Source organism: Oncorhynchus kisutch, linkage group LG27 (assembly GCF_002021735.2).
Source record: "Oncorhynchus kisutch isolate 150728-3 linkage group LG27, Okis_V2, whole genome shotgun sequence".
Classification (NCBI taxonomy): Eukaryota; Metazoa; Chordata; class Actinopteri; order Salmoniformes; family Salmonidae; genus Oncorhynchus; species Oncorhynchus kisutch.
Genome location: NC_034200.2, coordinates 23,083,127 through 23,144,074, shown reverse-complemented (window position 1 = coordinate 23,144,074; position 60,948 = coordinate 23,083,127). Strand labels below are relative to the sequence as shown.

The following is a 60,948-nucleotide window of genomic DNA, read 5'->3' as shown; positions in this document are numbered from 1 at the left end:
TCCTAAAAAGGAATGGTCCAAAATTCCTCCTGACCATTGTGCAGGTCTGATCTGCAACTACAGAAATTGTTTGGTTGAGGTTATTCCTGCCAAAGGATTGTCAGCCAGTTATTAAATACAAGGGTTCACATACTATTTCCACCCTCAATAAAGACATGAAAACGTATAATTGTTTGTGTGTTATTAGTTTAAGCAGGCTGTGTTTGTCTATTGTTGTGACTTAGATGAAGATCAGATCAAATGTTATGACCAATTCATTCAAAACTCCAGGTAATTCTAAAGGGTTCAAATACTTTTTCTAGCCACTATATGTTAATGTGATATTTCATTTTTATTTATTTTAAGAAAATTATTGCTTTGTCATTATGGGGTATTGTGTGTAGATTGATGAGGGGAAAAAATGATTGAATCCATTTTAGTATAAGGCTGTAACATAACAAAATGTGGAAAAAGGTGTGTGAACACTTTCCAAATGCACTGTAAACTAATGCATGACTAGAATGTAGCAATAATACAATTAGTGTACGTGTAAATACTGCCTCTTAGTGGAGAGAAATAGAGTGTGTTAAAACAGAAAATAGTCTTAAGTAAGGGAACTTCTGAGTTCAGTGTTGTTATCCGTCTGGCTGCTAGCTAAATCACTGACAAATGGCAAAATAACTCAGACATGGACCACACCCGCTGCACCGAATAGCAGGCAGGGGAAACAAAATAGTGTTTGCTTTAAGACACTCGGAGTTAGCCACTGATTCTTTTCAAACCACTCATTGTTAAATTTGCAATTTCCGACTTGTGGTGACTTGTTGTGTAATGTTTATGCCCAATGGCCAATGAGCACCAACACGTTTTATCTCTGATTTCTCTTCATATGACAAAGATTGAATAGGATTTGCCAGTAGATTGTCGACGTGATTCAGGATGATCACTGCTTATCTAGCTTGCTAGCTACGATTTTAAAGTATGATGTTGACATGATCAGTCCAATCAAATCTACGTGATTTGACATATTTAATCTGTGACCAATGACCTTGAGCCTTCTTGGACGGGCACTTCTGCTGTAAATCTATGAGAGCACCCAAGGGGGCATGAACTGCCTAGCTCTCCCATAGATTCTGCTGTGATGTCGTGTCCCCACGAGTGACAGAATCCTGAGCCAATCATGGCGCAACCAGAGAAGATGAACAACCCCTACGCTCTGTGCTTCTGCTGGCTGCCCCTCCACCACAGAAAGCACTGCGCCAGGCCGAAACAGCTGCATTTTGGAGCTGCCTTACTCAAAGAAATAGACCAAGTTTGCATGCTGCTTTATTAAGTCAAGGATATTTTTTTCCACATTGTTTGCTAAATGGATATGTCACACGAATGGATGCCAGAATTACAGATATGGCTCAAAACAGGTGAGGCTCTAAATGACGAGTCACCACTGGTTACAGAGCATAAGCAAAGAATGATCTAGCTAGCAGAACACATACATACATGGTGAGTATGCATGTTACAACATTAGCATGTCACCAAGAACACCAGCGCTCACCAGAAAATGCAACCGCATGGTATCGAATGACCAACAGCAGTAGAGGCTGCGGAGAATGAATTAATATAAGGATACCTAGTCAGTTGTATAACTGAATGCATCCAACTGAAATGTGTCTTCCGCATTTAACCCAACCACTCTGAATCAGAGAGGTGCTGGAGGCTGCCTTAATCAACATCCATGTCATCGGCACCTGGGGAACAGTGGGTTAACTGCCTTGCTCAGGGGCAGAACAACAGATTTTTACCTTGTCAGCTCGTAGAAAGTGTTTGTAGAATATGACTGGTGCGATGTCAGCTGATGCATCACCGGAGCCAATACTCAGGTTCCCTGTCTGAACTTGCTGCGCTTAATTTGTGGTAGATGATACACGACTCAAGTGTAGGCTACCCTAGACTGTGTCTGACAAAGAGAAAACCATAGTAGTCAATTCGAAATTGAGATAAATGGGGACCATTTTCAAATATCCTGTATGAAGATTGGGTTAACCCTGCAGTTATGTCACAACGTGACATGAATGGTAAAAAGCAAGTCAAACCTTTTTTGGGGGGGTAAGAGAGCAACTGCACATGAAAAAAATCTCATGAAATCAAATATATTCCACTTTGTTTCTCTTCTTAGAATTTGAGTGAGCATGTAGCATTCAAGTATGAATAAAATTTCTTGGTTAATCTCAAATACATATATTTGATAACTTTGCAAAGCCATGTCCCATTCAAAAAACAATCTCACACACTGCAGGCATACTGTAGATGCTAGAGCTAAAAAGCAACTTTTTTGAGGGGACTTTATTTCTCTGAGAATGTGTGGCATGAATATAATACAACAACTACAATACACATTTGAAAATACAATCTTACAAGCACAGGAGCATATCATCCATTCTATTTCCTATGCATGACATCTGAAATGTGATGTCTAGCTAACTCCGAGTAGGCTGGGTAGGCAGGGGACCAAACCTTAGAAGAGAGGGTCAGGGTCTATGCTATGTTATGAATGTGAACAAGAGCGGTATAACTATTCTAAAAACATGGTGTCAATGGGTCATCTAGCTCAGGGATTCTTAAAGTGGGGTCCACAGGGGGTCCGTGGCCAGATAAAAAAAAGTCAAACAATATACATTTAAAAAATAATGTTTAACATTCCTTTCCAGGGCCTGAGACTTGGTTCGTCTGGCCATGCACTGTTGAACTCATAGTAAAACTCTTTGAATGCTATTTTTTTTATCTCACTCGAGATGTGTTCTGATTATGAGGGGGTCCCTGATGAATTTGCTATCACAAAGGGGACCTTTATTCATAATAAAGACAGTCGTGATACGTTACAGAGGTAAGTTATACAGTAATCCTGTGATAGAGTTGAGGCTCTAGCTACTCTGCCTGGTTTGTAATGAGGTTCCCATTGAATATTTTAGTTAGTCAGAGGGACTATTTTCTGGGAGCTGTTCTGCTGCTAAGCGACCTCCTCTTCCTGGCAGGGCCCACTGGCCGGATCTTCATCTCAGTGAAATCAAGAGACATCAGGTGGCCTTTCCATGGCTCCCAGTTCACACCCTGGTAGAGGTTAGGGGGACACATGACAACACATTAGATTACACAGTCAGGCAGTTTTTCATTCTGCTTCAGTCTTTAATAGGTCTACACTCTTAGGGGGAAAAAAGTGGTTTTCTAGAACCTAAAAGGGTTCTTTGGCTGTTCCAATAGGAGAACACTTTGAAGAACCCTTTTTGGATCCAGGTAGAACCCTATTGAGTTCCATGTGGAACCCTTTACACAGAGGGTTGTATATGGGACCAAACTGTAATTACTTCGCTACTATGGCCTATTTATTGCCTTCCTCCTCACGCTATTTGCACACACTGTATATAGACTTTCTTTTTTTCTATTGTGTTATTGACTGTACGCTTGTTTATTCCATGTGTAACTCTGTGTTGTTGTTTGTGTCGCACTGCTTTGCTTTATCTTGGCCAGGTCTCAGATGTAAATGAGAACTTGTTCTCAACTGGCTTACCTGGTTAAATAAAGGTGGAATAAAAATGGATGTTATAGGCATGATATAAATCCACTCTCCGGTAAAGAGAGGCACAGCCACACATTAGCTTAGCCAGTCATGATACTGACTGACACATGCTGATGAGCATTTTGGAACTATTTTAAATCGATCAACATTAGGTAAACGGATGGATTTATCCACTTTGCAAACTTCTATTAACTCTGTTGCCTACACCAAGACAGACGTAAAATTATTCAACATATTATTAAGAGAAACATGGTATAAGGTGACAGAACAAAACGATACCCTTCCATTTTCTCCTAACATTCTTGTTTGCAGAGACACACAAACAGTTCTTGTGAGACAACAACAGTTCTTGTTAGACTTTCTGAGAATGAAAGTTATCTATTAGCCCCTGCTATTTATAAGGCTTTTTGAGAAGAAAAATAAATAGTTCATAGATGTAGGACATAGCCATTTCAAACTAAGATTGGAAAGCCCCTACAGGACGCTCATGTACAACCCCCATAGACTCTATATTATTCTATTACTGCCATCTGCTGGAACAATCTCCCACTAGATCCAAAAAACTAAAGAGCACACTTCAAGTTTCAAGTTTTGAACAGTGTACAGTGAAATGCCTTTCTTGCCAGCTCTAAATCCAACAACGCAGTAATCAATACCAACGTAGTACTACAAAACAATAACACACGAGAAATAAAAATAAGAAATAAGAACACTTCTTACCATGCTGTGTCTGTTGTCTCCGAATTTGCCATTCAGGTTGGCAAGGTGACAGTTCTTGTACCACCAAGCGCCACGATGAGTCAGGGCGCAGTTACCAAGAGCAATGTCATTGTCATTGTCAACAGTAGAGAAAGGGCGACCTTGATGGTAGTTCATGGCATCACCTGGAAAACAATCATATACCACATTCACAGAATTGTTGTACGCAATCCAAGTCAGAGAAGGACAGTGGTAAAAGACCCCTAAATGGCAGGTAGACGTCAAACTGCCAGCTTTTATGTATTTTTAGCAAACCATTGTAAAAATAGAATTCAAGGTATTGTGTGATAATAGGTATGTTTGTTGGTTGGAGCCTTGGGTTTGTGTGGTGTGTATGTGTAGAGTATTTATGCATGTATGCTTTAACAAATTGTTCGAAAGATACAAAGAGCTGGTCCACCTGCTGTTCCTCTGTATTTGCCGATGGTCAGCTTGAATTTCTGCTTTGCCGGGGCTATCTTGAAGTTGTCATAGACGGCATAGGCCTTCTCTGAACCCACACCCAGGTCCACTCGCAACTCATACTGGGTAGGAGTATTGGTCAGCTCATAGATATTGTCCAGACCTATGGGTTAGAGTAACAGAATTGTGATGATGATTTACATCATCATCGTGGTTGTCATCATCACCATCGCTGCTGCTCATCAGAGCAGCAGCATCATCATCATCATCATCATCAGCATCATCAATTTCAATTCCATGAGAGGAACTCCTAGGGACATAACAGTCCTATTTAGATACAAGAGATTAAAAGGATGCTTTACAGTACTAACCGAGCCAGAACTCATCAGTCATGTTCCCAAAGCCGGCCATGTACTGTCTCCAGCGCTTCATGAAGTCCATCTGTCCATTGTTGCGTCTTTGTAACACCTGTGGAGTGATATACCGTAGATCTCAGTCTCTGCTCACACACAAAGTTGATTGACAGTTTATATTGATGAGAGTAATGTTCAATCTATCCTGACATGTTTTTCTTTCAGCCATCAATAACATGAATCATAATGTACGTTAGCTTGACCATACCACCCATCCACCGCCATCAGTGTCCATGTCACAGTACACGTCCATGGGTTTGGTGCGATCACTGTTGATATAAATCGTGTAGATTCCACTTGCCATGTTACCATTCGTCTTAATCTGAGTACAGTCCATGGGGAACGGGTGCAACAAACCCACTGTTAAAGGTACAAGTACAATGATGTCAGTAAGCTTTCATTTTCAGGGGGGGAAAAGTAGTTGTGTTAACTAATATACTCTGATAAAGCAATAAACAAATTGACCAGAAGGTTGGCTGTCAGTGATATATCACAAGTGACCAATTAAAAGATGAGAAAGGAATGAGACATTACTAATTACACTACATTAATAGCACAAGAGCTTAGTGAAATGCAAACGTCTCCACACTGATATGTGAATAAATCAGACTAGTTTGGTCTAGGGATGAAGTTCATAGAGGGCACATCATACCTGTTTTGAATTTGGTCTCTATCACTCTGCTCCTCTTTGCTCCTCTGTAAGCGAGGAGGGTAACAATATAGTTATTTCCCATCTCCAGGCCTGACATGGCAAACCTGCTCTCTCCTTCCCTCAGCTTCTTCTCCAAAGTCTATTCAGAACACAGAGGAATTATAATCCTTGGCTGGGACAAAGAAGAGTCACTGACACAGAATTCAAGACCATTTATGTTGATTTTACAATATTTTGCTACTAGAGGTCAGGGGTATATACACAGTATTTATTTTTTGCACAAGATGCACACCTTGTATAAAATCAGGCCCGGTGTTATGGACGGGCCTTAGGGGGCCTGGTCCGCCCTACATTACCTCCTTGCCCTTAAAATATAGATCATTTATTTGCCGGAGATGCGTGCTGACAGAAAGACATCAATCTCAGATAAAAGATCTAAGCGAGTGAAACAGCGTCACTCTGTCTCATAAAAGGTGCTGCATGGTCAATCCTAAGTCTTCATTGTAATACGGCCTCTGCAGAAGTCGGGTTATTCATACTTCTTGCGCTTCACAGAGCAGAGCAGAGCTGTTGTTACATAAATTGTCATGGAAGTGAGTTCGTGTTTATACAGGACCTACCGCCCTCACCTACCTTCAACCAATCATGTCAATGCAGAACTCTACAGAGCACACCGCGTTGTTACAAAATGTGGGAGACGCACAGCAATGCGGTGCCCCGCACAATTTGGCCTCAATTTGGTCAGGGAGGTGACCAGGAACCCAGTCGGAAGCTACTCCTCAATAAAAGGCACATGACAGCTCGCTTGGAGTTTGCCAAAAGGCACCTAAAGACTTTCAGAACAGGTCTGATGAAACCAAGATTGAACTCTTTGGCCTGAATACCAAGCGTCACATCTGGAGGAAACCTGGCACCATCCCTATGGTAAAGCATGGTGGTGGCAGCATCATGCTGTGGGGATGTTTTTCAAAGGCAGGGACTGGAAGACTAGTCAGAATCAAGGAAAAGATAAACGGAGCAAAGTGCAGAAAATTCCTTAATGAAAACCTGCTCCAGAGCGCTCAGAACCTCAGACTGGGGCGGAGGTTCACCTTCCAACCGGACAACGACCCTAAGCACAAAGCCAAGACAATGCAAGAGTGGCTTCAGGACATGTCTGAATGTCCTTGAGTGACCCAATCGGAGACCGGACTTGAACCTAGTCGAACATCTCTGATGAGATGAAGAGAACCTGATAGCGCTTGAGAGGATCTGCAGAAACGAATGGGAGAAACTTCCTAAATACAGGTGTGCCAAGCTTGTCGCGTCATACCCAGGAAGACTCAAGTCTGTAATCGCTGCCAAAGGTGCTTCAACAAAATACTGAGTAAAAGGTCTGAATACTTATGTAAATGTAATATTTCAGTTGTTTTATTTTGAATAAATTGGCTAAAATGTCTAAAAACCTGTGCTTGCGTTGTCTTTATGGGGCATTGTGTGTAGATTGATGAGGGAAAAAAACATTTTAATCAATTTTAGAATAAGGCTGTAACCTAACAAACAAAAAAGGGGTCTGAATACTTTCCGAAGGCACTGTACATGTCAGCAACCACAGCTAAGTCACTGAAACCCTTAAGGAGTTGCAGTCCGTTTTGGAATGGCTGGCCAGTAATAAACTGGTCTTGAACATCTCTAAAACTAAGAGCATTGTATTTGGTACAAATTATTCCATAAGCTCTAGACCTCAGCTGGATCTGGTAATGCATGGTGTGGCTGTTGAACAGGTTGAGGAGACTAAACTGTCATGGTCAAAACACATAGATTCAATGGTTGTACAGTTGGGGAGAGGCATGTCCATTATAAAGAGATGCTCTGCTTCTCTGACACCACACTCCAGAAAGTATATCCTGTGGGCTCTAGTTTTGTCTTATCTTGATTATTGTCCAGCCACATGGTCAAGTGCTGCATGGAACTCCCATCTCATATTGCTCAAATGAACAGTAAACATTGTTTTAAAAAAACAGATAAAGCAACACCTCACCGCTCAATGCCTCTCCCCTATTTGACCTAGATATTGTGTGTATGTATTGATATGTAGGTTATGTGTGTCGGTTCTTAAATGTATGTAGTTCTGTCCTTGAGCTGTTCTTGTCTATTAATGTTCTGTATTATGTCATGTTTCATGTTTTGTGTGGTTTCCAGGAAGAGTAGCTGCTGCTTTCGCAACAGCTACTGGGGATCCTAATAAAATACCAAATACCAAAAGGATGAAAGGTCATTGTGATCGCCAATACTAAAAGATAAAAAAATATAACTGACAATGATAATAGATTTATATAGCTATGCACAGATGTCATAACATTGGATACATCACTGTTTACAACTACTAGAGGGTGAACCATGTGAGAATCAAAGTACCTTCAATGTGCCATCCTCAGCTCTGAATGTGAGGATGTAGCCATCGATTCTGGCTAAGGGAGCAGTCCAGGTCAGGGTCGCAGCGTCCAGCTTAACATCTGACGCTTTTAGGTTCTTAGGCGAATCAATTTCTATGAAGAGAAGATCCAAAACATAAGCAATTCAGTCAAATGAAAACGTGAATATGTTCAGTTGCAGTCATTGAATAAGATTCTGTATAATTTATCATGCCTTTCATTCCTCCATCTCTATTCTCCAAAAAAGGTCACTGTATATGTCTCACATAATGAGCAGATCCTTGAACTGTTAGTCAGAGTGGACCAGCATTCCAGTAAGAGTGGAGGAACCTGCAGCTCCTCAATGATTATGCCTCCACAAGATAAGCTCCTGTTCAGTAATGACTATCTGCCTCATTGGACAATGAATGCGTGGAATTATCATGAAAAGACGTGGCTGTCGACTGGAGCCCCAGGGCAAATAGATAACCTGTCTCAGCTGGTGTGGAGCTCTTCCTGCTGACCCGGGAGCCCTTGACAGCCCAGATGTAGACTGTGTAGATGACTCCAGGCCTCAGCCCAGTCAGCCTGTAGGAGCTGCTGTCTGCCCCCACAGGGATCTCCCCACTGGAGCCCTCAGCAGAGCTGTAGCTGATCATGTAGCCGTCGATGTCCCCTAGAGGTCTGTCCCACGACACATCGGCTGTATCCTCGGTCACTTCTCTGGTCAAGAGGTTAGTAGGAGCATCCAGATCTGGAGAACCATTGATATAAGGGTTAATGCTCTTCTGTGTCATGTCATGAAGTCAGTTCACACACCAAAATCAAAGTTTGTCAGAGATTATCAGGCCTCATAAATGGTTTAATATTGATATAAGTCCATGTGCCTTGCCATTTGTTGTGTAGATCTACTGTACCCATGTGCCATTATCCCAAATCCCAAAATAATGTAAAATGTAGGCACTATCTTAAATTATGAATTAGGACAGTTTTTCTTTTCTATTCATTTGGGATTTAGGCACATAGTTGAACATGAACAAATACTACAGTTTCCTATAGAATACTACATTACTTACTATAGAATTCTGTAGTATACTGTAGTATATTGTACTACAGAATGTAGTACCCTCGGTCATGTGTGGTACTTACTATATAATTCTGTAGTATATTGTAGAATAATATAATAAATACAACAGTATATTACAGACTGCAAAACTACAGTAAATACTACAGTATTGTCAATAAAACACTACACTCCGCAAAAGCACTAAAGTAATTAATATGGTATATTAAATTACAGTATTGCATTTGCAAATACATTGCCCATTCCAGTCCCCCATATGCCAATTTGTGTCACCCATAAGTAACAAACCTACATGACAAGTATAGACCATACCTGTATATTGTGTTCTCTACAGGTTATAAAAAGGAGCAGAAGCTGTAAACTGTCTGTTCAGACCTCAGTCCTACCTACCTACAGGTTATGGAAACTTGAACAAAGATGACTCATTAACATCGCTACAGTGTGTGGGATCTCACCCCTCACACTCAAAAAGTATGAGACCAGTTAGTGACCTGTTTCAGCTACAGTGGAGCTCTTCCTGCTGACCCGGGAGCCCTTGACAGCCCAGATGTAGACTGTGTAGATGACTCCAGGCCTCAGCCCAGTCAGCCTGTAGGAGCTGCTGTCTGCCCCCACAGGGATCTCCCCACTGGAGCCCTCAGCAGAGCTGTAGCTGATCATGTAGCCGTCGATGTCCCCTAGAGGTCTGTCCCACGACACATCGGCTGTATCCTCGGTCACTTCTCTGGTCAAGAGGTTAGTAGGAGCATCCAGATCTGGAGAACCATTGATATAAGGGTTAATGCTCTTCTGTGTCATGTCATGAAGATTGTGACATTTAATTAATTTACTGTTTCAAGACCTGCTGTACATAAGAGAGCTGTAAATCACTCTCATTGTATAAGAGAGATTTTAAAGGGACATTTCATACACCAAAATCAAAGTTTGTCTGAGGTTTTCAGGCCAAATAAATGGTCTAATAATGATATTTAAGTCCATGTGCCTTGCCATTTGTTGTGTAGATCTAGCCATGTGCCCTCATCCCAAATCCCAAAAGAATGCTAAATATAGGCACTATCTTAAATTATAAATTTACTGTTATTTTCTTTTCCATTCATTTGGGATTTAGGCACATAGTTGGACATGAACGAATACTAAAGTTTACTGTAGAATACTACATTATATACAATGGAATTCTGATGTAAACTGTAGTATACTGTAGTATATTATACTACACAATGTAGTATCCCTTGGTCATTTGTAGTACTTACTATATCATTTTTTACAATAATATAGTAAATAATACAGTATACTACATGCCACAAAACTACAGTAAATACTACAGTAATGTCAATAAAACACTACAGTCCGCAAAAACACTAAAGTAATTACTATAGTATTACACAACTTCGACTTAGGCCAAACAACACCCGTGGCACTATATCCTCCAAACACTGGCTTCTCGGGCCTTATCAAATCAAATCAAATGTATTTATATAGCCCTTCTTACATCAGCTGATATCTCAAAGGGCTGTACAGAAACCCAGCCTAAAACCCCAAACAGCAAGCAATGCAGGTGTAAACGCACGTTGGCTTTAATATTATACTACAGTATTTCATTTGCATATACCCTGCCCATTCACATATTCCAATTTGTGCCACACATAAGTGACAAACCTACATGACAAGTATAGACCATATATTGTGTTCTCTACAGGTTATAAAAAGGAGCAGAAGCTGTAAACTGTCTGTTCAGACCTCAGTCCTACCTACCTACAGGTATGGAAACTTGAACAAAGACAAACCCCAAACTAATATCTCAACAGTGTGTGGGATCTCACTCCTCACACTCAAAAAGTATAAGACTCGTTAGTGACCTGTCTCAGCTACAGCGGAGCTCTTCCTGCTAACCCGGGAGCCCTTGACAGCCCAGATGTAGACTGTGTAGATGACTCCAGGCCTCAGCCCAGTCAGCCTGTAGGAGCTGCTGTCTGCCCCCACAGGGATCTCCCCACTGGAGCCCTCAGCAGAGCTGTAGCTGATCATGTAGCCGTCGATGTCCCCTAGAGGTCTGTCCCACGACACATCGGCTGTATCCTCGGTCACTTCTCTGGTCAAGAGGTTAGTAGGAGCATCCAGATCTGGAGAACCATTGATATAAGGGTTAATGCTCTTCTGTGTCATGTCATGAAGTTTGTGACATTTAAATGATTTACTGTATCAAGACCTGCTGTACCTGAGAGAGCTGTAAATCACTGTAATTGTATAAGAGAGATTTTAAAGGGTCAGTTCACACACCAAAATCAAAGTTTGTCAGAGATTATCAGGCCTCATAAATGGTTTAATATTGATATAAGTCCATGTGCCTTGCCATTTGTTGTGTAGATCTACTGTACCCATGTGCCATCATCCCAAATCCCGAAATAATGTAAAGTGTAGGCACTATCTTAAATTATGAATTTAGACCATTTTTCTTTTCCATTCATTTGGAATTTAGGCACATAGTTGAACATGAACAAATACTACAGTTTCCTATAGAATACTGCATTACTTACTATAGAATTCTGTAGTATACTGTAGTATATTGTATTACACAATGTAGTATCCCTCAGTCATGTGTGGTACTTACTATATAATTCTGTAGTATATTGTAGAATAATATAGTAAATACAACAGTATATTACAGACTGCAAAACTACAGTAAATACTACAGTATTGTCAATAAAACACTACACTCCGCAAAAACACTAAAGTAATTAATATAGTATATTAAATTACAGTATTGCATTTGCAAATACATTGCCCATTCCAGTCCCCCATATCCCAATTTGTGTCACCCATAAGTAACAAACCTACATGACAAGTATAGACCATACCTGTATATTGTGTTCTCTACAGGTTATAAAAAGGAGCAGAAGCTGTAAACTGTCTGTTCAGACCTCAGTCCTACCTACCTACAGGTTATGGAAACTTGAACAAAGATGACTCATTAACATCTCTACAGTGTGTGGGATCTCACCCCTCACACTCAAAAAGTATGAGACTAGTTAGTGACCTGTTTCAGCTACAGTGGAGCTCTTCCTGCTGACCCGGGAGCCCTTGACAGCCCAGATGTAGACTGTGTAGATGACTCCAGGCCTCAGCCCAGTCAGCCTGTAGGAGCTGCTGTCTGCCCCCACAGGGATCTCCCCACTGGAGCCCTCAGCAGAGCTGTAGCTGATCACGTAGCCGTCGATGTCCGCTAGAGGTCTGTCCCACGACACATCGGCTGTATCCTCGGTCACTTCTCTGGTCAAGAGGTTAGTAGGAGCATCCAAATCTGGAGAACCATTGATATAAGGGTTAATGCTCTTCTGTGTCATGTCATGAAGATTGTGATATTTAATTGACTTACTGTATCAAGATCTGCTATACCTGAGAGAGCTGTAAATCACTGTAATTGTATAAGAGAGATTTTAAAGGGTCAGTTCACACACCAAAATCAAAGTTTGTCAGAGGTTTTCAGGCCAAATAAATGGTATAATATTGATATATAAGTCCATGTGCCTTGCCATCTGTTATGTAGATCTAGCCATGTGCCCTCATCACAAATCCCAAAAGAATGCAAAATATAGTCACTATCTTAAATTATGAATTTAGACAGTTATTTTCTTTTTCATTCATTTTGAATTTAGGTATGTAGTTGGACATGAACAAAAACTACAGTTTACTATAGAATACTACATTATATACAATGGAATTCTGTAGTGAACTGTAATATACTGTAGTATATTATACTACACAATGTAGTATCCATTGGTCATTTGTAGTACTTACTATATCATTTTGGAGAATAATGTAGTAAATAATACAGTATACTACACACCACAAAACTACAGTAAATACTACAGTAATGTCAATAAAACACTACAGTCCGCAAAAACACTAAAGTAATTACTATAGTATTACACGACTTCGACTTAGGCCAAACAACATCGGCTTCTCTGGCATTATAACTTAAATATTATAATACAGTATTTCATTTGCATATACCCTGCACATTCCACTTCCCCATATCCCAATTTGTGCCACCCATAAGAAACAAACCTACATGACAAGTATAGATCATATATTGTGTTCCCTACAGGTTATAAAAAGGAGCAGAAGCTCTGAACTGTCTGTTCAGACCTCAGTCCTACCTACCTACAGGTATGGAAACTTGAACAAAGACAAACCCTAAACTAACATCTCAACAGTGTGTGGGATCTCACCCCTCACACTCAAAAAGTATGAGACTACTTAGTGACCTGTCTCAGCTACAGTGGAGCTCTTCCTGCTGACCCGGGAGCCCTTGACAGCCCAGATGTAGACTGTGTAGACGACTCCAGGCCTCAGCCCAGTCAGCCTGTAGGAGCTGCTGTCTGCCCCCACAGGGATCTCCCCACTGGAACCCTCAGCAGAGCTGTAGCTGATCACGTAGCCGTCGATGTCCCCTAGAGGTCTGTCCCACGACACATCGGCTGCGTCCTCGGTCACTTCTCTGGTCAAGAGGTTAGTAGGAGCATCCAGATCTGGAGAGACATTAGTAAATGGGTTAATATCATATTAGTGTTCCATGCTGTTATTTTCTTTCCCTCTAGGAGAAATAATGTTATGTTGCACATTTTCACAAGTGCATAAAAAATGACTTTGTGACAGGCAAAATATTTCTCTAGTAAAGGTTTGTTTAGAAGTATCACAAGTATCTGGCATACAGTTTACAGTCTTATATTTGAGGAATTATTCTCCAAAATCAGATTTTGTCTTGTGTTTTTAGACCTCAAAAGTGGTCTTCTGTTGAGATAAGTTCCCATCCCAGGCCATCAGTTTCGTAGTTCTAGCTATATGCCAAACCTCTAAATCACTAGGAAAGATAAGCACCATGTCATTTCCAGCTTTGCAGTGCTTATCTTTTAATTTGGGGTTAAGGAATGTAACTTGCTGGATCTACGCAACCAATGGCGTGGGATGTGGACTCATCTTGACATTCTTTTTATGTCTAAAAAACATCTGACAAACCTACATTTTGGAGTGGAATGTCCCTTTATGGATAACATATTGTTTGAAAACATAATTATCTGTGATGGTCAGTTGAGGTATGACTAAGGACGAGTGAAACAAGTTTGAGTGATCATTTGTTGTAGTACACACTCCTTTTTATAGTCCCAGATCTATTACAAATGTGTCCTATTCTAAGTGACTGCCATATCCACCACAGGAGGTTGGTGACACCTTAATTGGGGAGGACAGGCTTGTGGTAATGGCTGGAGCGGAATCACTGCAATGGTATCAGATATGTGAAACTCATGATTTCCATGTGTTTGATGCCATTCTATTCACTCCACTCCAGACATTATTATAAGCCGTCCTCCCCTCAGCAGCCCCCTGCGATATCCACATGTTTTTTTGACCCTTTAAATTACAAGACAAGTTTGTGACCTGTCTCAGCTACAGTGGAGCTCTTCCTGCTGACCCGGGAGCCCTTGACAGCCCAGATGTAGACTGTGTAGATGACTCCAGGCCTCAGCCCAGTCAGCCTGTAGGAGCTGCTGTCTGCCCCCACAGGGATCTCCCCACTGGAGCCCTCAGCAGAGCTGTAGCTGATCACATAGCTGTCAATTTCAGCTTGGACTTTTTCCCATGTTACTGTCGTTGTGTCCTCTGTCACTTCTCTGGTCAACAGGTTAGCAGGAGCATCCAGATCTGAAAAGGTATCAGTATAAGTAAGTAGGTACATTAGTTTCAGTATATACTATGTAAGTATCAGGCACTAAAGGCTATATGTGTTCGGGATTATGTTACTTTCTTTCTTTTTCAAAGTAAAACCAACGCGTGTCGGCTTTTGGCTTTCGCCAATACATTTTCAGACATTTTTAAATCAAATATCAGTGTCCACTTTAGACTCAATTTAGCCTCTTGTTTGAGAGCAGAAAGCTTCCCACAGTCCGGTATCACAGTTAATTTACGTTCGCTTATCCAGAAATCCTACCCTGCCCCAACCTACCCCGAACCAGTCAGCAGAGGAAACAGGGGGAGCGCTGCCTGCCGACGTGGCCGTGCCTGTATTTCACCCCTCTTGGATGTTTGTATTCATGTGGAATCCCGTTATTTGACTTATGGGACAGGTTAGTGTACTATGTCTGTTTCAGTCGTTTTCTCACTGAAACAGGCGTCCATAACTAGGCAGCTATAGGCTTCCATTAACACAATGTCCCACACCAACAGTCCCTGAAGGCCAGACAACGCCACGTCACCTACAACCTAATGCATTGTTCACTTTGGGTATCAATGGAATTGTGGGGGAGAAAACATACATTGATTTAGAAAGTACAGTAGCACTAGGTGATGATATTTCTGCGATGTGAGAGCCAAGAGGACATTTACTACGCAGCGCTTTTCTATAGTCTCTATTTCCTGACAGCAGGCGTCATCTGGTATTGCACTTGAGAATTAAATGAGAAAAAAAATACTTGCTAGTTCCCTTTGAGTTAAATCTCCTCTGTTGTCGCCAAAACATTCTCACAAACATGTTCCACAATGCTAGGCTAAGCTAAACTCATGTCAAAAGAAGTATCTACCCGAATTACTTAAAATAGCTGGTCTGAGTGAGGTCAGGTCTGAGTGAGAGTGAGAGTGTCCCTCTTGGCAAAGATGTGAGGAAGAGAAATATGCACAAAAGATCGGAGGGTGAAAGTCTGCCTAACAGTTGTTGCTGTTTTTACCATGTTACCATTGTGTAAAGTCCATCCTTTAAAAAGTGAGAATACAGCCCGAAGAACTATCCACAATAGCCCAAAAGAAAAGGATTGTCAAAGGACCTACAGAAAGCATAGGATGAGAAGATTTCTCCTATTCATCCATAAGCCATCAGAATAAAAACATGAAGACAGACGTCACTTAAGACTATTTCTAGAACGGAAACAAAAACAACGTGATCACTATTTAATTATTTAATTGTTTAATTATTATGCTATCAGAGTCACAACAGTTTACCTGTCTCAGCTTCTGTGGAGCTCTTCCTGCTGACCCGGGAGCCCTTGACAGCCCAGATGTAGACTGTGTAGATGACTCCAGGCCTCAGCCCAGTCAGCCTGTAGGAGCTGCTGTCTGCCCCCACAGGGATTTCACCACTGGAGCCCTCAGCAGAGCTGTAGCTGATCACGTAGCCGTCGATCTCTGCTTGTACCTTCTGCCATTCCACAGTAGCAGTGTCCTCTGTCACTTCTTTGGTCAAGAGGTTCGTAGGAGCGTCAAGATCTGTTGATATAATGAGGATGGAGGCAGGCGAGATGCTGTGTAAAGCGTAATTATTTTCCACATGGACACTCATATGGTTTATAAAACATAATTGAAGCATTGACTTTTTTTCAAGTCGGTCATTCAAATGAGGAAAAATAAATGATTATGGGCAGACAGAGGTCCTAGTAGCAGGCTGGAAGAGGAACACAGACAGGCTCTTTCTCTCTCTCTCTGTGAGGAAACAGGAGGAGGTCAGTGGGCTTAAGGTATGAGAGGACAGAGAAGAAATATGGCGAATGTGAGCGCACTGACAGGGGGGATCCAGACAGGAGCACAGAGCAGAGCAGGATGAGTGAGGGGAATGGGGTTGCAGTTATATGGTGGTCGCTGGAGTAAGGAAAGCGTGACATTGAGAGAGAGAGAGAGAGAGAGAGAGAGAGAGAGAGAGAGAGAGAGAGAGAGAGAGGAAGTGAGAAAACATGTAAAAGAAATCATCATTGGGCTTTTCCTCCATGACTCCGCCAAGGTCAGCACTATGTCACCGCACTATCCGCATCATGAAAACTGATTAATGATGCATCCAAAGACAACGTTCTGGGAATGGGAGCCACATATAGGATTTAGCTGTTGTCTTTTTGCCACTGTATGTGGGTACATTGCTCGTCAAGCTCAGAGAGATTAGTCGCAAGACAATGCCAACAAGTTAATTAACAAAGTAGCAGTAGACTTTGAGAAAAGCATGTGTACAGTGTATGAGTTAAGCCTTTTCTCTGTTGTCCCAAGCTGAGACCTTAATTTCCCTGCAAAAGGGAGCACTTGTCAGAAATATCTTTCTTACTTATCAAACAAAAATGCAGACAGACACACATGCTACAGCTTTATCATCCTCTCCAATGCATGGTTGTTCATGCTTGAACAGATCAGCACTTTGGTAGGTGTTTTATTTCCATGGGAGAGGCTGAAGACAGCCTGGCGAGGCCTTGGCGTATGACGGATTGGGTTAGCTCAAGGTTCTGCCGCCACAGTGGCTGAGTGGAAGACTACAAAACACTGGTTGTGGTTTACCATGTGGAAAACAGCTTTTCCATCATAGGCCTCCTTACAGGCCTTACCACCTGGGGAGCGAGCTGCATTTACACGATAGCCTTACTTAAACGGGCAGTGACGGCAGAAAGTTGAGTGCTCGAGGAGCCCAAGGGAGAGCTGTGTCAGAAGGTAGGGCCGGACGATACCAGTATCGCAATATTCTTTCCATGGCGAAAATGAAAACCCGGAGCAGATCAAACTCTTTGGTATGTAAAATATTGCGTGCTATACTTCGCCACCGTGGCCTATTTATTTCCTTAACTTACCTCATTTGCACTCACTGTATATGGACTTTTTGTTTTCTTTTGTTCTACTGAACTATTGACTGGATGTTTTGTTTATTCCATGTGTAACTGTGTTTTTGTATGTGTCGAATTGCTACGCTTTATCTTGGTCAGATCACAGTTGCAAATGAGAACTTGTTCTCAACTAGCCTACCTGGTTAAATAAAGGTCAAATAAAATAAAATAAATACTGTAGCTTGGAAAATAAATACATGTGAATCTGGTTGACAACATAATTATGTTTGTTTCCTACATTAGGGCTGTTTTCCTAAAGGATTTAATCCGCTTCGTGTTTTGTTTCCTTGCCACGATACTAACGAGTATCGCAATACTGGTATCGTCCCGGCCCTATCAGAAGGGTGCCATTTTTCTTAACAGCAGTGTACAGGGTTATGTACAGGTATGTATAGACCTAAAGTCCACCCACACTGAAATTAGCAGCTCATAACTATTTCTGAAGAGGTTTATTAGGGGAAGAAGAGATTAGTAACTTCAGCACCTCAGAATAACTCTGAAGAATAAGGACTAAGGGCGCCAGAGTCCGCCTCCACTTACTGTACGTACCAACTGCAGCCCGGCTGTACTCCACAGCTCCACAGGACCTTCGAGTCCAGGGACCATATAGCATGAAGGCTAAACACATTCCCTGGCTTTCACCTAGCTATGCAGCCAGCTGCTTCTGGTTATACGACCGCTCCTGTGTAAACTTGATTGAATCTGATTAGGTAACACCAGCAGACTACTATGTTGTGTTTATTAGCCTTACAATCCTCTGGCAGGTCACTATGACAGGTAGCGTTTCAATCGATTTTGGCTTGTTCAGATGCTGTAATAGCTCGCTATAATTCATGTCTCCTAACTGCGCCCTGGGAAACGTGTCAAGGTCTAGCACTGTACTCCACTGTTTCATTGTCTATGAAATAAGGATTTATGATGACCACACAGTCGAAGAGAGAGCCCTTTGTAGCCATTGAATAAAATGGCATGATAGTATTTGCATGCTTAAAATGCATGCACGCATGACTGTAAGTTGCTTTGGATAAAAGTGTCTTATAAATGGAATATATATATATATATATATATATATATATATATATATATATACATACAGTGGGGAGAACAAGTATTTGATACACTGATGATTTTGCAGGTTTTCCTACTTACAAAGCATGTAGAGGTCTGTAATTTTTATCATAGGTACACGTCAACTGTGAGAGACCTAGCCTCAGTGCAGTGGGCAGCTGGGAGGAGGTGCTCTTGTTCTCCATGGACTTTACAGTGTCCCAGAACTTTTGGGAGTTAGAGCTACAGGATGCAAATTTCTGCTTGAAGCTGGCCTTTGCTTTCCTGACTGACTGCGTGTATTGGTTCCTGACTTCCCTGAACAGTTGCATATCGCCGGGACTATTCGATGCTATTGCAGTCCGCAACAGAATGTTTTTGTGCTGGTCGAGGGCAGTCAGTTCTGGAGTGAACCAAGGGCTATATCTGTTCTTAGTTCTGCATTTTTTGAACGGAGCATGCTTATCTAAGATGGTGAGGAAGTTACTTTTAAAGAATGACCAGGCATCCTCAACTGACAAGATGAGGTCAATATCCTTTCAGGATACCCGGGCCAGGTCGATTAGAAAGGCCTGCTCGCAGAAGTGTTTTAGGGAGCATTTGACAGTGATGAGGGGTGGTCGTTTGACTGCGGGCCCGTAGCGGATACAGGCAATGAGGCAGTGATCGCTGAGATCCTGATTGAAGACAGCGGAGGTGTATTTGGAGGGCCAGCTGGTCAGGGTAACGTCTATGAGGGTGCCCTTGTTTACAGATTTAGGGTTGTACCTGGTGGGTTCCTTGATGATTTGTGTGAGATTGAGGGCATCTAGCTTAGATTGTAGGACTGCCGGGGTGTTAAGCATATCCCAGTTTAGGTCACCTAACAGAACAAACTCTGAAGCTAGATGGGGGGCGATCAATTCACAAATGGTGTCCAGGGCACAGCTGGGAGCTGAGGGGGGTCGGTAGCATGCGGCAACAGTGAGAGACTTATTTCTGGAGAGAGTCATTTTTAAAATTAGTAGTTCGAACTGTTTGGGTATGGACCTGGAAAGTATGACATTACTTTGCAGGCTATCTCTGCAGTAGACTGCAACTCCGCCCCCTTTGGCAGTTCTATCTTCTTGACGGAAAATGTTATAGTTGGGTATGGAAATCTCAGAATTTTTGGTGGCCTTCCTAAGCCAGGATTCAGACACGGCAAGGACATCAGGGTTGGCAGAGTGTGCTAAAGCAGTGAGTAAAACAAACTTAGGGAGGCGGCTTCTTATGTTGACATGCATGAAACCAAGGCTTTTTCAATCATAGAAGTCAACAAATGAGGGTGCCTGGGGACATGCAGAGCCTGGGTTTACCTCCACATCACCCACGGAACAAAGGAGGAGTAGTATGAGGGTGCGGCTAAAGGCTATCAAAACTGGTCGCCTAGAGCGTTGGGGACAAAGAATAAAAGGAGCAGATTTCTGGGCATGGTAGAATATATTTAGGGCATAATGCGCAGACAGGAGTATGGTGGGGTGCGGGTACAGCGGAGGTAAGCCCAGGCCCTGGGTGATGATAAGAGAGGTCGTATCTCTGGACATGCTGGTTGTAATGGGTGAGGTCACCGCATGTGTGGGAGGTGGTACAAAGGAGGTATCAGAGGTATGAAGAGTGGAACTAGGGGCTCCATTGTAAACTAAAACAATGATAACTAACCTGAACAACAGTATACAAGGCATATTGATATTTGAGAGAGACATACAGCAGGCATAAAGTAATCGCAGGTGTTGATTGGGAGAGTGGAGTAATGAGTGGAGAACAGGAGGGATTCTTAAAGAAAAACTAACAGGTCTGTGAGAGCCGGATTTCTTACTGGTTGGTAGGTGATCAAATACTTATATCATGCAATAAAATGCAAATTAATTACTTAACAATCATACAATGAGATTTTTGTTTTAGACTCCGTCTCTCACAGTTGAAGTGTACCTATGATAAAAATTACAGACCTCTACATGCTTTGTAAGTAGGAAAACCTCTAGCTGCAATTTTCATAGTAAATAAATACTGAGTCTGTCCTAAAAGAGAGAGGTATTGAAAAGCCCTTTTCCTCTCTTGTTGTAAGTGGAGGACTGGCCACTTGTGTGAGAGAACATTCTGTAATGTATAACTTGCTGAGAGGAGAGGAAAATGCTCCTATAATTGAGGCTTCCATACTGTAATGTGAGCTGTCAGGGGCGGCCCCGCAGGATACAGTTTCATACTCGTACAGTTAGTAGGAGGCTCATATATTCACAGACAGTCGCAGACATAATAGACTGTCTCTTTGTGAATGCTATTATGTTTGTTTTTTCCTATTTTTCTTTTACATGTGTGACTTTATCGCTCTGAGGAGAACAAACCGTGCAGTAGCAGTAATAGATGACCCTTTTAAAAGCACCCGGCCCACACACTCATCTTGAACTAATTCTATGCCTATCTAAGGGAACTCAGGAGTTCCGAATTACAAAATCACTATAAGCCTTACGTGCAACTGCTCATGTGAAGGTTTAGGACAAGCCACTGTGAATCATGTGAAGATTAGCTCTGTAGGGGAAGCATGTGTGAGATCATGGAAGCCACCTGACAACCATCAAACGGGAGAGCTACAAGAGTTAACTCCAAATGAAAACCATTAAAAGTCACCTGAGAGTTGAGAAAACAAAGCGTCATCAGCATAACGAGACAGGGAGCTCTCCTTTTTGAACTACTACATCACCCTGACAAAAGGAGCAGGTCAAGTTGGATAAGCTGCCATTGTAGACCAGTCAGTCAGTCAACTAGGAGGCAAGTAACAGGTTGGATAGGACCAGCTGTAGAAGTTAATATCCTTAATGAATTCATCCTCAAACAACTCAACAGAATCCTTATGAAGTCCAAATAAGGGATTCCCATGTTAATATTTCTTTAAGGACCAGATGGCTTACATAAATCATGGACTATTCTCACCTTAAGGCTCGGATCATTGGTGACAATATCAAGCTGTTACACAATGTGTTCTACTACCATTTTAGTCATTTAGCAAGCACACTTATCCAGAGTGACTTACTGTATTGAGTGCATATATTTTCCTACTTGTCCCCCATGGGAATCAAACCCAAAACCCTGGCATTGCAAGCACCATGCTCTACCAACTGAGCCACATGAGACTATTGCTCAGGTAGATCAGCTTTTTAAAAATATATTTTCCTTTCTTATTTTCCCCCAACCCTATTTGGAGTAAAATAGTAGACAACAACACTTAGGTTTATACTTCCAGTTTATACATACTGTATATATTTTACGGACACAATGTATTTTACATGAGTTATCTTGTTGTTTTTAATCCCACCCTTCAGCTCCGCTCAACCCCTCCCATCTCTCTCTTAACACCATCCATTTTTTATTTCAATTTGCCAAAAATGTGTCAACTGTGCTGTGATGTTTCACAAAAGTTCTGAACCTTTCTATTCTCATAGTTTCAACAGATTGTAAATTAAAGATAAACATTTTTGCTAAAAGTATTATTATTTTATTGATCGATTGACGATGACTTTTAAAATCCCCCAGTAGAGCTATCTGCAGAGTTAGCTCCATGTAAATGTTGCAATTCTTCAGTCATTCCTGAACCTGCGACCAAAAAGCTACATATTTACAGTACCAAAATAAATTATCTGCAGAGCTGGGATGGTTGTATCCCCCATATTTATAATATTTTAGTGGTTGCAAGAATTGTGTATAATACATGTATTTTTTAAATGATACGTTTTTAATCTGGCGTTGTTTTGTGTGTCAGTTCATAAACCATGTGCCATGGAATCGGTACATTGAAAATCTCTTCCTAACTATTTTACAATCTATATGGCACACCTGCCAATTTTTGGGCCCTTAAGTTAAACTGGTATACTTTTTTATTTAACACAATTTTCTTTAACCAATTTTGATCTTTAATGCAGGGCTGACAGACAAGTTCCTTACTTTTTCCCCCTTCCACTTGCCTCTTCCATTCTTGCACTAACCACTCTTACCTCAATTATCAGAACCTGTCCAAATTATTAGACTGTCATTTCTGACCCATAATCACCAGCCATAATTATTAGTATTCCTGACCTCGTTCATTATTCTATTATCATCGTCTGTTATAGTAAGACCTAATATCAGGGTACAGTACTGTATGTTATCATTCTATGCTTTATAGCACATTCTGTGCTTGTCCGCTGTTCCCACAGTAGAGTTGGGAAGGATTTAGAGTTAGACTATGGTCCAATGGGCTACAGAGGGTGGTTACAGCTGGCTGATGTTGGATATGGTTCCGTGTCCCAAATGGCACCCTATTCCCTATGATGTGCACTTGTTTCTGACCAGGCCCCATAGGGCTATTCTATACATGAAACAGGGTGCCATTTGGGACACAGCCATAGTGTCTCCCCACTCCCCACTCCCTGAAACACCCAGATATCCCGTGTTGTCTAGAATCAGCAGCATTCACCTGTGACCCCGGTGACAAAGGAGGCTTTCCCCTCGATGGTGCCTTTGATGCCTTGCACTGTGATGAGGTACTCAGTGCCAGGTTGCAGTCCTGTATAACACATACAGAGAAAGTAAGCTGCAAAACCTCACAGTGGTTCAAGGTTCTTAATCTACCACAATACATTTGAACACTATTCAATGATTATAGCCATTTATGTACATAGAAAACTAAATGGATGATCTGTGAATGCTCAAAGGGTTATGAGTGTTCTGCTCAAGTGTGGGGAGGTGGAGAACATTAAAACAGACGGTTACACAGGAAAATGTTTTAAGATATGACGTACTATTCTATTTTAAAATATTCCAGACAGTGTTCTCCTTGTTTAAATGACGTACCTACGATGGTGTGGGTGGTCCTGGCCTCTGCACTCATAGGTACGATCTGCTCCTCCTCCTGCCCGTCAGGGTTAGCATGGGTTAGTCTGAAGTGGTCCAGAGGTGCTGCAGGGTTCTGCCAGTCCACCTGGATAGAGTCCTCAGTCTGGCCCAATACCCGGATACCATCAATACCAGACACCACTGTGTAGGTTCAACATGGTCTCATTAGAATATGTCAAAATAGTGACACTTAACCATTGTATTTATACAACACCGAAGCTGACAATCATTCATGTCACAATAATGATCTATTAGTTATATGGTTTGATTGGGGACAAGTTATAAGACAGGCCCAGTAGGGTACCAAAGAGTGTCATAACTGAAGTACAGAACCACAGCATGTTTCCTGTGAGGCTCTTCCTGTACGTGATCTTGCATATGAGCCCATTAAAGGACAGGAAAAACGAATTAAATACCAGAAAGGGGCTGACTAATGTCCTTTAAATGTTCTTTCTGAGGGGGGAAAAAGATTTAAACCATTTGGAATGGATAAAGTTTTGAAGTTAAAGCGTCTTGTGTGGCTAGAGTCTTCGTCATAGCCAGATGATCAGGCCTTTTCTCATGCCCGGAGAGGAATGTCATGCACTGAGATGTTTCCCACAGCCCAAGGCTCTGTGCTCAGTTCCTGTCTTCGCCACATCTGTGAACTAGCCTCATTTCCATAAAATGTGTCCACAACTTAATTTCCTTGTAATTAGGCTGCCTAGTGTAATTACCTTTAACCTAATGGTAAACAAACTATCACTAAGTGAATAGTTTAGTACAAACAGACTTCAGGGTTATTTGGGTCAACTGTACATACGGTACACAGTGAATTATATGTGATGACAGAAAATTAAAATTGGCATCCAGAACCACTTACTACAAACGAAAGCAGCTGCACTTGTGAGAGAAAAGGACAAAGTACAAATAAATTCTGTGAGAAACATACTGTGGTTCACTTCACATGTTTACCTGTGGTCGCCTCTATCCTGTCCCCCTCGCTCTGGATCTCCTTGATGACAGCGTACACCTGCACTATGTAGGTGACCCCCGGCCTAAGACCGGTGATCAGGTAGGAGGTCTCTGTGTTGGGAACGGTGACCCGCTCCAGCTCTGCCTCGTTGCCCTCAGGGTGCCAGGCCAAGACGTAGTACTCTGCTGCTCTCACCGCCTGCCACTCTACCAGCAGCGAGACATCAGTCACCCTGACCAGACGCAGGCCGTTAGGGCCAAACACTAAGGGGGAACATAGGTATGGTTGGTTAAGGGACAACTCAAAACTCTGTTACTCACTATGTTATTTTCATGAATTCGAGGGGTAACCCCAACCAGGATAAACCTGGTGGCCTGTCAGTTCAAAACGTCAGCTGTTATGCCAAGAGATCAAACCCTCTTGAAGAGATCAGAAGCTATTGTATTAAGGTCGCTATGTTATTGCTTTCTCTCTTTTTCACTCTTTTCACACTTCACTCGATGTTACTCTGACAGAAATAACATATCTGATTTAAGGAAAATAACATTTTTAACTTTTAGTGGTTTTTCAAAAACCTGAGATGGAAATTGGTGAAAAGATATTGCTTTTCTGTGGTTACAGTGTTATATCTAGCCAGGATCCTTCAATTAAGATGGTGGAAAATATGGTCTGGCGAATCAGAGACTAAAGGGGAACGTTTCAATAACATGAAAGTGAGCCTGGGAGACGGCCAGTCAACAGTGTACGGAGCAAACTTTCCACGCCAAGATATTCCTGCGGGTACAGGGAAATGCACAGGCGACTTTAGGTGGTGAATTTGAGGAATTCATGCGCAGAAAAAGCGTAACTGTACATTGGGGGAAATATGAAATGGGTGCTCAGGAGACCACATTTACCAGGAAAGAATGAACAGCAGGTTTGGACATTGTTCCACATGATGAAGGCAGGAAGCTTTCTCTTCAGCAGGGGCCTTTTCATACAAAGGCAGTTATTATTCCTGTTCCTGACATTTTCTACAGCCACCGCCAGTAACAATTTTGCACTTAAATAATATTTCAGAAAGGCCAGAGGGACGAATAAATTAACATCTTGAGATTTGTAAAAAGCTAAAGGAAGGGAAATGTGTGTCCTGACGGAATTGTTAATGGGGGAAGCATGGGGGAAGCATATTTTGAAGAAGAAAATTAATATCCTAACAGAAATTATGTTTGGACTTCATAAAGAAGGGAAGCATAAATCTACAGTGGCAGGTTCTGAACCAAGGAAAAATCTGTTTGCTGTTAAAAACATTTGGAGAAAACTGTAAATAAGCTTTTCATCAAGTGGTCTGAACGTGTGCTGCCCAGTGTTCTCTATGTCATAATTAATATGAGAAACAAGTGGGGAAGCTGTTTCCATGTTGTGCTGTGACCATACATCATTACAATGCAAATAATATTCAAGACCACCCGTTTGAGAATGTAATGTGATTCTGAAATGTGAAGCAAAACTGTGAATGAACAAGTCTGCTTGTAACTGCCATTTGTCTGTGAGTGATCCCACTTTCAGTGATTCATATAAGGTCCTGTTTTTACTGAGTCTGCCATGGTGGAAAGAGCATTATGGGCCAACTCAGGAAGTGTACATGGAAAACAGACCAAATCCACATGCAGCATCTGTATGGCTGTGATCTTGCATTTAGAAATCCACAGAAATCCACCAAGGTCTTTTGTGGGGAGAATAAAATATACCCTCAATAAAACCCTTTAGGTTTTCTCTTGGTGATTTATTTGAAATGTGTGTCTGAGTTCTTTATCATTAAATAAAAAAAACAAATCTCCAAAGGCCCACATTCTGATCCCAGACACAATCATAGTAGTGAGTTATAGAGGTTAGCATTGCTTTAAGTTGTTGCTAAATGGAAATAGAATTCATGATAGTGCACCTCAAGGTCTGATCATTTTCTGGACTCTAAAATGCCAATGTTTGTGGAAAAGATCCCTATTTACCATATAGCGTAGCTTCAAATGCACTCCTCCACACAAAACAGAAAATGACTCAGTATACTATAGCTTTTGTCCCATACTCATAATATTTGTCCTCCAAATCCAACTCATAAACTCACATAGACTCCCTCTTTCCCCTTCACATGTCCCCATTGTTGTTGGACTTGCTATAACTCCAAATATCTCTTGCGGCACTGCTTGAAAATCTGAATCTCAGTGATTGCAATAGCTCTACAATGCTCTACTTTCCGGCTACCCGGATAAAGCACTAAATAAACTTCAGTTAGTGCTAAATACGGCTGCTAGAATCCTGACTAGAACCCCAAAAAATTATCATATAAGTGCTAGCCTCCCTACACTGGCTTCCTGTTAAGGCAAGGGCTGATTTCAAGGTTTTACTGCTAACCTACAAAGCATTACATGGGCTTGCTCATACCTATCTTTCCGATTTGGTCCTGCCGTACATACCTACATGTACGCTACGGTCACAAGACGCAGGCCTCCTAATTGTCCCTAGAATTTCTAAGCAAACAGCTGGAAGCAGGGCTTTCTCCTAAAGAGCTCCATTTTTAGGGAATAGTCTGCCTACCCATGTGAGAGACGCAGACTCGGTCTCAAACTTTAAGTGTTTACTGAAGACTCATCTCTTCAGTAGGTCATATGATTGAGTGTAGTCTGGCCCAGGAGTGTGAAGGTGTACGGAAAGGCTCTGGAGCAACTAACCTCCCTTGCTGTCTCTGCCTGGCCGGTTCCCCTCTCTCCACTGGGATTCTCTGCCTCTAACCCTATTACAGGGGCTGAGTCACTGGCTTACTGGTGCTCTTCCATGCCGTCCCTAGGAGGGGTGCGTCACTTGAGTGGGTTGAGTCACTAATGTGATCTTCCTGTATGTGTTGGCGCCCCCCCTTGGGTTGTGCCGTGGCGGAGATCTTTGTGGGCTATATTCAGCCTTGTCTCAGGATGGTAAGTTGGTGTTTGAAGATACCCCTCTAGTGGTGTGGGGGCTGTGCTTTGGCAAAGTGGGTGGGGTTACATCCTGCCTGTTTGGCCGTGTCCGGGGGGTATCATAGGATGGGGCTACAGTGTCTCTTGACCCCTCCTGTCTCAGCCTCCAGTATTTATGCAGCAGTAGTTTATGTATCGGGGGGCTAGGGTCAGTCTGTTATATCTGGAGTACTTCTCCTGTCTTATCCGGTGTCCTGTGTGAATTTAAGTATCGTCTCTCTAATTCTCTCTTTCTCTCTTTCTCACTCTCTCTCGGAGGACCTGAGCCCTAGGACCATGCCTCAGGACTACCTGGCATGATGACTACTTGCTGTCCCCAGTCCACCTGGCCATGCTGCTGCTCCAGTTTCAACTGTTCTGCCTGCGGCTATGGAATCCTAACCTGTTCACCGGACGTGCTACCTGTCCCAGACCTGCTGTTTTCTACTCTCTAGAGACAGCAGGAGCAGTAGAGATACTCTTAATGATCGGCTATGAAAAGCCAACTGACATTTACTCCTGAGATGCTGACTTGTTGCACCCTCGACAACTACTGTGATTATTATTATTTGACCATGCTGGTCATTTATGAACATTTGAACATCTTGGCCATGTTCTGTTATAATCTCCACCCGGCACAGCCAGAAGAGGACTGGCCACCCCACATAGCCTGGTTCCTCTCTAGGTTTCTTCCTAGGTTTTGGCCTTTCTAGGGAGTTTTTCCTAGCCACCGTGCTTCTACACCTGCATTGCTTGCTGTTTGGGGTTTTAGGCTGGGTTTCTGTACAGCACTTTGAGATATCAGCTGATGTAGGAAGGGCTATATAAATTAATTTGATTTAATTTGATTTGAATAGCTGACCTGCTACCCTAGGTCTGTGCACAAGGCAAACTTGGTTTTAACAAAGTGAAATCATTACACAGTTGATTGGCAGACATGGCCTGAGGCTGCAGCAATTACTTCCACTTTCATAAGTGTGGAAGCAGCAAATTCATCTGTCAGAATGTTTTGACCGCAAATGTTCTGCTTAACTGCTTTTTAATAACTTATAGTCAAATAACTGCAATACCTAACGTCAGGTTTAAAGTGTTTTACAGAACCCTCAGGCCTCTACAGCTGTAGATGTTCTACATTCTCTGTAGATGTTATGCATTCTCTGTATATTTTCTGCATTCCAGTTCTCAGAATCAACGACAGGTAGAGTTTGTAATGTAGACCTAGGCCATTTCAGAGTAGGAGTGCTGATCTTGGATCAGTTTCCCTTTTAAATTATAAAGAATAAGACATTATGACCTGATTATGACCTTATCCTTGATCAGCACTTCTACTCTGAGACACTTTGTGAATATGGGCCCTTACCTGCAGAGCAGTCATCCCCGAAGAAGCCCTCGTCACAGATACACATTCCATTCACGCAGGTACCGTGGACGCAGTCAGGACTGCATTTCTGTTCGCTGCAGTCTTCGCCGGTGAAGTGGCTGAAGCACACACACTTCCCGTCTACGCAGTATCCCTTATCGTTGCAGTCACCTGGGCACATCAGCTGGCTGCAGTCACTCCCCATGTAGCCAGCAAGGCACACACACTTGCCATCCACACAGCGCCCATGGTCGTTGCACTCATCAGGACAGGTGGAGATGGAGCAGTCTGGGCCTTCCCAGCCAGGGTTACATTGGCAGCTGCAGGTGCCGTGCTGGTAGGTCCCGTGGCCACTACAGCTAGTGTCCACACCTGTGGAAATTTAGAAGAAAAAAATCACATGATGTGATAGTTGAATAGTCTTTACTGTAATTGTAATGTCAGTGTCTGTAGACCAATCATTTTTCAAACAACAGTTTCCCGATTTTGAATGATTTCTTAGGTTATGTTCCTCAATAGTTTCAGATATATTGTAGCTATTGAATATAGATGCGCTGTCAGATCTTATGGTGATAAACTGTACTGTACCTCCTGCTCCACCACCTTTGCCACCACAGAAGCCCTGGGAGCACTGACTCTTCAGTTGTTCCACCTCCTCCTCCAGCCCGTTGACTCTGTACAGCAAAGACTTGAAGCGCTCCGACTCATCACAGTCACACTTTGAGGTCTTGAGGTTGATTTGGTGCCTGAATACTATGTCCTTGTCCCCCTCCAGAGTAGGGCCCCCCTCCAGCTCTTGCAGACCTAATCCCTGGTCCTGCTGGTGAGGCATGGTCTGCAAGGCCAATTTACAGCCAGGGCTCTTGGTCAGGTCTATCTTATAGATGTGGCTGAAGGTGACTCCTTTCTCAGCGGGGGCTGGAGAATCTTCTGTCACATATGTGGTAGTGACAGTGCACAGTATGCCTATCAGGCAGAGGGCTCTTGGGAGCCAGTGAAGTCTAGTAGTCATGGCTAGATGGAAAAATAAGTAGAATAATTGGGGAAATTGATATTACACTCTTGACATGCACACAGAGCCCTTGGCACCTTTTTGATCTATTAAGGTTTTTTCCAGAGAGAACATCACTTTATTTTACAAGGTTGATAAAGACTGATGTTAAAGAAGTCACATTCATTATAGTGCCGGCAGCCTATGTTTTACAAAAGGAACATGAACAATGTCGTAATTTTCAGCAGAAAGCCAGCAGTCATCACTCCAACTAAGCACGTTTCTATCCCATGTTCCTAACCATGAATTGTGCTCATCCAGCCATAAGGGCTTCAAGGAGCATGGAACCCTGTCTTCCAAATTATGTCATGTTGACAGTGATGTCATCCAGCTTTTTTGACTTTCTCGGAAAGAGAAATTATAGGCTATGATATCAAAATAACGGGCCAAATATATTTTTGAAACGACTTGGTTCAAACCTTTAGAGTGAATATAAGTGACCTCTTTCTCAAGCATGTTAGTTTTAACCACTGCCTCTTTGGCACACCGTCATTTGAAAATTGGTAGTGTAGAACTTATAGTCGAGGTCTGAACTTGTGTGGTCTGTGGAAACTGAAAACCAAAATGAAGTGACTGTCTGCTCTGCTCTACACAGAAAGAGAGGCCATGGTGCTTGACAACTGGAAAATCTGCACAGTAATAGCATGCATGCTTAATAAAAAGCTTGGGTTACTTTTAAAGAAATGGTGATTGGACAATGGAATATGCATGAAGTGCAAAAACACTAAAGGGATAGTTCATTTGGAGCACACATTGTAAGACTATCGAAGAAGAGAAATGACTCAACCATGAACAAATACTAGGCTAATTTAACCTGAGCATAGATACTGTATATAGTACGTGCACTCCCCTACGTATTTATTTGACCAGTAAAGCTAAAACTTTATATCTGTCTCTAGAATTCAGCATTTTGGATTTGAGATCTGTAACGTCTGCTTCCAACTCACACTTTAAAAATCATAGATCCCCTGAACGCAGCTCACTCTCCAGATCCCAATCACCTGAATTCTGATCACCTGTTCACATACCTGTATGTCATTTACATACTGTATTTAGTTCAGTTCTTTGCACCCCATCATTGTGAGGTATTGTTTGTTTTGATATACATTCTATTCGGAGCTCTGTTCATTTCTGTTTTAGTCCTCCTGTGTATCGTAGTTTTTGGCAATCCTCACTAACGATGCCTTTGTGCCTATTCCCTGCCTGTACTTTTGCCTATCACATTACCTGTCATCAACCTCTTGCCTGATCTCCCGGACTACGATATTAGCCTTTTCCCTGCCTGTACTGTTACTTTTTTGGAGTTCCTGTGTATGACCTTCTGCCTTCCCCTGGACACAGCTACCTGCTTCCTCCTGTGGTCCTAATAAACACCTGCTGTACTTGAAACCAGCACTCTGTCTCCCATCGTACGCATTACAAGATCAAATGTTTTATATGAGAAGACAGTACAGAATTTGAGGCTATTTTTACTTTATTTGAGGCTATTTTCATACATACAGTGGGGCAAAAAAGTATTTAGTCAGCCACCAATTGTGCAAGTTCTCCCACTTAAAAAGATGAGAGAGGCCTGTAATTTTCATCATAGGTACACTTCAACTATGACAGACAAAATTAGAAAGAACAATTCAGAAAATCACATTGTTGGATTTTTTATGAATTGATTTGCAAATGATGGTGGAAAATAAGTATTTGGTCAATAACAAAAGTTTATCTCAATACTTTGTTATATACCCTTTGTTGGCAATGACAGAGGTCAAACGTTTTCTGTAAGTCTTCACAAGGTTTTCACACACTGTTGCTGATATTTTGTCCCATTCCTCCATGCAGATTTCCTCTAGAGCAGTGATGTTTTGGGGCTATTGCTGGGCAACACGGACTTTCAACTCCCTCCAAAGATGTTCTATGGGGTTGAGATCTGGACACTGGCTAGGCCACTCCAGGACCTTGAAATGCTTCTTACGAAGCCACTCCTTTGTTGCCCGGGCGGTGTGTTTGGGATCATTGTCATGCTGAAAGACCCAGCCACGTTTCATCTTCAATGCCCTTGCTGATGGAAGGAGGTTTTCACTCAAAATCTCACGATACATGGCCCCATTCATTCTTTCCTTTACACGGATCAGTCGTCCTGATCCCTTTGCAGAAAAACAGCCCCAAAGCATGATGTTTCCACCCCCATGCTTCACAGTAGGTATGGTGTTCTTTGGATGCAACTCAGCATTCTTTGTCCTCCAAACACGACTAATTGAGTTTTTACCAAAAAGTAATATTTTGGTTTCATCTGACCATATGACATTCTCCCAATCTTCTTCTGGATCATCCAAATGCTCTCTAGCAAACTTCAGACAGGCCTGGACATGTACTGGCTTAAGCAGGGGGACACGTCTGGCACTGCAGGATTTGAGTCCCTGGCGGCATAGTGTGTTACTGATGGTAGGCTTTGTTACTTTGGTCCCAGCTCTCTGCAGGTCATTCACTAGGTCCCCCCGGGTGGTTCTGGAATTTTTGCTCACCGTTCTTGTGATAATTTTGACCCCACGGGGTGAGATCTTGCGTGGTGCCACAGATTGAGGGAGATTATCAGTGGTCTTGTATGTCTTCCATTTCCTAATAATTGCTTCCACAGTTGATTTCTTCAAACCAAGCTGCTTACCTATTGCAGATTCAGTCTTCCCAGCCTGGTGCAGGTCTACAATTTTGTTTCTGGTGTCCTTTGACAGTTCTTTGGTCTTGGCCATAGTGGAGTTTGGAGTGTGACTGTTTGAGGTTGTGGACAGGTGTCTTTTATAAGTTCAAACAGATGCCATTAATACAGGTAACGAGTGGAGGACAAAGCAGCCTCTTAAAGAAGAAGTTACAGGTCTGTGAGAGCCAGAAATCTTGCTTGTTTGTAGGTGACCAAATACTTATTTTCCACCATAATTTGCTAATAAATTCATTGAAAATCCTACAATGTGATTTTCTGGAAAAAAAATCTCATTTTGTCTGTCATAGTTGAAGTGTACCTATGATGCAAATTACAGGCCTCTCTCATCTTTTTAAGTGGGAGAACTTGCACAATTGGTGACTGACTAAATACTTTTTTGCCCCACTGTATCTGTCTTATTGTTTAGAAATGAAAGCACTTCATGTATCTAGTCCCCACATTTGAAGGTGTCACAAGTATTTGAACAAATTCACTTTGTATTAAAGTAGTCAAATTATTAGTATTTGGTCCCTTATTCCTAGCACTTAATGACTACATCAATCTTGTGACTGTATACATTTGTTGAATGCATTTGCAGTTTGTTTTGATTGGGTTTCATGATTTATTTTTGATGAGACACTTTATTGATGTTTAAACTGCATTTTTCAGTAGTTTCAATTGTTGATATGGAAATGTCGTTTGAACGCCCCGAGCATTAGAATAATTGTAAATCCATTGTAAAAGGTTATGGAGTTTGCGTTGCGAATTATTTGGATGAAATGTGCCCCCTATAAGTTGGAACTGTGGATGTTACATAAATCTGAGCTGAGTTGAGCAGTGTCATTTGTTGGAAGATATGAAATATGCGCCATAGAAGGCTATTGCTTGGCTACATTGATATTTACATTTGGTGAAAATTGTTTATCAATTTTGGTTAATAGCGTATGTCACTCTGGTTGTTGGAGCTATCTGTTGTATGGTGAACTTGGGCTTCATCAATGTTTATTTCTGAGTAAATCTGGCTTTGATAATAGCCCGTGCTTACCCAGCCACCAACTTCACCGCAGGTCACTGTGTCATTCTGTAGGGGAGACCGGGGAAGGCTGTAACACGGGATAGTTGCAACACTCTTAATATCTCCAATCAGGAACAATCTAAAATCATGTGGCTCACACTGCACATGCTTAGTCCTCAACCCCCATGTGAAGAAGCAAGACCCTGTGATAAACTCTGCACATTTTATTGCTAAAAGTCAGATTTTGAGATAAGAAAGTAATTTTTGGGGCCAAATTTGTTTTTGTGATGGCTTCACCTGCTTTGTAATTCGATTCACCAAACTTATTTTAGGTTTAATTTGATGTAAATTAGCAATGCTAAAGTTTTAACATGTAGCTAAAATTGGGTAAGGGATAGTTTTAACATCTGGGTGCATCACTGGGAATACAAATGATGGGCCCACCAAGCCTGTACCCCAGCACTACCATACCATTGTCATAACTGTGACTCTGATTGAACATGTCCAACATTCACACACACACCACGGCTCTCTCTCAAATTCACTCACACACACACCACAAACCTTCAGATGTTAAGTTCAGATGCTTCTATGTTGTCAGATGTTGTTTAGTTGAGAAGGGCTGGTTAATGGAGTGTAAAAATAATTCACATTTTTATGATTTATATTATGACTATTATTTCTGCAAAACAAAATACTAAACATTGCAATGTTGTTCTCATGTTCTCAATAAATCCTTTCAATATCTTGTTTCGTGTTGTGATTTAAGCATTTTAAACTGTTATATTTCACCCCAAGGCCTGTTACAACTGACCCGGGAGAAGTGGTAAATTGTAACATTTCACTCCTTGTCTGTTTGATTTAAAGACCTAATACTTGTACAAATTTGTAGCAGACAGATGGAAGTTGTTCCTATCACATTTTGAATGTAGTAGCTCAAACAATTTCTGAGAAATTTACAAAAAATGAAAAAAGTGTTACAACAATCCCCGGTTTCACCTACTAGAAATGAACATGGGTAACTGTCCCAGGAACAATCTTTACCCACCCCCAGAAAAAAAGACAAAACCAGGGAAAATTATATTTTCCTCCAATGTCGCCACTAAAACAATTTCACAAAATAAACAGCATCAGATTAACACAAAAAATAGCACAATATCCAAACAGGATGTCACGTGGAAGCCTTTAGCCTAGCATATTTTCTTCACACAAAGTTGCCATAAATTCAAAGCACACATATAATTGACACTGCCGGACTGCACACGCGACCCGAATGCAGTTTATAAACCCTACAGGAAACCCCTACAGTCTATAAAAGACCATGTGCCTCTTTGAGCTTTCATTGTGACTCTTCAGACATTTGATAGGCCAATGCACAATTCGCTACATAGGCATCTCTGTCAGTGACATGAACTCTGTTAACAATTCAGAGGCATGAGGGAAAATTCTATCCTGTCCTAGAGCGTGGTCTATTTTCCTATCCAGTCCCAATCCCAATTAAACCCCAAATCCCAAATCATGCATAAAAATTCCTAACTTTTTTCTGTAATCCATAAATTGCATTATCAAAGCACATTTCCTGCCTATCCATGCCAAAAGACCACTATAACATTTCCCCCATTTCTCTGTGCTGTCTCGTAGGGGAGACTGGGAATGGTAGTAATTTCTTTGTGATCAACAAACAGTATGAGAGTAGATATGGATATTTGTTCAACAGAGTTGGTCCCCATTAATATTTAAACTATTTCCACTCTTCATATTTCCATTATTCATGAGCTGACCTTCTATCTGTATAAATCAATTCAGTTTTGACAAATATAGGAGATACAGTGCCTTCGGAAAGTATTCAGACCCCTTGACTTTAAAGACTTATTCTAAAATTGAATAAATAAAATACAAATTACATAACTATTCAGACCCTTTGCTATTAGACTCGAAATTGAGCTCAGATGCATCCTGTTTCCATTGATTATCCTTGAGATGTTTCTACAACTTGATTGGCGTCCACATGAGGGTAAATTCAATTGATTTGACATGATTTGGAAAGGCACACACCTGTCTATATAAGGTCCCACAGTTGACAGTCCATCTCTGCAGCACTCCACCAATCAGGCCTTTATGGTAGAGTGGCCAGACGAAAGCCATTCCTCAGTAAAACGCACATGACAGCCCGCTTGGAGTTAAAGACTCAGACCACTTGGCACCTAAAGACTCAGACCACAAGAAACAAGATTCTCTGGTCTAATGAAACCAAGATTGAACTATTTGTAAAGGGAATTGGAAAGGAGGATACCTAGTCAGTTGTACAACTGAATGCCTTCAACTGAAATGGGTCTTCCGAATTTAACCACTCGCCTGAATGCCAAGCATCACATCTGGAGGAAACCTGGTACCATCTCCATGGTGAAGCATGATGGTGGCAGCATTGTGCTGTGGGGATTTTTTTCAGTGGCAGGGACATGGAAACTGGTCAGGATCGAGGCAAAGATTAAGGGAGCAAAGTACAGAGAGATCCTTGATGAAAACCTGCTCCAGAGGGCTCAGGACCTTCACCTTCCAACAGGACAATGACCCTAAGCACACAGCCAAAGACAACGCAGGAGTGGCTTCGGGACAAGTCTCTGAATGTCCTTGAGTGGCCCAGCCAGAACTCGGACTTGAACCAGATCAACCATATCTGGAGAGAACTGTAAATAGCTGTGCAGCAACGCTCCCCATCTAACTTGACAGAGCTTGAGAGGATCTGCAGAGAAGAATGGGAGAAACTCTCCAAAATACAAGTGTGCCAAGCTTGTAGCGTCATAACCAAGATGTAATCTCTGCCAAAGGTGCTTCAACAAAGTACTGAATAAAGTGTCTGAATACTTATGTAAATATGATATTTCAGTTTTTTATTTCTAATAAATTAGCAAAAGATTTGCACATTTTTTTTGGGCTTGGTCATTATGGGGTATTGTGTGTAGATTGATAAACAGAAACTAAATTTGATACATTTTAGAATAAGGCTGTAACTTAACAAAATATGGAAAAAGTCAAGGGGTCTGAATACTTTCCGAAGGCATTGTATTCTGTCATTTGTTGAAGGAGGTTATCTAGCAAGCTTAGCAACTTTGGTCATTTGACTTTTGTTTGACTGGCATCAAACAAATTTTGTATGATTCGACGTGAGTCCTAAGCGCTCTGTGTGGAGATAGCCTTACTGTTGAAATGCTCTGAATTAATTGAGGAACATAATAGTGCTCAGAATTTATGAATGGCCTGTTTTGTAACTCACAACAATGTCATTGGCTATCAAAGATAGTTACTCTATCATTACAAAATAACAGTTTCATATGCTCTGAAATCTTTACATAGTATCCTAACCAAGCCAACAAGCTGGCACAGCACCCCTCTTATTTTGGGAAAACCCTGGCAGAGTGACAATATCTTGGTTTTAAACGCTTTTAAATGTCACATTTTTGCAGTATTTCCTAGGACTCTCGGGATAACATGAATTATTCCCAGTATTGAAACTTGGTAGATTTTTGTAAAATATTCATCCCTATTCGGTACTGTCGCCTCATATGAAACAATTGATTTCAATCCAAAATTATGGTGTATAGATACAAATTAAGAGTTTGAGCTTCATTGTCCAAATAAATGCGTAGCGTAGGGAAGTGTATATGAGAGAACAAATTATGCTAATAGATGGTTCCTTTAACATTGTATACCAGTATAAAGAAATCTACATCAATGAATATATCAATCATACAACACTAACAACCTCATCTACAGGCTGAAGTAATTGCATTGGTGTCTGCTGTGACATGTGCTGCTATCTGAGGCTTGCCCATGTAGTCACCTGAGGGATCTTGAAAATAAGTAGCCTAACCAAAGAAGGCTGGTGGGAGGAGCAATAGGAGGACATGCTGGTTATAATGGCTGGAATGGAATCAATGGAACAGTATCACACATCAAACATATGGAAACCATGTTTGACTCCGTTCCATTTATTCCATTCCAGCCATTACAATGAGCCAGTCCTCCTATAGCTCCTCCCACCAGCTTCTTCTGAGCCTAACCTGAAAGTGATAAGCGCAATGGCATTGGTGTTATGGCATCATAAGCAGCCTACAACATCAGTGACTTTGTCAAGATGTTCAGAGATTGACATAATGGCTTAGATTCTGCCGGCTGTCAGACACAGGGTGAAGAGTTGATGGTTTTGATACTACATGCTGCCTCAATGTTGCTGGACCTACCTGAAGAGTAGCTGCTGCCATCCTTAATAAATACAAATACAAACTGAACATTGCAACTGAAACTTCCTTAGACACTGCTTTGAACCTTATAGGAAAGCTTCCATCCAATAGTAGAGTTCTCAGTGGCTCACGATTTGTGAAAATTGACTATCAGTAGGCTATGTGTTGGAAAAAAATATGTTGACTATGTTGCTAATGACTTACAGTAACTGTATAGAGAGAAATAACTCCGCCATGGCTCATTGGACAAAGCCTATGAGGAAAATTCATGTTGTATTTGTAGGGTTTTGGGATAAATGCCGAAAATAAGGTCTATTGTAAACACAGGCTTAGGAGAACTTATATGTTTTGTGCCATGAGATAATCATCAGAATTTATGTAATGATAAAACACACATACATTGCATAAAGGCTTCATAATTCATAAAGGTAATGTTAACTGACTGCTATTATCTCATAGAACAAGACGTTTAAGGTCTCCTAAGCCTGTGTTAACCTCAGACCTTGTTTTATGTGTTTATTACAAACCCTATTCTTTCCCCATTCATTTTCCACATAGGGATGGCTGAACGAACCAGAGGTAACTTATTCCCAGGTTTTAGGACTACAAGCTGGTAAGCTCTGTTAGTGCCACTCCATATTTCCACCATGTTTGCTGTGAGTTCTGTGTCTGCTATTAAACTCAGTGGGTGAAAAACTTGAGGTCAGAGTAGCCAGACCATAGAGATTCAGACAGACTATGACTTCACATCTATGGCCATTCAGCCCCATTGACTTTCTGGCAGTAATTACAGTAGTTGGCACTGTGTCAGCAACCAGGAAATACAGTAGATCAGACCAGGGGGAAAGACCAGCGAGTCAATGACAGCCTTACAATAACCCACATCACAGGAGCATTTTACAGCCCTGTGGTATGGCACCAGGCGCTGGCGCACACAGATCCTTAACAAGCTCCTTTATAGCTCACTGTCAAGGTTTTATTTGATGCTGGCCATTTTCAGACTTTTATTTGTCTTGGAGAAGATTCCAATGTGGCCATCTTCCAGCTCAGCAAAATGGCTGCAACGGACATCTAAATCTCTGCAGGGCAGGAAAGGCAAGAACGATACACTAGTAAGCCTGAGGATTCTCCTCAATGTCAATCCATGGTTGTGTCCCAAATGGCACCCTATTCCACCCTATAGGAAATAGGGTGCCATTTGGGATGCAATCCATGTGATGCGTGTCAGACATGGCAGAGCCGTAGCAGGCTCAAAAGTTTAAAGAAAACAGTATCCTCAGTTCCGCGCTCAAAGTTGGCATGGACACACAGGGGAATTACCTTCACATAACAAGGGATTCAAATAGTCAGACACAATGTCTGTCCTCTTTTCAGCCTCCATTTTCTTTGCAGACTTGTCAACTAGCTGTGAAGTTTGATAGACTTCCAACCGGGATTGGCAGGAAAGTACCTGAACAATTCCAGCATGTGTTGCAGACTAGCAAGTAGTGCTCAGAGTAAACTTCAAACAGCTTTCAAATAGACTCTCTAACGGTTAACAATCCTTATTTAATGAACATGTCTCCATTCAGCTACACTGATTGAAGTGGATTTAACAAGTGAGAGATCAATAAGGGATAATAGCTTTCACCTGGATTCACCTGGTCAGTCTATGTCATGGATAGAGCATCTACTCAGTGTAGATGCTCAACAGTGTTCCACTGGTTGGTAAAATTGAGCTTCCTCTACTCTTTGTTTAACCTTAAGCCTTGAGACATTTGAGACATGGATGTGTACCATTCAGAGGGTGAATGGGCAAGACAACATATTTAAGTGCCTTTGAACAGGGTATGGTAGTAGGTGCCAGGCGCACCAGTTTGTGTCAAGAACTGCAATGCTGCTGGGTTTAGGAAAGTGTCCTTAATGTTTTGTACACTCAGTGTACTCCTGGTATAAGAGGAGGTAGAAAGTGTCCCCTCACTCACTAACCAGAAATGCTTCAGACTGTGAATGCATTCAATCTCAGGTCCTCACAGTGACCTAATTTCCCTCCAAAATAATTGTGCAGGGAAGAGAGAAAGGAAGGGAAGCAAGCAAGGACAGATGGTGTGCAATGCCCCATCCTCTCCTGAGACACATTAACCAATAGACAGACAAAAGGCAGTCTGCGCTTTTACGTTTCAAGTGGAATTGAATTGGACCAACAAGCCTGGGATGAGCTCAGAGCTCATGGTCTTTATGTGGTTGCAAACTTGCAACGTTTGTTGAATTTCCCTTTGCTTGTAGGCAGAAAAACCTGAAAGCAATTAGAGTACGTCTGAGCTAAAACTCATATCCCTCTGCTCTGTCTGTCGGTCCTGCCATCCAAACCACAAAAACCTTGATAAGGTTACAAGAGCCCAGAAGTCACTCCATTGGCCTTATGTAATGGTCACATATTAGAAACCACCCCATTCATGGCTAGATGCAGTCAACGCTCTACATCTGTTGTTTGTTTTATCACTGCTTCCATGTCAACTTTAAGCCAGTACAGTAGCATTTCATCAAGTTGAGTGACCTGCAAGGACCGTACATAATGTCTACGAAGCCTGCAACTGTTTATTTTCCTGGAAACTAAAATAGCACCTTCAATGAAAAGTTTTATATTAAAATAAAAACCTGTGTTAAGCCCATAGTAAGGACATCTAATAGCATTCTAAAATGTCAGTTATGTCCCTACTAGATATGTCTGGCTAGCTGAGGTATCACGTGTTAGTGGTTAGTCTCATGCTTGACTGCCCGGCAGTTCAGTCTGGTACCAGAGAGGCTGGAGTTTAGTCTGTGATGAGAAGGCAGGTTCATAGAAGGTCATGAATAAGAAAATGTATAATAAACACAGGTTATTTTCCTTAAAAACTGAAACTATTCAAGAACTTTGTAAAATAAACAAGGAAATGGACCTTTAACCGTATTGGGTTTGATGCCTTAGTCACAACTCATGTCGTTTTTGGGGGGTTGATGCAAAATATGAAATCAAATCTATCAACAGATTGCATTTTGTTTCTTTCATCCATTTATTTTACTGTGTACCTTCTACTGAAGAACTTAGCTTTGGAAGTTGTTATAATCATTTCATATCTTTGTTTAAAGGACTACTGTATGTTAACATCTCATTTGCTCTGATGAAAATCATGTTTCCTGTTCATATGCTGTATCTTATGATGACTCCTGAAACAGGAACATTGCAAATGATTTATTCTGTTGTGAGTATTACTTTTTCGCTGTAATTACTTATTTCAGCAGTAAGTGTGAATCTCGCCTATACCTGCATTTGTTAGAAGAAAATTAAACAATATAATTGTGAAATGTTAAACAGGTCATCCTATGAACAAAGATATTGTCAAATCAAATGCAATCACTAACCAACACAACTCACAATCACAACAAATGTGTATTCACATATTACAAAGCCTCTCAAAACGAATGCTGAATAATAAAACAACGATAACAGAAAGCAGTGTTTAACTTACCGTCGCAATTCCCTGTGACTCCGTCCTCTGAAAGCCTGAGAATCTGTCGCTCTATTGCTTCTCTCTCTGACACCTGTTGACAAGCTCAGAGCAGGAGTTTGAAAGGGCCCTTATAACCAATGCCTCCGTGGCTCCTGCAGCAACAGTCTTTCCTTCAAGTCGTTAAATTCCATCTCCGAAAGGCCTATGGCCAATGGGAAGTAGTTTGGGAGTGTCTCTTCTCTTGCTCCTCAATCATGGAATGGAGAGAGATAATGAGAGTCATTCCCTCTTCCTCCGTCTGGGGCTAATCACCTACATCAACATGACCCTCACTCATGTTGCCTCTCACCCCTTCACTACCATTTTTTTGGTTTGAACTTTTTTACATGTTTTCTGTTTCAGTAGCAGCGGTGGAAGAAAATGAATCACTTTGAGCAGGAGTAATATGTGCTGCAAGGCAACCAGAGATTTGGATTTAGTGTTGAGCTCATGCCAAGAAAAATCCAGAATTCATTTTTTAATTTTTTATAGATCTAGTCATATCTGTGAAGTGAATTAAATGTCCCATCAGATTAGCCATCCTTTATTAGTCGTTTTGAAGTGTGAATTTGGATTAAGAGATTATAGACTTTAGTTACAATATGATTTTATGCATCATCACATTAACTACTAAAACACGACATGTGGTCATCCTTACAAGGATGGATGGGTCTGAAATAAAACAAAAGAAAACACATTTAATCGTTTATACATACTGTACATGGTTTGGCTTATGCATACAGCACCATTGTGAAATGTTCTTACCTTTTGAAGAACAAGGAAGGACAGATATCTTTGTGGGAAAACAGCAGGCTAACACTTCTCCTAAGCTAGTACAAAACCACAAACACCACCATCAGAAATAGCCTTCAGACCATATTGTGCAACACTTCAAGAGACAATAGCAAATGATGGATAAAGTGACATCTATTGTATGTACCAAAGTGTTTGGATTATCATGAATTGATTCCCTAAGTATTTAGATGAATTACATAAGAATATTTACACAAATACAATAGAAACCAATGCAATAACGTGAATTCACGCCCACACATCGACCCACCCTTGTCTAATGGACATGCAGCATCACCAAAGGCTCCAGGTGTCAAGGTTGGTAATATTTTTCACCGGCATCTGTTTGTCTCGAAATATATAATATGGTATCACATTACTGTGACATAGCGGCTGTCTGTGAAATAGTTCAGTGAAACTGGAGCTGGAGCTGAGGCCAGGTGTGATGGTCTTTAAAGAACAAATACTTACTACTGATTGAAATCACGGGGTGGTGAAGGGTTAAGTTGCCCCTAGACACTGATCCTAGATCTGTACCTAAGGAACACTTTACCCCGGAGCTCACCGAGCTAGAGACTCACTGGTCTGCAGAAATGACTCTAATCAGATAATAGTTAGAAATGTCCCTTTTGGAACCATACTGTGTGAAGATTCTAGAACAACCGGATGGCACATGATAAAAGCCAGTAGAGGCAATTAACTCTTCCTCTGAGTTGAGAAATAACCTCGGAAACTTCAACTGAATGTTCAATCTTATCAAGTTTTCATGGCCCTTGGCATTATATAGCATGGTCTAGCATTGGGTCATCTCCTCTGTAAAACATTGCTGAAACATTTGTGTTGGTGCATTCGGCCCTTAATGTCTGACGACCTATACCAGTTGCTACTCTTAAAGCCAACAGTTGGAGGTAGAAGGGAAGGGAATTTAGCTTGGAAATCAGGAATGCACTAAAGATGTTAACATGACGTAAATTGAAATTAAGATTTACTCCATTCTTGCTAATGAGTCTGAATCTTAGCGAGGGACTCAGCATGCACAGTGAAATTACAATGTTTTGATAAGGAAAGTGGTGTGGGAGGTCTGGGAACAGAGAGCCAGGAAATAGCTGAAAGACTCACAAACATTGGCTCCATTTCTGTTTGGAGTAGGGGGATATCATCTGATAAAAGTACATACTACCGCCCCTCCCGAGTGGCACAGCGTTCTAAGGCACTGCATCGCAGTGCTAGAGGCGTCACTACACAGCCGGGTTCGATCCCGGGCTGTATCACCACCGGCCGTGATCATGAGTCCCATAGGGCGGTGCATAATTGGCCCAGCACTGTCCGGGTTAGGGGAGGGTTTGGCCGGCGGGGCTTTACTTGGCTCATCGGACTCTAGAGACTCCCTGTGGCGGGCTGAGTGCCTGCAGGCTGACTTCAGGTGAACGGTGTTTCCTACGACACAATGGTGCGGCTAGCGTCCGGGTTAAGCGGGTGGGTGTTAAGAAGCATGGTTTGGAGGGTCATGTTTCGGAAGACACATGACTCAACCTTTGCCTCTCAAGCCCATTAGGGAGTTGCAGCGATGAGACAAGATTCAAATTGGGGAGAAAAAGGGGGAAAAATACAAAAATCTAATTGGTACTACTTTTTTAGTTACTATGTTCTTAGGATTGTTTTGAAAAAGCCTTTCATATGATGAGAATCCAATCACATAAAACTTCTGTCCCTAATCATGAGCTCATAAGCGCAGGGAGATGTATTAATTAATTCAGGTAACATAATAGCCAGAGCTGCAGCTAGCTTTGCTGTTTGAGTTTGACTATTTAACTTTCCTGTAAGATCAACTACATACTTAAAAATGGCAGCCCACCTTTCAGATGTTTAAAGTAATGTCTTGGATTTAGGTAGTACTTCATAGCAGTTCATTTGAACAGTGTTAATGAGTCGCAGATGGCAGGGACTCCCCCCATTGATTCTCCTATTGGAAGTAACCCAGTTCTGACATTATTAAACTCCTTCAGTGGGTGATGAGAGCCAATAACAGGCCCACTAAGCAAAACCTCCGTAACCCTGAAGAGTAACGTGACGGAAAGGCATGTATTCCACAGAGAGGAACATTAACTGTCAATATGTAAATATGGTTACAATGTACCCGGGGAAGAAGTAGAGTACACTACAAAAGGCTGCTGTGTTTTAATTTTGTTCAACAGTTTTCTACATTGATGAGTCCCAGTCAGTCACAGTTTGAATTTCATGAGGATATTCCCAAATTCCCTTTTTGTTATTCACAGCCTCAAAGGAATGTTCATATCAGTGGCAGAATCTTGTTTCTAATCCTTTGCGCTTTTTTACCTCAATTTACAAATTTTCCTCTCACAAGTACTGTGTTTAATTTAAGCCATGTGAAATTCATTTTATCGTTGTTATTACTGTCACCCTTCCGCTAGCTGCTGTTCAGGTGGTTGGAATCAGCAGATAGGGTTGGCTGCTGTGTAAATACTGGGCATAATTTATGGAACACTTTTGTATGCTCTCCCTCGCACTTGTATTTCATCGTGTTATTTTCTCCCCAGAAACATAAATAGCAAATCTCTTGATGGCAATATATTTCTTGTTAGGACAACCACATGTGAAAAGCGGCAAGGACTGCTCAGAAAAATACAAAGACGTACTGTCAGTCTTTGCAATTTCTCATGCAAATTATCCAGTAACAACACAGATGTACTCCCTTGTAAACCTCATAAATGTCATGAATTACAGTTGTGTGTCTCTAGTAGAGTTTCAATGATACAAACTGCACAGTCAATATTGATATATGATCATCTCTTGACGTTTCAAGCATTTTCTGAGAAGTTTAACAAGAAATCCAGGCACTGTAATTCCAAAAGGATGTAACCTTGACTGACACTCAATGGGGAAATCCTCCCTTACACATTTTTAGGTTAGACTGGTCCTCCTTAGATTAATGATCTTGTCATTATCATCAGAGTGTGTAAAGCTGTCATCAAGACAAAGGGTGTCTACTTTGAAGAATCTCAAATATAAAATATATTTTGATTTGTTGAACACTTTTTTTGGTTACTACATGATTCCATATGTGTTATTTCATAGATTGATGTAGAAAATAGTGAAAATAAAGAAAAACCCTTGAATGAGCAGGAGTGTCCACATGTTTGACTGGTACTGGTCGAAAGTTTCTTGCTTGAGCTTTAAGGATCTCACTTTGGTCCTGGTGGTCCCACCCTAAGTGAGTTAACAGACGCTGCTCTGAAACTATTCAGAAACACAATGTTCCCCTTATCATTTTGTTTGGCATTTTGGATCAAATCAAATGAAAGTGTCTTTGTTCTCTGTGTTTTGATGGGATGAACAGTTACGGTGGGAAATGGAGTAGCCTGGGTTTTATTGTGATGCTTGGCTGTCAGCTTGCAGCTCACTGCTGTCTTTATATCCTTGTTAATGCCAAAAACAGTCATAATATGAGGAGGACAAAACATCCTTCGTCTAATGGCTATACATGAAGTGTCAAACAAATTATTCAACCTTATCAGACAAATTGAAAATGTGTCAATTTAACAATGAAAGCGTATAACCTAGGCTCCTACACAAAGCATGACTATAATGTAACCCCTCTTAGAAATTCAGATTAATCTGAACAGAACTACACCCTTTTACTTAGCCCAACAAAAGTTCCAGAACACATGATGTCTCCTCTCGATCATAGTTGACAACAACTGCACTACATTATGTTTGATCGGATAGTTATCTATAAGAGATATAGCATATGGTCCATAATGACTATTAAGTTGAGGAAATGGAGATGGCGAGAGACTCCTCTTTGGAACCCCTGAGTAATGACAGAGGGAGATATAGTCTCAGGACTCCTGATTGACACAGCCTCTCTAGGGCAATGCTGCACATTCCAAAGGTTCTGAAGTCACCTGCCCCCAAGGCAGACAGTGCATAACCTTAGGAAAAATGCACATGCGGTATAAATGGCTATTGAACACCCTCATTTGAAACACCTACATTGGCTCTGCCATTAAATGGTTGGTCTGAATTTATGTCATGTTGTTCTGTCAGTGGATGTTAAAGTAGGTGGACACGTTGTTAGATTACTTTCACAGTTTATGTTTGATTGCTTTGTCAATGATTGATTCAAACCTAAAAATAGGCCTGCACTGTTCCTTTCATTTGGCAGTCTTTCAGGGACATTTGGATGTAAATAATGGGCCTCTTGAATTTGCAAAGTACAGTAGCCAGGTCTGAAGTCTGCCTCCATCCCTGGTACAACCTTGACGACATCCTGCAGAATCTAAGGGTAATTTGTTTAACTGTGGGGTAGAAATAAAGATATGTGTCATTGCTACATTCTGTCATATTCAGGTACGCCTGTTACAGATTCTCTGCAATGGTGATAATTATGGGATTATAACAAGGCATATGAATGAGCTGATTATAATACACTCCAGCTAAATTAATTATTACCACCACTATGGGCACAGTATGCAGGCATTAGGCATTATTAGACTATCCAGTTGTTTTCCATTTAACGAAATGCTTATGCTTACGAAAGCGTATTTTAATTAGTACTACAGGATGGAATAGTATGCCCTTATTGTTTGGTTAGCCCAAACTGACATCCCCATCACACTGTCGATAATGCAACATGATGTATAGTGTTCAGTTTCTAGTACTCCATACACTTTTCTGTGGGGGGGAAATATGCCTAAGGAACGCTGGTGTATTTATTATTAACCCTTTGTTGACTGCTTATCACACAGCTGCATTTTGCTCAGTGATGTCACTGCATAGCAGCACCAAAGAGTTCCAGTATGTAAAAACTGTGTGCTAGCAACATTCTACCTGCAGGGTGACTCTGTGTGGTTGTCCTCTGCAGCCGAATACACTTTATGTGTTGACTCAGGTAGATGGACATTTCATTGTTTAGTCCTAATGATACATTTTCAATAACAGGATGATAGGTCCTATTTGATTACTGGTTTGATAGACGACTTTAATATATTCTATATTCTACTGAATCCTTATTCATGCAAAGGTGTGTAGACTTCTGACTTCCCCACCAGCTGTTACACTGCCCTATTGTCAGGATGTCACGAACCCCGCTTCCTGAGTCTGTGTTTGCCTGTGTTTCTGTCCTGGAGTGTGTTTCCGGTGTCCTGGAACGCACCCTGTCTGGTTGCCGGGCAGATTAGCTTGTTGGGAGATCGATGTTCACCCGCACCTGTATCCCATCAGTAATCTGCACACCTGTCCTGATCATCACCTCTCCCCTTCAAAAGCTCTGACCTGACATCCATTCCCTGTATGTTGTGCCATAGTATCAGCCTCAAGTTGGATAGAATTTGTTTTGTTATTTTGTACGTCTTGCTTGCCTTCAACTTACCTCCGTTTGTTCCGTCTTCAGTTACTCACCCGGATCATTTACCCCATTCCCGCCTGGTCATCGGAGGATTCCGCTTCCCCATTGGTTCCACCTATTTACTCCCATCAACTCACCACCGCTGCCCGCTACGCCACCTGGATGTATCTACCCACTCACATTCACTTGTAAATAAATACTCACCTTCTTCCTACTCTCCTTGTCCTGGTCTGCTTCTGGGTTCGATTTTGAAGAAACGTGACACAGGAGGACATAGAAACCTAAACAGTGTGGTTTAAACACCACGTTTTACCCTTCGATCCTGAAAGTTTGCATTTTGTTTACACCTAAATCAGTCTGCTTTGTTCGATATCAGTGGAAAGAATGTCTAAACTCTTCTTGAGGAAGGTATTTGTGTTGAACTAGAGAGCTGGCTCTGACACTGATTAAGTAGATGGGAGTGAATTGTGCTGCATTTTACATCAGGTCTTTTAAAAATACTACAACCATCAGAAACAAGGGAAATACATATTGTCTGAAAGTGTGTGGGTGAGGCAGGGTACTTTTAGGGGGCCTAAGTGAAAAAGAATTGGGGGACGCCCCTCCCACCTTGCAGATAAAACTTTTTATTGCCCTCCCATTTGATGGCCGAGGGGATAAAATACGTTTTAGAGTTTGTTTCCTGCAATTCTACACATTTTGCCTTGGGGCAGAGAAAATATTTCAGTTTTACAGCTAAATTCCTGCTATTCTACACATTTTGCCATGGTTTATTGTTACGGCCATCAAAGAAATAGAAAACTAGAATGCCCACCCAAATCACACCCTGACCTAACCAAATAGAGAAATAAAAAGTCTCTCTATGGTCAGGGTGTGATTTGGGTGGGCATTCTAGCTTTCTATTTCTTTGATGGCCGGGTATGGTTCCCAATCAGAGGCAGCTGTCTATCGTTTTCTCTGATTGGGAATCATACTTAGGCAGCCTGTTTTCCATCCTAGTTTGTGGGATCTTGTTTTTGCATAGTTGCTGTGGAGCCTGCAGAACTTTACATTCGTTTGTATTTTGTTGTTTTTTGGTGTCTCCAGTGCGCCTTCACAGCCCAGTGCGTCCTGTGCAAGTGCCCCGCAGTTGCCGGGCTAGGGTGAGCATCCAGCCAGGACGTGTTGTGCCAGCTCTACGCTCCAGACCTCCAGTCCTCCTCCACGGCCCAGTATATCCTGCGCCGGCTCTGCGCACTATGCCTCCAGTGCGCCTTCACAGCCCAGTGCGTCCTGTGCCAGCGCCCCGCAGTTGCCGGGCTAGGGTGAGCATCCAGCCAGGACGGGTTGTGCCAGCTCTGCGCTCCAGACCTCCGGTGCGTCTCCACTGCCCAGTATATCCTGTGCCCGGCTCCACGCACCAGGCCTCCAGTGCGTCTCTCCAGCCCGGTGCGTCCTGTGCCAGCTCTACGAAGCCTGCGGTGATGATCCATGGCACGAAGCCCCCAGTGATGATCCATGGCCCGAAGCCTCCAGTGATGATCCATGGCACAAAGCCTGCAGTGAAGATCCCTGGTCCGGAGCCTCAGGCGACGGTCGGAAGTCCGGAGCCTCTGGCGACAGTCGGCAGTCCAGAGCCTCCGGCGATGATCCACGGTCCGGAGCCTCCTGCGACGATCCACGGTCCGGAGCCTCCCGCGACGATCCACGGTCCGGAGCCTCCTACGACGATCCACGGTCCGGAGCCTCCGGCAACGATCCACGGTCCGGAGCCTCCTGCGACGTTCCACGGTCCGGAGCCTCCGGCGACGATCCACGGTCCGGAGTCCCCGGCGACGATCTACAGTCTGGTTCCTTCGGCGACGATCTACGGTCCGGTTCCTCTGGCAATGAACTACAGTCCGGGGCCCCGGCGACGATCCACCGTCCGGTTCCACATATTCCATGTTAATATGATACCTTAGTTAGAGTGCCAAAGAAATTAAATGGGGGTCTGTCATGTCAAATAGTGTCCCCCTGCCAAAAAGTGTCCAGTCACTATGGGATTCGAGAAGCTATTATCGCACTTCGCTATATCAACGGTGTGATGAGCTAATGCGTTGAGATCATTACAGCCAAAATGACAATATTTTCAGCCCAGCTATGTAAACAAAGCTAATTTCTGCGACAATTTTGCTGGTTAAGATGAAAACATTGCTTTGAATTACTTTTGGTACCTAAACATTTAAACAACATTAAAAACTGTACTTAGTTTTCAAATTAGCAAAGACAACTGTGCATTAACTTACTTTGCAGATCACAAAGTGAGCTCCCATTAACACTTCATTCATGTGCAAATCAGTTCAATTCATACACTGGCTTCTCTGGCTGGCATATTTTGATTTTGAGCTTCCCTTTCCTTGTCTTGTCTTGCTATTAGTCCTTTTATGATTATGTTTCCCTATCTCCCCTACTCCACCACATGGCATAGGCATAGCTCAGTAATACAGCAGTAAACTTGTAGTTGAATATAATGCAGGACACAACAGACAGTTGAATAATGTCAAACTCACAAATACCAGCAGGGATTTACAACAATTCATTAAATGAACAACCTGTGTAAAAAAACAACCTGGCAATGTTTTGTGGAAGAGGTGTGTCACGAACTTGTTGATTTTATTGTATATACCCGCATGGCAGTTACAGACTGAAATACATGAGTATAGGCAAACATCAACACAAACAATAAAATACAATTTAGTTGTGTCACGCCTTGGTCTTAGTGTTTTGTGTTTTCGTTATATATTTTGGTCAGGCCAGGGTGTGACATGGGTTTACGTGTTGTGTTTCGCATTGGGGTTTTATAGGATTGGGATTGCTATGATTAGGGGTGTGTCTAGTTAGGTTTGGGCTGCCTGAGGCGGTTCTCGATCAGAGTCAGGTGTTTCTTGTTGTCTCTGATTGGGAACCGTATTTAGGTAGCCTGAGTTTCGCTTTGTATTTCGTGGGTGATTGTTCCTGTCTCTGTGTAGTGTTCACCAGATAGGCTGTAATAAGTTTCACGTTCCGTTTGTTGTTTTTGTATTTATAAGTTATTTCATGTATCGTCACTTTTTTCATTAAAATCATGAGTAACCACCACGCTGCATTTTGGTCCTCTCTTTCAACAAACGAAGAACGACGTTACAAGTTGAGAAAACAGAAGTATGAATGACAAGTAAAGTACATAATATGAGATGGGGACAGTCTTGGGAGAAGTAGGGTCTGATTTTTAAAAATCTCAGTTCTGGCGTGTGGGATAGAGAAAAGAGGTGGGTGCTACAAGTGGTTCTGACACTCACTTTCCCTCGACGGGCAGCTAGTCTCAGAAGGTGGACTTGAAGAGGGAGACTGTAAAGTCCAGGCACAGCTGTTTGCAGTGCTAGCGTATGTAGTGCATCAGTGTATCTCACTGTGCCCAAGATGATATGTCAAGGTCATGTCCATAGCAGATTAGATCAAACCACATGACATTACTAGTAACTGTAGACAATGTAATGAAAAGTGGAATCTTGGAGGGTGGCTGATCATGGGGGACATCAAGTAAATCCAGGTCCGGGATGCGGTAGGCTTCTCAGAGCATGAGAGAACCCCTAGAGGACATCAGGTGGGTCCAGGCCTGGGGAAGGAATACGGTAGGATTCTCAGAGCATGACAGAACCCCTAGTGGACATCAGGTAGATCCAGGTCTGGGAAAGGGATACGGTAGGTGTCTCAGAGCATGACAGAACCCCTAGAGGACATCAGGTGGGTCCAGGTCTGGGGAAGGGATACAGTAGGTGTCTCAGAGCATGACAGAACCCCTAGAGGACATCAGGTGGGTCCAGGTCTGGGGAAGGGATACAGTAGGTGTCTCAGAGTATGACAGAACCGCTAGAGGACATCAGGTGGGTCCAGGTCTGGGGAAGGGATACAGTAGGTGTCTCAGAGCATGGCAGAACCCCTAGATCCTGAAGAACAGGAGCAAACCATCCATACAACTTATTTACCGACCTGTGTCTGTGCCGGTTTTGCTATATTTTTACCATGTCGGAGGGTATATCTGTGGTCAGTGGATGGTTCTGAAAAGATATGCGTTGTTTGCATCACCAAGCAGTGTCCAGGAAAAAATGAAATAAAACTGTTAGATGCTACCACCCCCTCTTCAAATCAAAACCAAACACGGATGTCGATGTTTGCGCTCACATGCGCCATTCTGCTTCCTGTCTGCAGCAACATGAGTTGGCAACATGTAATTAACTCACATGACGGGTTAGTGTTATACTGCTAGATCGAAATACAAAATCTCTGTCTTGAAGGCGGGCTAAGTTCAAGATATAGCACAAATGAATTGTATGTTTAGTTAACAACTGAATCTGATTTGTTCAGTGCTGTTCCGACACAGTTTACAGATAGAAAATAAAGAAATGATACCTGTTTGAGAAGTGTTCATTTCTTGAGGAGGGGTACGACTGGCAGTCGAAGTTGGAGAGAAAGCAGCCAGTGGTCAGACCTAGGAGGGAGGAGGGGTTGGGGTCAGGTCGAGTGTGCAGGTTGTTGGGCAATCGGACATCACTAGACACAGGATTTCATCTGAAGGAAGAGGAGAGAACCAGTAACAGGATGAGGACAGGAAGAGGCAGAATCAGGAGACAGGTGGGAGAATTATTCAAACAGAAGGGATAGATGATAGGTTTTACATCGTCCAGATATTTTTCATTAGTGCAGAAAGCCATTTGGACAATTGAGATATTACTCTTGTTTGTTTGTCACTTGTCATTTACTGATAGATGAATCTTGAGGGACAATCAAGGCGGAACAACATGGTTGTGGACAGAATTGCAGAATCTCCACATGAGACCTGGATGGAGTCTGAGGACAAAGTGAGAGAAATTATCTCTGAAAAATTGAAGATGGGCCACATGAAGATATAGGTGGAGCGCGCCCACAGGACTGGAAAACCCACCACCGGCCCAGCTGTTCTGGAAAGAGCCAAGAACTACTTGAGAAGAACATGTATCTTCCTCAACAAGGACTATCCTGAAGCTGTGCACCAGAAGGGGAAAGAACTGATCCCAGCCATGAAAGCTGACAGAGCGCATGGGGATATTGCTTACATCAGCTATGACAGGCTCATTGTCCACCCTACCTCCCAGAAGCCTGGAGGGGATGAGAGACCCAAGCCTATGGGTTCGTAGCTTCAACCCCGCAGCACACACACACACCAGTTGATTAATGGACTGCTGAATGTATATATTTTTTTCTCTTGCTTTGTTTGCTCTTTTCAGTATTTTGTGTATTTCTGATAAACTACCCAGGAAAGGCCTGAAAATAGTCCATTAATATTTGTAGCCTTAGAAATAAGGTTCATGAAATCAGTAACTTGCTAACACCAGATAATATTCATATATTAGCCATTTCTGAGACTCACATAGATAATTCATTTGATGATACATCAGTAGCAGTACAAGGATATAACATCTATAGAAGAGACAGAAATGCTCATGGGGGAGGTATATCTGTATATTTTCAGAGCCATATCCCTGTAATGTTTAGAGAAAATCTTATGTCAAGTGTTATTGAAGTGTCGTGGTTGCAGGCTCACTTGGCACATCTAAGTGCTAACAGTCAGTATCTAAATAATGTGTGAAATGCTTGATAGTGTATGTGATGTAAACAGAGATCGTCTACTTTCTTGGGGACCTGAATATTGACTGGTTTCATCAATCTGTCAACTCAAGGAAGTTTCTTACTGTAACCAGTGCCTGTAATCTGGTTCAAGTTATTAATCAACCTACCAGGGTGTTTACAAACACTACAGGAACAAGATCATCCACATGTATCGATCACATTTTTACTATAACTTTTTTCTAAAGCTGTATCCATTGGATGCAGTGATCACAATATAGTGGGTATATCCAGGAAAGCCAAAGTTCCAAAAGCTGGGCCTAAAATAGTCTGATGTGATTAATGAGGAGCATCCAGACGCTGCACTTGATGAATTTATGAAGTTGCTTCTTCCAATTATTGATAAACATGCACCTCCATTGATTGATGAGCAATTGAAAAACAGTATGGTTGAAAGAGATGGGGCAAAAGGAGTGGCTAATTAGTCTGGATGCACATCTGACTGGCTTACTTACTGCAAATTGAGAAATTATGTGACTAAACTCAACGAAAAGAAATAGACACTTTATTATGAAGCCAAGATCAATGATATAAAAACACTTTGGAGTACTTTAAATGAAATTATGGGCAGAAAGACAAATTAAACAAATTCTTTCATCGAATCAGATGGCTTATTCATCACAAAACCATTTGATGTTGCCAATTATTTAAATTATTATTTCATTGGCAAAGTGGGCAAACTTTGGAAGAAAATGCTAACAATGAACAGTGAGCAATTGTATTCATGCATAAAAAAACAAATAATGAAAGAAAAGCATTGCATGTTTGAATATTGTAAAGTTAGTGTGGGAGAGGTGGAAAAATAGTTATCGATCAATAATGACAAACCTCCTGGCATTGACAACTTAGATGGAAAGCTACGGAGGATGGTAGCTGACTCTATAGCCTCTCCTATGTGTCATATTTTTTATTTGAGCCTAGAGGAAAGTCTTTGTCCTCAGGCATGGAGGGAAGCCAAAGTAATTCCACTACCCAAGAGTGGTAAAGCAACCTTTACTGGTTCTAACAGCAGCCCTAGAAGCTTGCTGCCAGCTCTCAGCAAACTGTTGGAAAATATTGTGTTTGACCAAATACAATGCTATTTCTCTGTAAACAAATTAACAATAGACTTTCAGCATGCTCATAGAGAAAGGAACTCAACAACACTGACATAAATGACTGATGATTGGCTAAAATAAATTGATAATAAGAAGATTGTGGGAACTGTACTGTTAGATTTCAGTGCAGCCTTTGATATTATTGACCATAACCTGTTGTTGAAAAAACATGTGCTCTGGCTTTTCAACCTCTGCCATATTGTGGATTCAGAGCTATCTATCTACCAGAACTCAAAGGGTTTTCTTCAATGGAAGCTTCTCTAATGTCAAACATGTAAAGTATGGTGTACCGCAGGGCAGCTCTCTAGGCCCTCTACTCTTTTCTATTTTTACCAATGACCTGCCACTGGCATTAAACAAAGCATGTGTGTTCATGTATGCTCATGATTCAACCATATACGCATCAGCAACCACAGCTAATGAAGTCACTGCAAATAGTTGCAGTCTGTTTTGGAATGGGTGGCCAGTAATAAACTGGTCCTGAACATCTCTAAAATGAAGAGCATTGTATTTGGTACAAATCATTCCTTAAGTGCTAGACCTCAGCTGAATCTGGAAATGAGTTGTGTGGCTGTTGAACAAGTTGAGGAGACTAAATTACTTAGCATTACCTTAGATTGTAAACTGTCATGGTCAAAACATATACAGTGCCTTGCGAAAGTATTCGGCCCCCTTGAACTTTGCGACCTTTTGCCACATTTCAGGCTTCAAACATAAAGATATAAAACTGTATTTTTTTGTGAAGAATCAACAACAAGTGGGACACAATCATGAAGTGGAACTACATTTATTGGATATTTCAAACTTTTTTAACAAATCAAAAACTGAAAAATTGGGCGTGCAAAATTATTCAGCCCCCTTAAGTTAATACTTTGTAGCGCCACCTTTTGCTGCGATTACAGCTGTAAGTCGCTTGGGGTATGTCTCTATCAGTTTTGCACATCGAGAGACTGACATTTTTTACCATTCCTCCTTGCAAAACAGCTCGAGCTCAGTGAGGTTGGATGGAGAGCATTTGTGAACAGCAGTTTTCAGTTCTTTCCACAGATTCTCGATTGGATTCAGGTCTGGACTTTGACTTGGCCATTCTAACACCTGGATATGTTTATTTTTGAACCATTCCATTGTAGATTTTGCTTTATGTTTTGGATCATTGTCTTGTTGGAAGACAAATCTCCGTCCCAGTCTCAGGTCTTTTGCAGACTCCATCAGGTTTTCTTCCAGAATGGTCCTGTATTTGGCTCCATCCATCTTCCCATCAATTTTAACCATCTTCCCTGTCCCTGCTGAAGAAAAGCAGGCCCAAACCATGATGCTGCCACCACCATGTTTGACAGTGGGGATGGTGTGTTCAGGGTGATGAGCTGTGTTGCTTTTACGCCAAACATAACGTTTTGCATTGTTGCCAAAAAGTTCAATTTTGGTTTCATCTGACCAGAGCACCTTCTTCCACATGTTTGGTGTGTCTCCCAGGTGGCTTGTGGCAAACTTTAAATGACACTTTTTATGGATATCTTTAAGAAATGGCTTTCTTATTGCCACTCTTCCATAAAGGCCAGATTTGTGCAATATACGACTGATTGTTGTCCTATGGACAGAGTCTCCCACCTCAGCTGTAGATCTCTGCAGTTCATCCAGAGTGATCATGGGCCTCTTGGCTGCATCTCTGATCAGTCTTCTCCTTGTATTGTTTTATAAATGATTAAGGACTGCCCTCAACCAATTTGATGTGAAACTGATTAAATCCAAACATTATTCAGATTCAGATATCAAATCACTTCATCACTGAACAAATACTGCCATCCTTAGGTGAAAATGGGGTTCTGCAGGGAATCTATCTCCTTTTCCCTTCTCGATCGAGTCATTAAAGCATAATTTAATTGTATTTATTATTGTTATTCAATATATTTTGTGTTTATTGCATTTGCATTGCACCTGACCTGAATGAGTTCACACAGTGTAAAAGGTCATCACTAGTTACAATATCATTATGGCTAAACTCTGCCTATTTCTACAATTTCTCTCAAAACCTGATTTTAAATCTAACACTAACCTTAACCCTGACTTAACCACACTGCTAACCTGATGCCTAACCCTAGCCTTAAATTAAGACAAAAAAAATAGTTTTCATAAATTGTTGCGATATAGACAATTTTACTTTGTGGCTGTAATAGTGACAACCCAGTAAAAACGACATGCAGGCCAACTCCCGCCTTGTCGCAAGGTGGTAGTATTGTGCACATCAACATTTTGAGCATTACAGAAGAAGACGCAATTGTCAAGATGGCGGCGGCCTGTAGGACTGCACTTGCGGGGTTAAATGTTTTTCACCCCTCCTTTTGTACACCTAAACAGGTATGACGTCGTTTGAATTATTGTTAAGGATTTCATCAAGGGTACATTTCAGTTGTGGACTTTATAGCCTGAAAGAGGAGGAGAATACGGGATTGCTAGCTAGTATGCTAACGAAAGCCTAGCTCTGGTCCATCGCGCTACAACAACAAATTATTTGAACCTTCTTATGATGGGATCAAGGTCAGGGAGTTGGTCAACCATAGTTTGCCAGTGCTGTGATACGATCATGTAAAATAATGACTTTATCTGCACTAGGCAAGACAGTTTGAGGAGTGATTCCATACATTTAGCCAATATTACATTCAGACCATGCAGTCAATCTACAGCTATACACTGGCTGAAGTCAGTTGATGATAGGACTTAGACAATTTGATACAGGAACTGATATTGTATCCTATCAGTACTCACAGTGTTGGATCAACACTACGAGCTGTATGCGCATCCTACGCATGAACGTGGACCAGAGGTAGATCTCCTGTATGCTATCATCTGTGTATGGTTTCTCAACTTCATGTCTGTGTTCCAGACTCTGAGAAGCTGCTGGAGTGTGGTGGAGCAAGTCAGAGGGTACTATGTTGACTGGAGAATGCTACGCGACGTGAAGAGAAGGCAGATGGCCTTTGACTATGCAGATGAAAGACTACGGATCAATGCACTAAGGAAGAACACTGTTCTCCCCAAGGAGCTTCAGGTAGCCCACAATTATGCATATTGTGCTTCAACTATCTTTTCTGTGGTTGTAATGTTCAGTATTTTGTGTTTTGTTAAATAGTTTGTTGGGATGTTCTTGCCCCAGTATCTGTGCATTAGAGATGCCGACGATGAGTATGAGATGGCTTCTCTAACGCTTAGGAAGTTTTAATTCAAACTCCCATTAGACAGCAACAAAAAGTATATTTTTAAATCACTCATTACTGCCATGCACAGGTCGGAAGTCTACAACAGCTCCGTACATTGGAGGTGCCAAGGTGGCATTTTTTTTTAGTTGCTTGTAAATTTTTGGATGTACATACTGGCCGTAAATGAAGATCATTGCCCAGTAAAACTCCATATTTGGTGAGTAAAGAATGTATTTTGACATTAACGCTAGCAGAGCTGTCGTTAATGAGAAAAGACACGTCATACTCATCGTCAACATCTCGAAAGCACAGATCATGTTCTTATTCCCCCACCCCCTTATGTTGCTTTTAGTGCCACACTGATATTGATTACTGCGTTGTGGGGTTTAGAGCTTGCAAGAAAGGCATTTCACTGTACTTGTGCGCGTGACATTGAAACTTGAAACTACTGGGGCGGGGATGTCCTATGATAACATTATCATTATACATTATAATTTCATTAATGGTAACTACAACTTGTTTGAGTAGCTTATATTTGATGAATATTAAGCCTCCACTGTTTTACATGACAAATAACTATCCTTGCAGGATGTTGCCGATAAAGAAATCGCCGCGCTACCACGTGACAGCTGCCCAGTACGAATCCGGAATAGATGTGTGATGACCTCACGGCCGCGTGGCGTCAAGCGCAGGTGGCGTCTCAGTCGCATAGTCTTCCGTCACCTGGCGGACCACAACCAGATGTCTGGAATACAGCGGGCCATGTGGTGATTTTATTTATCTCAATGATGTAGTGGTAAAAAATGATAATAATAGGTGGTCATCGTTTGCGGTGAGTAAAGTAATGGTCCCTAAACCTGCAGAAGATGGGTAAACACTCGTGCAAAATATAAAAGCATTTACGTGCATTTATCCTCTACTACACTACTGGTGATTAGGGTTAGTCATTGTCGGACGACCGGACCAACACAGTACACTATGCTGTGAACTCTGTTTTTCTTTTCCACACCACTTTGAATTATGTTAATTGAAGGTTGCAACTGACAGCTTAAAAGTGTCAATTGTATTAAAACAAATAAAAGGATGTATGTTTGAATCCCCTGATTGTCTTTTAATGAGAATCGCTGCTTTGCTGTTGGCGTTGTAAAAAGCCTTATGTCAAGGATGCTCCTGAGATAACTAGCATTTTCTATGTTCAATTAACCATTTGGTATGGCTGAGAGCTCACAGTGCTCAAATGAGGTTGTCCATTCACTTGTTATCATTCTGAGAAAGTGCTTCCACTAGCAAAGTGTCTTTTCCATTATTGAATGTAAATATTCAATGGGAGCTCAATTCGTTAAAAAATTTTTCACTAACTGGTCTTTTGAACAATGACATCAGGTCTTTTCACAGATCTTTTTCACAGCCAGATCTTTTTCACAACCAGTGTGGCTCACATTTATCCCTGAGACATTAACTACGTTGACATGCACACCAGTGTCCCGTTATTATTCAGGATACTCAAGTATTCTGTTTTTGAGTTGACAAATATAAACATCTTCCCGTTTACAATAACCTGAAAAGGCTTGTATCCCGGTTATGAGAAACCTGGATAAGATGCCTGGGGTATGCTGATCTAAAATGGGATACTGTGGCATGTAAACCTCTCATCCTGTTTACTGATGTTTTTGCGGTCTGCACAGGCTCAGTTGCACATATGGGTGTTGTGATGTTTTCATCTGACTGTCAAATATATCACTTCAAAATGTAGGCTACCTGAGCAGTTTGATCCACCATAATCTCCACTCCTGTTCCCGAGACAAAATTAACATTTGTTGAATATTTTCACTGTAAGTTAATATAATTATGATTATATTATGCTACATGTGAGAGTTTATAGGCCTAGTCAGTGTTCAGATTTCAGTTACTATTCAATTTAACCCATATACTTAAATTATGAATATTCTGTTTATTTATGGGTACAAGGATACTCATGAGCGGAATATCAAAGGTGTGTGTAAACAGCTTATCCCGAATAAGACCTTAAGCGGGATTGAGCTACTATCCAGAATACTGTGTGCATGTAAACATGGTCATTGCTGTAGACTCCTATTTGCTAAATCCTTGCAGAACTCCCAGTTTTCAGACTGGCTCACCCCAACTAGATGGCAAATTACTGGACGGGCAAACATCCACAAACTGAACACTCCCATGACACGCACAGGCCATTATCAGAACTCTCCCATTCACTAAACAGATCAATGCACACCCCAAATAGCCCAGGGCCTTAAAAATGCCTGCCTAAGAACTCTAAAGATGTATTTTCTAAAGCTGCCACCCCTAACCTTGTTGTCATAGTATTGTTGTTTTGTATACACAGTGTACAAAACATTAGGAACATCTGCTCTTTCCATGACAGACTGACCAGGTGAAGCTATGATCCCTTATTGATGTCACATTTTAAATCCACTTCAATCTGTTTTGATAAAGAGAAGGAGAGACAGGTTGAATAAGGATTTTCAAGCCTTGAGACATGGCTTGTATATGTATGTATGCCGTTCTGAGGGTGAATGGGCAAGACAAAATATTTAAGTGCCTTTGAACAGGCTATGGTAGTAGGTGCCAGGCGCACTGATTTAAGTGTCTCAAGAACTGCAACGCTGCTGGGTTTTTTCACACTTAACCGTTTCCCTTGTGTATCAAGAATGGTCCACCACCCAACATCCAGCCAACTTGACACAACTGTGGAGTCAACATGGGCCAGCATACCTGTGGAACGCTTTCGACACCTTGTAGTCCATGCCCCGACGATTTGAGGCTGTCCTGAGGGCAAAAGGGGATGCAACTCAGTATTAGGAAGGCATATTTTAAAAATGTATTATATTAAAGCTGCAATATGTAACGTTTTGGGCGACCTGACCAAATTCACATAGAAATGTGAGCTAGAGATCTGTCATTCTCATTGAAAGAAAGTACTGAACAAAAATATCAACGCAACATGTCAAGTTGGCATGGGTCCCCAGATCCTCAAAAAGTTCTACAGCTGCACCATCGATAGCATCCTGACCGGTTGCATCACCGCCTGGTATGGCAACTGCTCGGCATCTGACTGTAAGGCGCTACAGAGGGTAGTGCGTACGGCCCAGTACATCACTGGGGCCAAGCTTCCTGACATCCAGGACCTATATACTAGGCGGTGTCAGAGGAAGGCCCCAAAAAATTGTCAAAGACTCCAGTCCCCCAAGTCATAGACTTTT

The 60,948-nt window shown here is 41.8% G+C and overlaps 2 protein-coding genes across 2 annotated transcripts; one reads left to right on the top strand and one right to left on the bottom strand.

Annotated features, from left to right (window-relative positions):
- Positions 1 to 2,275: 2,275 nt before the first annotated feature.
- tnn (tenascin N) lies at positions 2,276 to 41,819 on the bottom strand. The gene is made up of 20 exons (XM_031807208.1): positions 41,574 to 41,819; positions 29,681 to 30,106; positions 29,093 to 29,464; positions 24,763 to 25,026; positions 23,767 to 23,949; positions 23,390 to 23,479; positions 16,244 to 16,507; positions 14,690 to 14,953; positions 13,519 to 13,782; positions 12,288 to 12,551; positions 11,110 to 11,373; positions 9,745 to 10,008; positions 8,660 to 8,923; positions 8,174 to 8,304; positions 5,777 to 5,915; positions 5,333 to 5,484; positions 5,083 to 5,179; positions 4,710 to 4,874; positions 4,271 to 4,434; positions 2,276 to 3,084 (listed from the first exon to the last, which is right to left on the bottom strand). Exons 2-20 carry the CDS (start codon positions 30,102 to 30,104, stop codon positions 2,959 to 2,961), a joined length of 4,155 nt encoding a protein of 1,384 aa, XP_031663068.1. The 5' UTR covers positions 30,105 to 30,106; positions 41,574 to 41,819; the 3' UTR covers positions 2,276 to 2,958.
- A 14,919-nt stretch (positions 41,820 to 56,738) lies between these two features.
- On the top strand, positions 56,739 to 58,805 carry mrps14 (mitochondrial ribosomal protein S14). The gene is made up of 3 exons (XM_020462615.2): positions 56,739 to 56,870; positions 57,397 to 57,561; positions 58,298 to 58,805. The coding sequence occupies exons 1-3, from the start codon at positions 56,799 to 56,801 to the stop codon at positions 58,478 to 58,480; spliced, it is 420 nt and encodes a 139-aa protein (XP_020318204.1). The 5' UTR covers positions 56,739 to 56,798; the 3' UTR covers positions 58,481 to 58,805.
- The last annotated feature ends 2,143 nt before the right edge of the window (positions 58,806 to 60,948 follow it).

Excerpts from the sequence above, each read along its gene's own strand:
- tnn (XM_031807208.1), bottom strand. The coding sequence starts at position 30,104 with ATGACTACTAGACTTCACTGGCTCCCAAGAGCCCTCTGCCTGATAGGC. Across the intron at positions 11,374-12,287 it reads CTCCACTGTAGCTGAAACAG|ATCTGGATGCTCCTACTAAC; the intron begins GTCACTAACTAG and ends ATGGTTCTCCAG. Across the intron at positions 5,916-8,173 it reads CTGAGGATGGCACATTGAAG|ACTTTGGAGAAGAAGCTGAG; the intron begins GTACTTTGATTC and ends TGTTCTGAATAG.
- mrps14 (XM_020462615.2), top strand. The coding sequence starts at position 56,799 with ATGGCGGCGGCCTGTAGGACTGCACTTGCGGGGTTAAATGTTTTTCAC. Across the intron at positions 56,871-57,396 it reads CCTTTTGTACACCTAAACAG|ACTCTGAGAAGCTGCTGGAG; the intron begins GTATGACGTCGT and ends TCTGTGTTCCAG. Across the intron at positions 57,562-58,297 it reads TTCTCCCCAAGGAGCTTCAG|GATGTTGCCGATAAAGAAAT; the intron begins GTAGCCCACAAT and ends CTATCCTTGCAG.